Raw genomic sequence first — 67,232 nt, forward strand, 5'->3', positions numbered from 1 at the left:
GACGAACCTGGCAGAGAAGCAAAGAGAGGTGGGGGAAGCGCGAAATAAATACCTGGTCGCCTCCTCCTCCACCGCCGCCGCCGTGCTGTAGGTAGTCGCTCTGACTGCTGTCCACGTCCAAGGCAGCCATTTCCTCCTGCTTCACAGGCTGTTCGGGCGCTACGGCGAGGGGGGGGGGAAACGGAGCAAAACAAACCGTTTGAGTACAACCTCGGTATACTACAGACGGCAAAACTGCTAAACAAGAGTCCAGCTGCAGACTATCCTCCTTTACTGGCACTTTGAGAGCGGTTCGACACCAGTTTACGGCTTGGTTTTAGTGTTTAGGTCGCAGGAGGCGGCTCGCGGTGTTAGCCGAGCTGGAAAAGATTAGCTGAAGAGACTACAACTCACCGGTGACGGTATGCTTGGATCAGTTTAAATGTTACGTACCAGTCATAACGCGAAAGATTAAGGTCGGACGGGTTTTGGTTTATTTAAACGCCAAACATGATTATTTTAATCAAAGGCGGGCTGCGATCGGCGATTCAACTCGATTTTTTTCTATTTTGATTGACGGTGCGGGAAACACAAAAGGTGGGGCTTCCAGCCTTGACCGTAAAACTTTCACGTCACGCAAAGGAAGTTCCGCCTTTCTTCTTCAATGCGATTGGACGCCGCGTTTGCGGCGCCGGAACGTCAGTTGCCAGACTTCCCGTCTGTCATGTTAGTTGTTAAAGCATTTCCTGTTTGTTCTACGGCGTCCGCCACTGCCACAATAACAGGGCCCATAGTGCCAAGCATTGTGCCGTCGATGTTGGTCACGTTTGCCTTTTAATGGTTCATGCTTTCTTTTCCTGTTCTATTTCGAAGTTATGTTTGTAAGGTCTGTGAAATAATAAAAGTTCGGTTAGTAAAAATGTATATTTAATTTAGTCTGTTCACAGTAACTGCGAAAGGATTTAAAGCAGTGTAGCTACTGCGTCTACTAGTCTAGACTAGTGAAAATTCTAAAATTGAGACGTAACATTCATTGCATTTACCTGGATTTATTGGGATCTGCGTCCTCCTGACACAGGAATTCACCTAATGCTGCAGTAGATTTTCTCTTATCTATAATTATTTACACAATTAGTGGTATTTGCGTTTACAGCAATTAAAGGAATGGTGTAATGGGACGTTATAGATAGAGCAACATAACAAATAATGTATTTCACTCGTGAATGTTAGTCTTATTGTGTAACTTCATGTGTTTCATACGCTAGATTTTAAAAAATCTCGTTTTTAAAATGCCTACATTTAAAAAAAAGTATTCTTTTTCTCTAGCAGTGTACTTCTGTAAAATGAAATAAGCAGGAACATGTGAGATTTTTCCTCCGATATTATCTTGTGTATTTTAACCACCTGGACGACCTCCAAGGAGATGGGAAGATGATCTCATCAGAGGGGAAAGTTGTCTGTGGAGAAGAAAAGCAAGGAGAAGGAACGAGTAGAGAGCGTGTTGTGATCACCGCTGTCTAAACAACAGCTGATGGACGGATGGATCCAGGGATTATCTTGTGTATATTTATGAATACTGTAGAAATCCAAACTTCAGTGGTTAGTCTACTTGATCTTGCCTTATTGTTTGGAGTAGAATTAGTGAAAACGTGACCGAACACACATTAACGATACGCGCATATTTTTGCACGGCACCAGGGCATTCTTCGTACACAGATACACTGATGAAATACAGAGTAATAAAAAGTGCGGCACATTTTTACAGTACTCTGCACGCAGAACTTTGAGCCTTGTCTGACAGCCTGTCGACGGATGATTAGGAGAACTGCTAAGATATCAGTCCAGAAGTGATTTGTTCTGTTTCACTTTCATTCTCTGATGCAAGACCTTCACCACTACTGTGCATCATTTGCAGTGTGTCAGCTGCCCTCCAAGTGGGCCCAGAGCGGGGTCATTTTCCCTCAACCTGCAATTCAAACTTGGGCCATTATAGACAGACTACAAAAAGCACTTTCCCCGGCTCTGAGGGTATCGCGCCGGCGAATGGTGGATATTTCCAATCGCTCTGCTGTCAATCCAAGTGTCAGGTAAACACAGAGCTGCAGAAACAGCCTTTAGAAAACCATGCGGCTGTCTCACTCGCTCACTCCCCGCAGGCCAGAAAGCAAGCTATCTGCAGTCACCTCTTTTAAAAGCTTGTCTGGAAAAAAAATCTTTTATGTCTTTTATATGGTAGCAGCGGTGGTTGACCCATAATCCAACATGTTCAGATGTAATTGGACATGATAGACCTGAGGGCTAATTGTGAGAGTAGATTTGTGAAGTTTTTTTTTTTTTTTTAAAATCAGAGATGCATCGTGGATGTGATTGCAAACCTTTCTTGAGGTTAAGACACAAGCCAGGCACAAAGATGGAGAAAGCTGGGTGCTGACTTGTATCGAAGGAAGCCTCAGCACGTAGTGTTAAAATGAGGCCCAGGAGGAATACAAGGTGGGTCTTTTCAGAGCATGGCTGGCCAGGCCTGGGCTTGGGGGGAAGGAAACCGCTCCGGTTTTTGGTCCACACCATAACATTCATCATCAGATGAAGAACTACACCTACTTACTCCAAGTGTTCGAGCCCTCCATATACTGAGCCTGGAATTACTTAGACACACCTGAGAAATCTGTCATTTTTGGGCAAACCAGGACTACAGACAGTCTGCTGAGAAGTATGTAATAATCACGGTGTCTTTGGTAGCATGAAATGTATTGCAGGTAGTAATGTGGCAAAAGCAAATTCTATGTCAGCATAAATAAAACTTCCGGACACAATTTACAAATGGCTTCATTTCAAGTATTTTGATGTCTAAGAGATCTTACACTTGTAGCTTGTAGCTCAGAATATAGGTTATATTGTTTATTTAATATTTTGTCTGATATGTAGTACAAGATACTGTCCACAGCTGTAGTGAAACTTAGAAAAGTGCACAAACTATCAATAACAGGTGTGAACAGGAGAATGGTTCCAATGTGTTCAACATTTTGTCTTTCACAGGTAACTTAAAGTATGACTGCAGCACAGTAATATGTTCGAACAGATTCCACATCTCCTGTAGCTGCACCTTTGACAAGTCATGTAAAAACTTTGATAGGATTTAGTGTCCGATGTTTGGTCAGTCACCCTGGAGCATAAATATTACAATACTGGTGTCTTGTATCACCCTTTAACACTTGTCATAAACAAAGATGTGAGACCACACGTGTTCTATTAGGAAAGTAATCAGTTAAATGGCACGAAGCAGCATCACATCAACATACTTTTACCACAACAGATGTCCTTATGAACACTGACACAATGTAGAATTGGTCTTGTGGAGTGACACTGTCACATCAGATGCACTTTTAACAAAGTAGATGGTGCAACGGCACAGCACGTACAGCTGTTGCCTCGGTGCCTGGATGGGGCAAGAGGATGAAGGTTTGATCCCCAGTAGTCGGTGTGGAGTTGGCGTGTTCTCCCTGCGTTCACATGGGTTTCCTCCCTCAGGCCAAAGATGTGTTTCAAGTGAACCGATGTCTCTGAATTGCATGTAGTGTATCTACAACTGTAAGTCACCTTGGATGAGTAAATACTACATAGTGTTTGTTGTAAGTAGCTTCGGAGAAACGCAAATTAATAAATGTAAGTGGAAAGAGGCCGGAACAGAGTACTAGAAAAGGAAACGTGAACCAAATTGAAACGTGTATCAATGACAAGCTAAAGAAGACCCTGGTGAAAGACACAAATGCTTCTCCTTTACTATAGTAGATGCCTGAAGAGCTGTGTACCTGCCTTCATTCATGGGAACGTCACTGGACAGACAGTCCTCAAATGAATGACTTTGTTTCGGAATTCAACTCATCAAGTTGCAAACTGACGTAACAAAGCTCAATGCTGTCCAAAACACGTAGATGGAATTTTTTTTTTTTTTAAAGTTTGCTTAAAATATTTGTTTGATATCTGCAATTCCAGTGCCCGCTGCCACTTGCAGTTAGACATATTCTTTATAAAAAAAAAGACAATCAGACACTACAGAAATCAAAAATAGTCTTCAAGCAAATTAAAAACGTAAAGTAACATAACTGCAAGAATAATTATTCTGAAGACACAGGCATGCAAACACAAATGTAGCTCTTGCTTATTGCAGAACAATTCACGACTGTCTTCAATCTTTTCTTTCAACTCAGTTTTTTCTTTTTTTTTGTATCGACCTCAATGAATTAAGGCTCAAGTGTTTGATAGTTGCTTCATTTTTATACATGTCTTTCAGAGCAGGGAAGTATTAAATGAAATCAAACCTTTGAAATGATTTTATTTATTGCTTTTAGAAAAAGTGAAGCTTTTTAAGGTTAGAACTGAACTTCTTTAGAAGATGTACAGTAAATAGGTTGTGAGTTTTTTTCTATTATGTGAGAGTTGTCCTCTCAAATGTCCTCTCTTAAACTGCAGTAGATCAAGAATTTCTCTGACCTTTGAGATCACAAAGCCAATGGGTTGCACACAGTGTCCTAGATAATTTTAATAATCATTGTTACAGCACTTTCTTACATTTTTCTCCGAAGTGACTTATAGTGTTAGTCCACCTACAATAATTCAAGCATTTATACAGCTGGGTTATTTTAGTAGATCAATTCAGGGCAGGTACCTTGCTCAAGGGTAGTACAGCTGGAGGGGATCAAACCTATAACCTTTGGGTCCAAGGGTAGTAACGCAAACCACTACACTGCCAGCTGTCCCCATTCTTGATCCTCTGAGGTGTAATATGTCAGTGGGCATTGGAGTTTTGGCATTGTTTTTTTAATATTACTTATGTGCAGTTATCAAAGTAATTGTGAGAATCAACACAAAGTACACAGCTTTTACATCACGGGGTCTAGTACAGTTTTGGAATAGAGATATACACTTGGTGTCTTAAATCCAAAGGGTTTTTATCCCTAAGCAATGTCACTCTGGTTATTTTCCTTCAGTTACACTTATGTTTATTTAAATAAATTAAAAAAAAAACAAATGTGTTATACTTACCATTCCCTTTCTATCATAATGACAATCTTAAGCAATCACAACTCACAATACAGCATAAATCACAGCTGATACAGTACATTCAACTATTAGTATTAATTTTAACTGATGCTCTTCTAAAACAACTTACAGTTTTATGCTATTTACAAGTATAGTACTTACAATTATTTACCAATTAATACAGCTGGGTGATTTTTACTGGAATAATTCAGGGTTAAGTACCCTGCTCAAGAGAAGTATAGTAGGAGGTCTTAAGATATAAACTACAAACATATAATTATTAACTTAGTTATTTAAATTCTCTAAAAAGCTGTAATAAAATAGCCGTATACCCTTACAATTGCGTAAACAAAACAATCTCACAATCAAATGAATATTACGGAACGTCAAACATTTTTTAGTAATCTTACACAGTGCCTCTGTGCATAATGTTCACGTGTGTGGAAGACACAAAGGAATCTTGTCAACTTTATTTCTTTATATTATAAACATTTGTTAGCTAAATTACCAAAAGAAGGGGGCGCAGCAGGTTTGGTTGGGCCGGCTCTTGGCTGGGTCTGGGGTTCGAATCCTGCTTGGGGTGCCTTCCGATATCTATAAAAATATCCTGTATTTAATGCTGTACTTTCACGTTGGAATGACGAAAAATGTTCAAAGCAAAAGTAACAAATCTGTGAGAAAAGTACGTTAAAGAAAACCACTGCCTGATCTTGGAGGACTGAAAATCACTGGTTGCGCAAAATCCTGATTCACGGAATACTGTTTGCAGCTGCTATGCTTTATGGGCCACAGGTCTGGCGAATGGTTCAGATTTGATCCAAAGATGACACCTGCAGTCATATAATCACCATTTTTGATATCTGACAATGTGGATTCTTTTAAAATCTGTAAAGCATGATGTCCATGGAAAACCAGTATTAATAGTTAACAGCAGGCATACAGTATATGTTAAATCCAGTACTAATAACTGTAAATTTTGTGTGAGAACAGTTAATCACTAAAATGTCACAACACACACACACACACACACGTCCTGAGTGGGGTCACGGCAAGCCAGAGCCTAACCCAGCAACACAGGGCGCAAGGCTGGAGGGGGAGGGGACACATCCAGGACGGGACGCCCAGTCCATCACAACGCACCCCAAGCAGGACTCGAACCCCAGACCCGCCAGAGAGCAGACACAGGGCAAACCCGCTGCGCCACTGCACACCCTTTACAACACCTACTGCCAATCAATTTTCCTCCATCGACAAATGTATTCATAATAATGCTACTCAAAAGAGAATGTTAGGACCAAGGATAAATAATTATGTTTTTCTAGTTACTAAGCCCTACAAAATATTGGCACATTTTTGTATTTACTACTGGCACATTTTCAACAGCCGATTATGGACAAGAGTACGTTCTTATTAACGTTTAAAAATCACGAGGAGAGTTACGAGGTATCGCTATTGTCGAGAAATGGATAAGCTGAACAGCACCCCCCACCCCCAGAACAGCGCCCCCTTGTGGCTACACGCCGAGTGCGCAAATAAGGATCGCGCACGTTTAGCGGAGCCAGAAAAAGCTCCGCATAAAAACTGTATTGGCTGTAACACTAAATGTACTTCCAGTCTAATACTTCTGCTTAGAGATACGCATTACACTTGAGCAACCGAATTTTCAAAACATGTTGCAACAAACAAATAATACGCAGTTATACGATACCTATTTTTTTTTCCTCCACAAGTTTTACTTATTTCCATCTCTCTGCTTTTAACTCGCAAATGGAAAGACTAAATTAGAGCCGAACACGAGAGGAAGTGTCAATAGCTCGAAGCGAACGAGAGGCGCTCCTCCCGCTGTGCGTGCTTTTACAGAAGTTAATCAAAAACTGACATCCTCTATTGCATGTTTACTCCGCCTCAAGGTGAAAGCAGTAAATCACCACGCTAAGTTATGCCGCTCCTGTTCTAACAGCTACAGCCGTCCGTCCGAAAGAGCGAGAACATGTGATGCAAGCAAACAAAAATTCGCGCGATAACGGCTGCGGCGAGGCGCGCGCACGGCGCGGGCCGCCCGAACTTCCAGCGCGACGCGCAGGGCCCCATTCACAAAATCTCGCGGCGCAAACGAGAACTGTGCGGCCGCCGCGCGCCATTAGCGTGAGAAGCGCGAGTTGCGCCGGTTGCGCCCGCGTCTCCGCGTCGCAGCTCGCGTTAACACCTAACCGCACGTTAACCCGTCGTCATCTTTGCGGCCGAAACCAAAGCTCTGCAAAGGAACAAAGCGCATTGTGTGCCATTTTTGCTTGCTTCACATTTTCCCTATAAACGTCGCCATTATTTATGAGCGTTTGCTCTGTCTTCCACGGCGCTGCTTCATGAAAGGGATTTATTTTCCGTGGCTTAGCACTGAGCCTGCACGATTTATAATAGTAGGCTTGGCTTCCTTCATGTGTTCAGCTGTTTTTTGCAGCGGGCGGGATCCTCGCTGTCTGTCTCGGTGCGGAGCCGCAGAGGCGCGACCTCCGGCCACATGGAGCGGCGACGGCGGCGAACGGGACGGGGGGCCTGAAGAGCGCGCGCTGCCAGTGCGTCCAGTGCCGCCCAGGCTCGCGCTGAGAAAGTTGCGCAAACGGCTGAACGCGGCTGTATCCCTAACCCAAAAAGCATCGTATACAAAATTAATATTAAAACCCTGTCTCCCCCCCCCCCCCCCAAGACACAAACTGCACTCACACAACACAATTCCTGAAGTCTACTTTGAAATGACACCTCTTGCATTGCTCTGCAAGACAGCCTTTTGGTAATAATCTTATAAACTGTGCGACTACAAGATGTTTAAAGATCAGAGGAATTTTGTGATGTTTGGTCTAAGGATTTCATCTGCATAATTCTGAATAACTCTTACTGTTTGTTCAGTTTTTACTGTCACTGTATGAGAAAAGTGAACATTCGGGCCAAACCACAGCAAACGGCTCGCCGATCCCAGGGGCTTTAAGCTGGAAATATGTTCTCGACGTGGGGTTTTGCTGCTGGCTAACACCCTTGCCACAGTCTCTTAAAAAACCAACAGAGCACATATTCCCCAGTATCCTCTCCAGCTGGGCAAGCCACATGCCTGCAATGAACAGATCCAGGAATAACAAAAGCCAAACATCCAGTCATGTAAAATGACAGCATAAATAACATAACTAATCTTATCTGCGTGAAGCATCCTCATTCAGTGGGACATACCTTAAGTTTCCTGGGACTGGTATATTGTTCCATTTTAGATCACTTCAATGATGACACCATCTAAAATTCAAGTTCTGTTTTAAAAGTTTGGTTTTAAAATCAAAGGTAGGAGGAACAGACAGCCCCAAGTGTCCAGGCATTGCTCCTTACTTGTCAGACAAATACTGAACTTTTGACTTAACTTCATGTCAGTCACCGTCTTCTGCAAACACTTATGTGAACCTTGCAATTTACTACTAGGAAAACATACGTCTTGCCTGGATCTGTTTTGTAAGTTTTTCCTTCACTAGTTATTCTTAATGTAGAATTTTAATTCCATTATACAAATTATTCTGTTACTGCAAAGCAAACTGTTTTCATGTTTCAGACTGACAGTTTATTACTATTATGCACTTATAAAATGTTATACCCATAGCGATACCAGACAAATTGTAAACAGCACATTCTTCAGACAACACTTGATTTTATAATTGCATCCCTTTGCTCTTCCTAAAGAATGATCTTTTTTATTCCATCTGTGTCACCAGTGCAATATTGTATTCTGCCCTCAGAGATGGCTATTTACGGGGGGGGGGGGGGACAAGTTCCCCAGCAAAAAGCTTGATTTGTGCTGAACTCGTACTCCCGCAGAGAACACAATCATGCTTTCCAGTGTCACGGCAGGCACACGGCTCTCGGCAAACTAACAGAGTACCAGTTGAGACAGAAACACAGCTGTGGGTTACCACTGGTTAAGTCCTTTTCAACAGAAAGAAGACCATGTCAATTACAGTTCAAAATATCAAAATGGCTTGGACCTCGCCTGGCAGAGTGCGGTTCCCTTTATTGCAGTCCTCTCGCCATTGTTATTCTTCCTTGAATAAAACAACTATTCATTAAACTTTTGCACAATTGAATTTGAGCAAAATATATTGAGCAGAGAACAATGCAAAACCACTGAGAAAAGTTCACTTAAATATAACCTTATATGGCCACTAACTAAAACACGTTGTCCACCCACCTCTGCACGTAACCATTAGCACCTTCTGTTCCTCTTTCAATGAAATAACCTCCTCTAAAGATGCAATTACAGTCGTCATCTTCCTGGCAGGTCCTCTGTCACCCTTGTCCTTTAAATCTGTAATCAGCCACCAGCAGGTCCCCGTATCGGCCAGCACAAGCCACCCGCCACTCAACAGACACGTACAAACACACGCAGGCTCGTTTTGGCCAATGTTTTATTGAGTGTGGACATCTGGGCTACTGTAAAACATGCATTATCGGAAGATGGTGAAGAGAGAAGCTGGATGCATTGTCCTCGCTGTCAGCTGTGTCGGGGCTGGCACTCGTGATGGAGATTAATGAAGTATCTGGAGGGTAATACACTTCTTCAGAAGCACCCCCTGTTCCGGGGGGGGGGGGGGGGGGGGGAATCCTAACCTTAAATAGCAAAGCTGTCAGTATTTAGTGGACTTCTGTGATTTGTGTGTGTTTTTTTTTTTTGAAAGGTGTTGGATAGTGGTGGCAGCAGTCGGAATGGGGAAGGGTGGTCCTCCCACCCAACCAACCAACCAACCCAACAGACAGGAAGGAGGCTAGTTCCCCTCTGTAGGGAGCGATCAAACAACCCTGTTTCACTCTATTTAAAACAAACAGCGCCACTTCGCTTACAGTGCAGTTCATCCGGTTGACCAGAGCCAACCTCTCACATCACTTCTTCTTGGGCTGGTTAGGTGCGTTGAATTTGAAAAAGATAATGTCTCCATCTTCCACAACATAATTTCTGCCTTGTTGTCTGTATTTTCCAGCAGCCTACAAAACAGTATGGAAAAAAGAAAAATAATTTCACATTAATTTAGAATAGGGAACAGAATGCTATATACAAGTTAAAAATACAGCTAAAAGTTTCTATTAGGTGTATTTTTAGACCGATGAAAATGTAAAACAAAATGTTATTACTTAAAAACACTTTAAGCATACCCTTTGTATGTATACACATGCACCACTTAAGACCAACCCTAGCCAAACCAAAAATAATTGACTTGAAGTGCTAATATGGATTGGTTATGCATTCTGCTTCTGCAGTGTACAATTAATTAAAGGAATCAATGTTCCTTTTAGGGACTCAGGAGACCGTTTAATCCAGACTCAATACTACCAGAAAATGTGGTTGGAGAAGGGGGGGGGGAAAGGAAAATCAATGCCCTTTTGTGATTCCTGAGTATGTATAAAACCAGACACGTCTAACCAGTTCATTTGCACTTGAAAGCAGCCATCTGGAGGAGTAGCACAGATATGATTGCTAATAATATGACGTCCCTGTACACTAGCCCTTCGGAGCGCTGGCTTCCTGCTGCTGATGGTGAACAGCATGGGCTGTGCTGTGGTCACATGATCAACCCTAGAGCTCTGACCTGTAGGCCTGCTCATAAGTCCATAATGTCAAACAACTCTGAAGTGCATCTGCTACTGCACTGCATCCTATTGCTGTTTCTTCAGAGTGATGTACTCTACCAGATGTTTCTTACGGTATTACCTGTGTATTTTTGATTATTAGAAGTTTAATGAAATCTCGCTCATTTTTGTGTTTTAATACCCATGAGTATCTTAATCTTTGGTTATCACTTTTGTTTTGAGTGGCACTGTTTGACATATTAACTTAAATGTTTTAGTATTTTGTGTTTTGATTCCCGTGACGTGAGTGGTAATGTATCCGTATTTTTAGTTATCGTAAAATTACATTTAACCTCTTCACTTTGTCAATCAACAAACCCTGAAATACTGCATAAGGTGCAGACAAAAGTGAACCACGTATTCATAACATATGTGTTCTTTTATGAGACATCTATACTATCAATTAGAACAGCAGGAATAAAGTGTACTCCGAGTAGTCCAGTGGACTCTCAGTACAAATAAAAACTAAAACCTTGCAAAAACATGTAGTTAGACCAAAGGAAATGCTGAGTGAAGACATTATGGAGGTATCCCGCTGAAAGGCCTGCAGCGAAGAGCTCTGGCCTGCATGGGATGAAGAGGTCCATGCGGTGACATCCACACCAGCCTGCAGCATTTCCTTTCCGCTACTGCAGAGTTGTTCTTCCCTCACCCTGCTCTAATCGGGGTTAGAGGCCCAGCCTCAATTACACACTAATATTCCACACAAAAGGCATTGTCTGAGATTGCCGTTTGACAGTAATTTATGAGGTTCAGGCTCGCCTGTGATCTCCTCTTTGTACTGATCTGTGCAAGTGATCATTTAATCTGCCTATGCCTATGATGCGGGGAAACTTGCAGCATAAAAAAAGAACTGTGATGTCTGCAAAAGCATGGAATTGATGTACTTCAACATTTTTAAGTAAATTCATGTGTTTTCCTTACCAGGACAGATGATCCCAAATGTGAACAGAAGTGCACACTTTATTGTTGTGCATCTTAATGTTCAGCTTTTTTAAATCTTATTAGAAGAAGTAGGCTACAGCAACATAGAGACAGAGACAGTACACTGACATATTGCATATATGTCCGTGTACATAAAATAAGGACTGAAGGTCAAAGCTTAAAATATTTCACAGGTATGATCATAAAGCACTACCTAATAAGTTGTAGAAGGGTGTCCAGACATTTCAGAATTACTCTGAATTGTAGATTAAATGGTCATTTTTCAGGTGGAAAAAAACACTTGGGCCATCCAAATACTTAGAGGGAACTTCAGATGTGGACCACAATAAAAAAAAAAAAAAAACATTTCCTTGTCAAATGTGTATTCAGTCTATGTTCCAAAAATTCATCAAAAAAGAAAAAGTTGTCGTTTAAAAAGAATATAGAGGGGACAAAGTTTTTGTTTAAGCCCCCCCCCCAACATTTGAGCGATCCCCTTCTTTATCACATTTCCAGAATAAATATATCAAAGTGCCCAAAACAGCCTTACAGATTTGCCTATGAAGATTCTATGAAGGCAAACTGAACAAAACTCAGTTCAATTCAGTTTATTTTTATAGTGTTCTTCTCATGCAGTGACACAGAGCACTTGAACAAAAGTAAATTCTGTGAATTAGCGTGAATAGGGAGGACTTTAGCACATATAGATAACCATTCATCCATTTAGTAAATGTCACTAAAAGACAAATCAAGGTCAAGTATCTACGTCTTTTTAATGACCAGCAAAACCAACAGTAATGATTGTTTCGTCACACGTCCCTCACTCTTCAGAAACACAAGACAGGTAAAGGTATGTTACCTGTCAATCTGTTCCAGAGCTTATGCTCCAGATGGGTGTCTTTACTTAGAATATATACTGACACATTTATACTCTGGTTTCTCCAGGGCACCTTGGTGAATAAGGTGTGTGGCTAGTAACACTACATAGTATCCATTGTAAGTCGCTTTGGAGAAAAGCATCTGCTGAGTGACTAAATGTAAATGTAAGAAGCCTGTCACTTTTGCTAAGGCCAATTGCACTGGGCTTAGAGTGACACACAGCTCTTGGAAATGTTGTTCATGCCCTAGACCCATCAAGCGAATTACAGACAGGCCAACTCATACTGCTACCTGAAATGGGCAACTGTGGTGTGCAGACATTGAAGCCAATGCCTTAAGTAACCTCTAGAAACCCCTTAACAGCAGCAGAAGCAAGCAACCTTCTGTAAACCTTGTCTTTCAGACAGCTACAGGTACCATAGTGGTACCATAGTTAATAACCCAACTCATTAAATTGGAATAGTAGTAAATCAATTTCCCATTGTCATACCAGACAACTATTTTTGTAAACACACACGGATGTATCCACAGTCTGTCAGATTGTATCTGCATCACACAACACAGCGAGAGGAAAAAGAAACCCAAAAAATTGGCAGATTTAAATAAGGATGCTGAGAAAACCATGTAAACACTGTTCAATGGTGAGACTTATGTTAAAAATCACAATCTATACTTATCTTGCCTTTTTGTATGATTATCAAAGTCTCAAGTTTCAGAAGCTAACCTACAGTAAAGATTATGAAAGTAGCTTGAAGATACTTCACTGATGAAAATCTTGAGTGGAAGTGAATTAAAAATTCTCAAATCCATAAGCATTCATACAATGCCAACATCAGTAGCTAGTTTAACTGTCGTCTACAAAATGTACACTATTGTGCAGCAGAATGAGGGGAAAAGTGTGAGTATGCTTGTGAGTGGGTGGTATAACAATAGGCATCTGTTTTGGGGGCCTGTGAGTACTTCATGCTACTGAGCTTGTCACATCCAATAGGACGCTTTCCCAAGCCTATGCTCATACTCACCTTGACAGCGTTTTCACTACCTTCCTCTTTAAAGTCCTGGAACTTCATCACTTCGGCCATTATGAAGCCCTTCTCAAAATCTGTGTGGATCTTGCCGGCAGCTTGCGGAGCCTTGGTGCCTTTCTGTTAGTGGTGAGAAAGGGGGGTGGGGAACACAGAATAAATGCATTGTTGCAGGGAAGATGGATTACACGGTGCTGTCAGGCCATCCGATAAGGTGATGTGGGGGGGGGGGTTGAGGGTGGTATCACTGTTGAGAGGAGTGCCAGACGGCCGCGCCAAAGATGCCGAGGATGTGCTGCGGCTCAGCGCACGCCCCTGATAAGGTTCTGCTGCCACTATCGACGGCCGCCAGCCACCTTCGCAAAAGACCCCGGTGACTATCGCTCATCCATCGGTCACTGGCCTCCTTGTGTTGAGCATGGCACTTTCACCATGTACAGTATCATCTCAGATATCTCCTCAACATAAAAATCAATGAGGTGTCCTAGTCCTTCAGATTCCAATACACAGCAGTCTATAGTGCTACAATCAGAAGCAGTGAAGTAGGAACAATGTCACAAAAATAGTAGTGAAGTTTAATTTGAGTGAAAAACTGAAGAACTCCCTTGATCACATTAACATCTCTTAAAACATATGCCCTATTCAAACTCTGCTTTAAAAGCCAATGTGTCCACCACACAAAGTTGAAAGCAAACCAAATAGTTTAAGTTTCAGCTCCCTATCACTAGGGCTTGGGCTTGCCCTCTGTCAGTCAACAACATTGTGCTCAGAAACACTTGAGCAATTTTAATTATTTGTATAATAAGGTTGGGGGTCAACATATTTCATGCCAAAAGAATGATGTGTATTTAATGACTCCAATACATTATAATCCCCTGTGTAATTTCATTGATGGCGTTCCACTCGCATAAATCAGCATCAAGGCTTTGCCTAGGTGGAGAAAAATGCATTAGTATGTGGAGTGTGATCGTCCTTTTGGAAGGCTGTGTGTGGTGTGTGGGGGGGGGGGATCTCATGCGCATACACACAGCCATGCAGAACAGGCTGATAGAGAGCGTTCCTCTCACACCTACCTCAATCACATGCTCTCAAAGTGCCAAGGAGCTTGACAGCACAAAATGCAGTTTTTACAGTGTAAGATGTATTGGGCTAATACAGTTACTCACTGATGCTTACCTGACTGCAGCCCCTCTGCACTACATCTAACCCAGCTGTGACAGATGACCAAGGCTGGCACCATTTGGCCTGATGATCTCCTACAGATTTCAGCCAGCCAGTTTTATTCTGAATAAATCTTTGAAGAGATATGTCTCTCCTTAGTTGGAGACTTTAAAAAATAAGTATCAGGGGACAAACTTCACTACAATCTACATTAAAATAAACAGATTTTTGCACAAAGTTAAAGTGGAAAATAGTCTCTATCGTAACAAAATGCATTCGTCCTTGCCAAATTTCAGGTAAATGCACCTTGGCCTTACATAAATGTAATATTTATGTGTTATTGTTTTCAACCACTACTGAGTGTGTTTACAGAATTTGCTGTATATAAAAGTCCAACATCTTTACTAGTGTAATTCACACTGCGCAGCAGGAGTGATAACTAAGACAGAGGGAAAGAGAGCCCCCTGTAAAAGGGGAGGGGAATGGGCAATTGAAAAGCCACATCAATTTCACCGGAGACAAACCGAGTCACGCAGATTAGGCAGGAACAATGTGGAGGTGCCTTATCTCCGCCACCAGGAGGAGAGCAACATATCTCTGCGGGAGAGAAACGCTGCCACTTTGTAATGGGCAGATTCAACCGTCACCCTACAGATCCACGTGTTTCGTACTTACACTGCTCTGCATCTTACGAATCCAGACTAAAAAAAGAAATGTTCCCCAAGTCTGCAATGGTGATGTGCAACAGCATCATAAAAAAAGGTGGACAGTATGTGGACAGAGGTTGTAAAGACAGGTAAAAATGACATACCCTGATGGTCCACGCGCGCACCTCATCTGGGCCGGCGGTGAAAAAGTATTCCAGCTGCAGGGCTGAATAGCCACTCTTGATAATCTTCGTCAGTATACTGTAAGCAAGACATACACAAACACACGATGGCCATCAGGTCATTAGCATTACAGGCTCAACCAGTGCAACCCAAAAACAAGTTTTCTAAGGTGCTGAGTGTTATGGAATGCTCACCCCTGGCATTCGGTAAAAAGGTCAGTTAACAGGGAGGTAGACCCCATCAATCATTTAGAAATTCATTAAACAAAGATGAGTGTTCAAAGGCGAATGCAATAAATTTGAATTCTTTTATAATCGTGTTGAATTAATTAGAATATTTTTCTTATTTAGCACCTTTCAGAAATCTATCGCACATTGTTTTCACTGTACCCAAAAAATTTGCAGTCACTATTTTTTTTCGGGCTTTCACATTGAGAGAACAATGTACCTAAAAAGCCGAAGTTATAATTATCCCTGAGATGACAGATGACAGTTAAAAACTTAATTTAGAATAAAATCCTTTGACTGAGTCGTTCGGTAAAGAGAAGGATCCCTTCTTTATAATGGTAATTACTCTGCCATTTATTATTCTATCAGTGTGAGCAATTAAGTGAGTGCGAGGAAACAGTTGATAATAAAGTGTAGGGTGAGCGAATGCTAATGAACCTCTGGGTCTTGTGCTCCTCGCAGTACTTCTGTCTCTCCTCTTCACTCATGTCTTGCAGCTTGTTCTCCAGGCCCCCACTGAAGGGGATGACCAGTGCTCCTGGATCATGGCTGTCCACCCACTCCTTAATCTTCACCAACCTAGAGGCAAACGGTAAATAAGGGAAGTTGGAGAAAACCTGCATTAGCTGTAGACCATGGACCAAACTGCGAGGGAATCTCAATCAATGCATCTGTTGAGGTGGAACTCGAAGGATCCATGTGTAGCCTCCTCAGTGGTTGTGCAATGCAGGTTCTGACAGTCCTTCACCAACATTCAGTTGCTCACATGCTAGAGAGTCAAGCCATCAAAACAATTCATAACAAAAAATTACCTTTAAAGATGGCTGCTGGCACTGTAGCAAACAAGGTTACAGATTGGAAACCTAATGGTTGCCTACTCATATAATAAAAACCCTGTTGTAATACCTTGGAACAAGGTCATTAATGGATAAAATTATAAATTTCTTAAGAGTAAAATACTGGCAAGGGAATGAAATTATAAAACTTTTATAGTTTTAAAATCTTGTTTTTCAGACACTTGTGCATTTAGTGTAATTATAAAGATGCTTAAGGGCTATATTAAAGTATTTATCCTCATATAGACGTCATTCAGTCATTGTTAAGCCGTTGTTGGGTGACCTTTTTTTTTTTTTTTTTTTAAACTGAAGAAATAATTGTTCTTGCCAACTGGCAGGAACAGCAGGACACCTGACATTGCAAGGCAAAGATAGCCTTTGCAGTTAATCACAATTCAATGCCTGAACAAAGTGGAAGGAGATGGGAGCAATTATGAGATTAGGCCCACACCCTTTTAGCCAGGGCTTGGACTGATCCCAAAAAGAGGCTTCACAAAGCCCATTTTCACATCTTGGGTTTGGCTCTGTTCAGTGTGTGGATCAGAACAGTAGGACTCCTGTCATTATCTGTAATCTTAGCTTCCTGCTATAAAAAAAAAAGTTCAAAGTTCCCTACAAACAAGGTCAACATTTGACCATTGAATACTGCACTTTTTCCTGCAGCCTGACATATTAATCAACCATCTGCCACCAAGATCACAATCATCCTCCATCAATCTGTAAAAACGATTCGATGAGACTCTGCATATTGACCATACATTTCACTGATGGTCTTGGTTCAAATTAAGAGAAAGTTTAGATTAACAGTACATTCACTTTCCCGTCTGTAATCCTTTGTAGCGCCACAGAAGTGATGTAGACGTTGCCACCCCATTTATTTATTCAAGCCACAAGTAGAAAAACCACTTCTTACAATTCTTCAAAATGCCTTGTCAAAATTCAATCACTTGCAGAGTTATTTGCCAATTATGTTGCAATGACTTGGAAAGCATCTCGCCAAATCTGACTCCGCGAAACTGTTAAACAAGAACTGTAGCTCGACAGCTGCTATTTCGAGATGGCGGCCACTTCTCAGGAAGAGGGATTTACAATTTTCTGAAACATCACACAGAAGCAGCATGGGCGACAACTGCCTCTGATAGCAGCAAACAATCCAATCTGGGATAATAACAGCCACAGCTCGTCACACCAGAAAGCGCAATACTTCGTCCTCCTGGCACACTATTTGCATTCCTCAGGTATTGTGCTTGGAGCGGACGGCTCAGTAACGATCTCTCTTGGCACCAGTCAAAGGCCATACTCCTGTGAACGGATCATCACACCTGTGACCACAATTGGCAAATGCTCAAGAGGGCTCTGGTGTTGATGGTCCAAGAATAAGGAGGGCCCTTGGCTGAACACTACTGAACAATTTTTTTTTTTTTTTTTTTTTGGGGGGGGGGCAGAGCCATGAAAGAAAGTGTGAACCATGTGAGGAACCCACCTGAGGAATGGAACCCAACAACCTCCTCTGATAGAGGAAAAAAGAGCACTTATCTGCTGTTTCCCTGTGCGCCATGAAAATGTTCCAAAAATGTAAAGTTACTTGAAGTCATGTCACACCAACATTAACTCTGAGCCAATTTCTTTTTAACACAGTATATTCACAGCGTTCTCCTCTGTTACAACTACTTTCCAATTATCTGATGAAGAAAATGTTGAATTACAACAAATAATCGCCCAGTCGTCACCCATGGAAGATTTTTTAAACTGCATAGAAAAACACTAAGATGATTGCTTTTCTGATATTCACACTTCCTGAAATGCACTGAGATTTGCTTATAATAAGGTAGCTGACTGATATAACAAGGAAACCATTTACTGTTTGTAATTTTTTTAAAGCTTGTAACTTTTTTCAGTTTCATCTCCTCTACTCACTGTATGCCAAGCTGCTAAATGGTGTTGGGCTTCTCTACCAGAGGATGCTGCTCTTCCCTGATATGGCACCACATAAAAATGTCAAACATTAAAAAAAAAAATGATAAAAAACAATGACAATAAAAAGTGGTCAATCCACAAAATGATTCCACAAATCAGAGCTATTCCTGGAAATTTAAATAAAACAAAAAGGCTTCTGAGTTTTTTGGCATCTGAAAGTGAAAACATCTGCACTACCTCCTATTTTAGAAGGAATTTTTAAAAAATGTAAAATCTCATTAGAACATGCACCAATTCAGCACCTCCCCTTATCAGTCAGAAAGGCAACAGCAGCTGCGTCAGTAGTAAATGCCAGCAATTGAAGAAACGGTAACACAAACAAGTAGAGAAAGTGGCATCTCTGTATCGTGGCCATAATGTGTCTCTCTGTGTGAAGCACAATCACTCACAGATCAGTTAATGGGAAGATTCAGCACTTTCCAGTGCAGTCCTCCTCCAGAAGAAATGAAGCCTGAAATTTTTATTCTTCTTGTAATGGAATTTCAATAGCCTCCGCTGCAAATCTAGTGGAAATTTGTGCATATTAAGTGGAAAAAAATTAAATGTTAACCACGTTTTAATGTGATTAAGCCTGACAGGGACATTATTTCTGCTAGTCATTCAACTACTACTTTAAAAAGCTCAAACAAGAGTGGAATGGGGAATGTTTACCATTCCACCGTTGCTGCATTTACAAAATAAAATAAAAAATATTTATCAAGTTCTCCTTCTGCCATTACAAAGTGTCAGTGCTTAGATATTATTCTTTAAAATCCATGTTATCAGTGTCAGATTAAATGACTATCTGAGCAAGAAGCTCAGTGTCCTTTCATCACAGAGGGGAATGAGATGAAATATAGAAAACTGTTCAGTTATAACAATATTGTTTTGATTTATGCTAACATCAGGTAAACAATGGAAGTTTGAAAGAACAGAACTAATCAAAAAGATTAAAAAAGTGGGTCATTCATGACACTGTTGATTTGTTTGTGAATACTTAAGTCATGTTTCAACATCTTAAGTAGAAAAGTAGCCTTTGAGCCATCATCTAGTTGTACAAGGCAATATATTTTGATCTGGTCTATGGGTACAGGTTGTTTTCCCCTATTCCTTAAAAGTCATTTCAAAAGTGGGAAATTATGATATTTCTTTCACACTCAAATGAACTGTGCAACATGTAATCTGAACATTACGGAAATGCCTATTCTTTGGTCCTCTATTTATTTTGCAATTAAGATCACAATACTCAATAAGTAAAGGATGCATTTACCACCACTGCCTGTTTTTGCTGACAACATTAGAGGAACAGTCCATTTAAGCCATAAATTGTGGATAATGGAGCAATTGGGCTGTGCCAAAATGAGTGGCTCATGAGGGGACTGAGTGGGGAATTTCTCATAGTGGGTTTGGAGTTTTTTTTTTTCCCCTTCTCCTTTTTCCCTGGGAATCACACGATTCCAGAATTTTGGCACGCCTATAGGCTGCCCCAAGCTGTGCAAAAGCTTTGATCTGCTCTAATGACTCAGGAGATGGAAACAATAGGGGAGGAGGAGGACGGTGGGTGTGCGAAACAGGTGCTGCTGTCCGATCCAATGACCTAGGCCAGCCCATTGCGCCTAAAACTCTGCTTTACCTGAGTCTATCTGAATGGCTTCATTATGGACGTTACAGCCAGTAAGGTCATAAAGGAGGATAACAAAGGGGCTCAGCACCTGGATTCTAAACAAATCCTTTTCTTATGTGACCAGCAGCTGCTGAGGAAGCTGTAGAGGTAATCCTCTCACAGTCCATGTTGCTGGGGGGCTCACCTTATTCCCGCTGTCTTCTTAACTGAGCACTCTGCAGGAGCAGCGGAAGGGACATCATGACCTCAGCAGGTAGGTGTGGTTCCCTACAGGTAGGACTGCCCTCTACAGGGCTCTGCTACATTTATACACAAAGAAGCCCCCGGTAACACACCACCATGCTGTGCAGCACTCAAAAATTGCACATAACTCCAGCACCTTGAACAAAGGAGTAGAAGACAGAAATTTGCAGTTCCCAGCTTCAGCAATACCAGATGCCTTTTTTTTTTTTTTTTTTTAACTCAAGCTACCTGTGAGAACACTATGTCTTGTCATGTACAACATAAAGTACAGCATTTAAGAACTTGAAGGTTACTGGTTTCATTCCTGGGAAAGTTCCTGTTGCCATATACCTAAGAAAGGTATTTAAGAGCTGTATCATTAAAACATCCAACTGTACAAATAAATAAAAAGCTTCTTTGGGTAAAAGTGTCTGCTAAGCAACCAAAGTAAATAATAAACACTTTGAGCATACCTGTGCATAACAAAAACCTGGAACTTGCCACAGGATAAATTTTAGCATGACATGTTTTACAAAATGAATGCAATAACCACTGACAGATTCACCAGGTTTAAAAAAAAAAAAAAAAAAAGGCATGAAGCACTCCCCTAAACAAATCTAGTCCTTTGACTGTTGCTACATTATCATAGCTTGTCTCTCTCTTGCCCTACAGTTTGTTAAAATGAACTGAAGCTTAAACCCAAACAATAGCCTCAGCAGAGTGCACCTCTCACTGAATAATCTTTGCGCAGACCAGCAGTTCTGTCATTGTGCCACGACCGACTGTAAGATGAGGGGAAAAGTTGTCAAGATCTGACAATCCTGACAGGAACAGGCAGAAGAGGAGTGTGGCAGAATATCGCACAGATTTCTCTGTCTCCCGCCTTTTCTGAAACGCCGTCCTGGGTGACAGCTTAATGTGTACCACATGCAATATTTATTCTCATCTTGTGTCAGGCTGTCTAGCCATCCGAGGAAGTACAAAGAATGTCACTTATTAGAATAAAAGCAGGAGGAAGGTAATCGAGGACACATGTAACATCAGCCAATCACACCCATGTTTCAACATCTTGTTTCACCCATTCATAACGGTTCAACAATTGCTCTTATAATAAGCTTTCAGGAGCGGCATGTGGCAACACAAAATTCATTTATCTAGCTCATTAAAACTAGCTCCCACTGAATGCTTGCTGTGACACACGAGTTCTGTTATAACCTGATCACAGAGATAATAAATAACACAACTTGTCTCATTCAAAATTATCAAAATATATCATTATCCAACCTGTAGCAAAAAACCATGAACCTCCCAATATTCTCCATATCAGAATAAAGACATCACTCCCAAACAGTAATGATGAACAGGACCATCTCTTTACAGATACTTTGTTCTCTCTCAAGAGCTTAGATATCAGGTTACAGACACTATACAGAATGAGGTGCAATGACTAACCATATAACATTTAAAATCTTTTAGTTTGTTTTGCAGTCAGTTAATAGGGAAAAAAAACAACTATGTTTCCAGAACATCAGTACTGATGATGTATACAAGCAGAACTGTGATAAATCGACGCATTCTATATCAAGGTGCAAATAATATTTACCCCTCTGCATAATCCCTCTGCAAAAGCTGCATGTATTTTCATCCACATCTGCATCATGCAAGATGGTTGTTTTAGGCAAGAATGTGGTTTCATACAGGTTCCATGGGGAACCAACAAGGGTATCATTTAGCCACTCTCAGGGGAAGGGCCCTGATGCCAAATCTCATTAGCGATGAAACTCCACAGAAAAAGGACCTGCAGTGGCACTCGTGGTGGCAACAACAAAGGTTGTTCGTATCCACTGAAAAAACCCATTTGTTTAGATTAGACTTGTAGTATGGAGGACAATGGATGTCCCTAACTCAGAAACACTGGAATTCCCTAGGACCAAAAAAAAAAAAAATAAATAAAAAACAATATTTTACCAAGGAACTTCTCCAGTCCTTCTCAGTATAAATATGTGATGGATTTATCACAGGCGTGTACAAGCTTATGAAAAGCAACTTTCAAACCCTACAATGGGAAAGTGCTCTCAGAGTAGTCGGGTGAAATAATTCCTTAATGCATGAATTCCATTTAATTTCTTTAGAAGAAAATGAATAATCATAAATCTTCCTACATGTTTTGAGGCCAACAGTAAAATGTTTTTTAAAGCTGCACTTACTAAAGTTATGACTTGGGAAGGGCTGTTTTTTAGCACACTGTAAACTGTCGTCCAGATTCTTGGGTATTGTGGTCTTGGGCACCAGGCGCTGGGTTGCTGCCATCACTTTCAGGATGTTTTCAAATTTTCTGCAGAAGCACACACCTCCTTCCAAACTCTGTGTCTGCTTCTTACATAGGACTGTATCATTCCTTAGCAACCCCCTTACAGAACTGAAGGCTTTGCAGCTCCACCCATAAAACCATACTATTCCTTTGATAGAAATATATGATACTCAACCATTCTCTTGAAAAAAACCATACCTCTCCACTGTAATAAGGACCTCAAACACAGACCTGCAACAGCAGCATCTTTACTTGAAACCCAGCTTCCTTGCTGTCTTGCGAAAAGAAAATGATGGTCACACATGTGGACGATCTGAGGTGAACTACAAAACTTCACTGGCGTTTCCTGTTTGCGTATTTGGAAAAGAGACAATACTGGCTGGGACACAGGCTCTTTGTGCTAGAACCCACTGACAGAGAACCATCTAGAAGTCAAAGTTTGGAATGTGTTAACACACATTGTAGAATCCCTTCCCACAATTATTGCAAGTTTGCAGGAGTATTCAAGGGCTCAGATCAACAAGAATACTACGGGAGAGCAAGGTGCACAAACGAAAAAGTGACAAATCATCGAAATTCTACACTCCATTATTAAATCCAATGTCTAGCCCTTCCAAGTCCTGATGAAGAAATTGCTCAAAGTCTTAAAGCTTCTGCTTCCTTCTTAAAGGTCAGCACACTTAAGAAGTTTAAATTTTCCACAAAGCAGATTCTTAGAATATTTTGTGGGGGGGAATCCCCTTAACTGTAATTAAAAGAAGAATTCCAGGTCTCAACGAATATATTTGTAAAGCAGAAGCTCCTTCTAATTCACTGTTAAATATATAGGTGATTAATTTATTATACTATTCTACAATCCAGGCATGATAGACAACAAGATATGCATACATTTTTAACTACTGTCCATTCTGATTACCTACATCATTCCTGCTCATAGCAGCTGATCAAAACTGGCCATTAGCACAAATAGAAAGCTGACAATGATGCAGCCATGCACCTATGCCACTGTTGGCATTTCCAGCAGAACAGCAAAACACCTCATGCACCCTGACATACATACGGTGCACTGCAAACAATCATCTGAAGGGCGGGGCAGAGCCGCACATCACGAGATGCTTCCCACTTATTAAGTACAGGACAAATATTTCTTCAACAGCAATTTTTTTTTTTTTTTTTTTTAAAAACAAGGAGAGATGCACTGGGGGCTTGCTGATTTGGTGGCTAGGGGAAAGAAGCACCAGCAGGCAGTTCCTGCAGAGAAAGAAAAGGAGACTACGTGGTAAACTCTCCTCGGGATATTCACTCTCCCAGGCCATGCCTTTGATCTCTCGGCTGCAATTATGCCAAGATCCAAATGAGCCCTGAGTCGCCTCCGATCCGAGTTCAAACATACACAAGCACGAATTTCCCGTGTACACGCACATGCGGCATGGGATTACAGACATATGGGACTCGACAGTAAATGATGTACCACATATCCAGCAGAGAACATGAGGATAAAAGTAGTCGCTTTTCCTGCTCTGATGTCTAAATTAATGATGTCTTTTCTAAGCAGACACTTTTTTAGCTTCAATAAACCTGGGGACAGCATCTTTTGTAGTGGTTAGAGCTGTGGGCCTGAGGACTTAGGTCAAATATGCTGCTGTACCCATGAAAAAAGTGCTTCAGCTAAATGTTTGTAAAATAAGACCCTAAATTTAGACTGTTAAATGAAAAGCACCTCAAGGCATCCTGGATATGCAGGTAAATAATAAGAAAAATTTACAAACAATTTAATCAAACCTCTCTTAAATGTGTTGGTCTTTTAAGATTTAAAGATAGTTAAGGTTGGTATTGCAAGATTGACCAAAATTAGGCAGACAATATTTTGAAAATTTGAAAATAAATAACACGCATACAAACTCAAAGCAGCAAAGGTATGTGTTTGTCTTGCTCCTTGTATTAAGAGCTGAGATTGCAGTTTCTGCTCACTGTTGACTTGGAGCAGCTTTTATCCATATCATCATTCCAGCTGGTTTGGGAAAGACATGAAGGAGCCTGGCGACAGTGAGAAAACTGTCTGGCGTCTCCACTGCAGATTGCTTGCCATTCAGGGGTGCTCAGAGACACCTTTATTTGTCCAATTACAGGCAGCCTGGCCTACCTGTAATCATCCCTGCACAGGTGTGACTGCTCTCTGGACAGGGTGAGTGACTCACCGCATGTCCGTTGTACAAATTGATGTATGTGCTGCTGCGCACATGGAACTCTGAAGCCCTGAGGATACACATGCTGAGAAGAGGGAGAGATTTTTTTACACTTCACACAGGTTAGAAGTGAAAAAAGAAACTTCCTGAGGATAATTTACAGTTTTCGAGGTCATAAATCAACTGCTTTATATATGACTTGCACCCAGCCCTGTGAGCCCTTTTGCAAATTGGAAAACAATAAGGTAACAACTTAACCAAGAATTTATCAAGTATTGCATATGGAAACAAAAGGCAAGCTAAGGGTACGTGCTGTTATGACAAATTCAACTCACAATAACCACTCACATGTTTTCTTGGCATTACCACTGTTCCACCATGTTGTTCGAGGAAATCAAAAGCTCTAATTAAACGTACGAAACAACTCGAATGCCCAATAGGTACACAATAGTGGTTAAAAAGACAGACCCTAATAGTGCTAGTTCAGATCCCCAGTAGACCATTATATAGTGCCTTTTAGGCAGATTCTCTTCCAGTACTGCCACTGTTTCTTTCAACAAGGTGATGACTTCCTTGAAGAAAATACTGTTCAGATAGCAACAGCCTGTATGAAAGGCTGTGATTCTCACCATCCACCAACAGGTTAGCAAATCAGATTCAGGAAAACAGCTTTAAAAAACATGCAAATCCCATTTTTGTGGATTACAGTGATGGCAGAAAGTCTCCGATGTACAAAGGCAACGTCTATTAAAATTAAATATCTCTACATACACTTGGAATATTTGAGGATTTACAGATGTTATGTATGAAAGCTTATGAATTTACACTGAAAAACAGATAAATACTTCAGTAAAATTTTTCCACCCAAAGAAAACAACATCTGAAAACAGTGAAACATCAGAAAATGTCAGAGAAACCAAGCTTAAGTAGAAGACAATTCTGGACAGTGTGGCATTCAAAAAGAGCCTTTCTATGATTTATTGGCCTGGTCCATATGACATTAATTATTGCTTTGGCTTCCAGTCTATGGATGTTTATTTTTTCAGTTTAAAGCCTTTCCCTTCTTTGATATCACATGGAAATGAGAATTTTTTAATGGAAAATGGAAACCATGTGCTTTTAAATGCTTAATGAAATACAGAGATGTAAGGCTAAGCTGGACAGACTTTCTGAGCATTGTGTGAATCAGAGCAGGTTGGTGCCCACCAGCCCCATTAGCCCACATGAAGCAGTTCTTGTTAGAGATGAGACCTTCTTTGGCTCCCCTTTGTCATCCTGAGAAGACAGAATGTCCCCTCCAGTAAAGGCCAGAACTCGATGCTGTCTGCTATTCTGTTATGTTACTTAATCAAATATTTGTAACAGACAGTGTGTTAAAAGTAAATATGTAACAGTGCACATTTGATGGGAGAATCATACAAGCCTAGAAGAGACCATGTTTAAAGCTTAATGTTTGGACATTTCAAGTTGCTGCAGTCCTCCTACTGTCCATCACACTCACCACTTGTTCTTTTTCCTGATGTAATCCTTCTCTGACAGGTTGACAAGGTAAATCATCGGCTTGGATGTCAGGAACAAGTATTTGTTCAACACATCAATCTGGAAACATTGAAGTAAAAATAAAAACTCTTCAAAATGAGCAACTACTAAGGAGCAAACTTTCCAAAAATTCTCAGTAAGAATAAAAAACAATTACATGAGCATGAAGGCTGACCAATGCGGATGGGGCATCTATAAACCCTTCAGACCAGTATTAACCAATAAAGATGTCATTAAGTTCTTTTAAAGTTAAACTGCAATTTTAAAAATACAGAAACCCACACATTAAGCTGTGATCAGCCCAGTGGAGTTCTCAAATAAAGACAGGAGCCTGACTATCAGCTCCAAGAGACCCCTCTATCACTGAAGAGCTTTAATACCCTTGAGAGGAATATCAAAGTCTTACCTCTTTGTCATTCCAGTCGTGACAGTAGCGGACATGTTTCTTTTCATCCACTACCCAGTTTTTAATTTTGCACATTATGTCCTGTTTAGGGAATGAGAAAAAGACATCAGTAAAGGGAGATGAAAAAGAACATAAACCCAGCAGGGTCCTTGGTAATTATTTCCTAAAACTGGTGGCATTCTGATGCCAAAATGAACAATGCATGTCTGCATTCAAGCACAAGGAGCCGAGTTTGGACAAGGACAGCAAGCACATGAAGCTCTCTTCCTAAATCCCATTCTTCGCTTCTTATTCAGACACAGATGCCTTACTGAGAAACATTATTGAAAATGCACTGTAAAGAGCACTGCTTCGGATCTTATTATGTTAATGGAAACATCCAGGCGGTCGAAGCAGGAGAAATGGAGGAACATACACAAAGCCGAGGGGAAGTCTTGTGGCCCTGTGCACACTTCTCCGCGTTGTCCTTCGGACTCCCTGCAGTACGCAGCAAGATGTTGAATATGCACAAGTAAGGTAGTAATTAAGTCCCGTTTATCGAGGAGAAAATACTGGGCTTTTCCAGCCATGTCAGCTGCTGTGGGTTAAGGCCATGGGCAGCAAAAGTATGTTATTAAAAGGTCTCCAAGTGGGAAAAGGGTAGAAGAGTGTGCAAGGAGGAAGTTGTAAAATTTGTAATAAAGAAATTGAGCCTATTATTGTTGATCCAGGCTCAAAGAACTGGGTGAACAGGCTCTCTTTTCATCTCCTCACTCACTCCTCCCTACATCATCTACCCCTTTGTACGGACCCTGCACCCTCTGCGCGCTTCCCCGCGCAAGCCCGCTGTTGCTGCGTACAGTGGCAGGGGGAAGGAAAAAAAAATGCTTCCACTGCTGACCCCCAGGCAGTGCCATTCACTCACCATGGGAGTTCTGAAGGTCTTTTAGTCAGCCAGCCATTGAGTAGTATGAGTTCCCCTCCCTGCCCTCACAGAAAGACAAATCATCTGTGAAATGGAACCAGTGCAGGCAAGCGATACGGGCTGAACCCTTCCCAGGTCCCCCCCATTCCCCACCATCAGCCCCAGGCTCTCCCCTGAGGGGAAAGGTTGTCAGTGAAAAGCGTGTGGGCCTGGCTGGGGTCAAACACATTCCCCTGCCACCAGGACAACTTGCCAGGGGTCTCAGGCCCTTCTGACATTAAGAACAACCAGTTCACCTTCTAAACAGCAGGAATAGCTGCAGTCACGTGACTTTCATTAGCATGCTAACTTTAAGGATGTTATGCAAAGTTTAATTTTTCAACATGTTAACATCCTAAAGGTGAAAATCCTGCAAGACAAAATTTAAAATTTACCTTAATATGAACACCTGAATCGAAAATTTGAAATTTAACGTGGAGTTAAAGCAAGCATGGTCACAGTAGTTTGGAATTAGCTGGACAGTTCTGAGCCGTCTTCATTATCATTTATTGTAATTTTACGATGCTTCCCACAGAAATACATCCTTCCTTGGAGCAAAAACCTGTTTTTGTGTAGCTTTGGACCTATTTATGCTGCCCAGTGATGCAGTTATGATTCTTTCATGGTGTTTTCGCGTATACACGTTTAAATGGCAGCCATTAACTCATCTGAAATTAAATACACATGCTGCTTTCTATAATTACAGTTAACTTTTAAATGTTATTCGCATCAAAAACAATTACATGAAATCCGAAAACCCATCATTGACTTCTCAAAAAAATAAGTCTTTCTATCGAAATAACCCTCTTTTGGTTTTATCAACATTTATTCTTAAGATTCAAAACGCTATTTACACATACAGACTAAGTCTCACTATGACCACCAGTTACATCTGCCATATGTCTAAAGGTGAATCCTGATTTCTAAAATGGCACATGAAGCTGAATTTATATGCTCAATATTTTGGTCTTAGCTACACATATCTCAGCTCCAATGCTTAAGAACATATTAAAGTTTTAAAATTGGGAAAGTTTTGTGTGCTGGATCTCAGCAGGCTGGAGGATGTCAGCCCCCTGTAAAGGGTGAAGTGATGGAGGAATGCATGAACACATGAATAAAAACATAAACTGACTTCAAAATTCACACATACGGACTTCTCCTGCGACCACCGCCGCTCCCTCCTGCCCAATTGAAGCTCAGCTGAACGTGTCAAATACCAAAATTGGGGTCTTGTGAAATACATTATTGCCCCACCATCCCCACTCACCACTCCCCCCCACCCCAAAAAACCCCTCTGCATCCCTTGATAAGAGCTATTCTTTAAACTCTAAAAGGCCTCCCGTAGATGCCGCCTGGCCTGGTACATACAATCTTTGACAAGTAATGTAGATCATTTTTATTCATTGCCTAAAAGTGTCAGCAATTATGCGCGTCACCAGCCATCTGCTGGGACTGAATGGCTGCTCGGCTGCCTGGTGGGGTGAAGGGGATTAGGTCGACGGGGGGACTGGGGCCGGCCCCGTCCAGCAGGTGAAATGGCCCCTCTCGTTAGTCTAACGAGCACTCGCCAGCAAGCACATGGCACACGTGCACAGTGAAGATCCGACTGCCTAGGATCACAATCTAACGGGACGAATCGGAGAGGTCGGGGTGCAGAGACAGGACTCAGAGCAACATCTTCCCCATTTTCAAATCAAATCCGTGTAGCAAAGTTAAGCACTGAGAAACTATTTAATGTTGTTAAAAAATAAACAATGCAAGTCAGATTCAATCTGTAACAGTGAATTATTTTTCAGGTAACTGTCGGATTATCTACATGATCAAAATGTACCAAAGCCTGTTATTCCTTCTCATGATAACTGCTGCTAATTAACATGCAAAATACACACAATTCAACCAAATCTGGTGGTGTAATACAACAAAGTAAAGCAAAGGTTTTGCTGAAACAAATGAGTGAAAACATTTCTGCCTTTAATATCAGTTTGCGAGCTTGACAGTCAGTCTGCTTGTTATATTGCCCAAATCCCAGCAAAGAACCTATAGACTGTCATTAGTCCAGCACTGAGACTTGGGAAGGACTGGGAGGATCAGAGATGCTCTCTATTAGTGATTTCAACCACTGAGAACCACTGACCACATATGACATCTCAGAACACTACAGAACAAGGACAAAAAAAAAAAAAAAAAAAAGTACAAAACAATGCAGCAGGAGGTGTCAAATGAAAACAGGAACATCAAACACCCATGTAAATGTACACACAATGGTGTAGATGAGCAAAGAAAGGCGTACAGTGACCGTACTCCAAGGCTGTCAAAAAGACAAGTTGCCAGCCCACCCACATTTTTGAATCATATGTCATTTGTATGTTTGTATACAGGGAGTATCATCAGACACTCAGACACCCACACAAATGTAGATTACATTTCAACTGTGATGCACAATTACTGAATCAGACTTACATATTCAGGCTTGAGCTTCTTGTCTCCACCCCTTATCGCGGTCTTCTCCAACTTGTCAATGATGGGCCCGATCATCTCCTCATCCTTCAGGCGCAGCTCCTCATGGATGATTTCAATGTCCCTCACTGGGTCAACGTTCCCCTCAACGTGAATGATATCCTCATCTTCAAATGCACCTAAAAGGAGTAGAGGTTAGAATTGTCATGGGATGGCATCCCTGGCCCATCTTATCACTTTGTCATCACCCAATACATCTCCACTGACTTTCCTATACTCCATATGACACATAGTATCTTTCTGTCATAACATCTCATTAACCCATCAACTCTGACAGAAAAAAAAAAACAAATAAAAAAGCACAAACAACAGAACACAAACTTGTACTGTTTAAATATTTCACAGACATAAACGCCACAGACTTTTAGAGTATGGCTTTAAACCAAAAGAAGCTGAATAAAGTTGGGTAGCTATATGCAACACCATGACAAAGCCACGACAGTGTTGACAGCTCATGCTGGTCAGAGTATTTCAAAGTAATTGAAGTAAGTATTTCTGTAATTTGCCAGTAATTGTCTGGTCGAAATACCCATAAAAAAAAAAAAAAAAAAACCCTCAAATACTGCATTTATTTTACTAGCTTCATTAGCAACCACACTGTAACTCAACACTAAGATAGCTAATTTTTTTTATACTAGTACAGCCCTTCTATTTGCAATGGCGATTCATTTCCATAAAATGAGCAGCCTGAGGCTAACAATTATAAAACCTCACTGTCCAACTGTGGGAAACTGCATTTATTTTGCCACCACAAAAAAAATAAAATAAGAAAAAGAACCATGTGTTTCTTTGCAAAAATGTTATTTAATACATCTCCAGGGGCCAGGATCTGCTGAAATCACCACTACAAGCACATCTACACATTCCAACCATGAAACCGTATATAACAATTCAATTGTACTTAGAGGGAATAAACACTTTGAAATTGTGAGGCGTGACACCGCATATCCTCACCCTAAATATGAGTGTTTACAAAAAAGCAGTGCTACTAATAAGCACACTCCCAATCTGGAACAATACACCTTGTTCCGCTGCTCCTGACAGCCACTGGATAATGAAGTACATGGCAGTAAGATTTTGCTTGCTGCACATTTGAGGTCAGGGTCTCCACAACGTGCGTAGGAATTAGGCAAAGGTTTGGCTGTCACAGAACAGTAACACCTATTAGTGCACTGCTGTCCAAACGGTAGCCTTCATTACATACACATGCCATTTTCAAACAATCACCATTTTTAGAACTGCAAATAGGAATATGAGTCATGTCACTTGATGGCTTTCAGACTCTAAGGCCCATCTCCAGTAAAGTGGAAAGACAATGCTCCTAACTCTTGGGATAATTTGCCAGAGGTAGAAGCTTACCATCCACATTGTCAATCATGCATCTTCAGTAATTGACTTCATTTAAGAGGCGCTCTGCAACAGAATTCTACTGTGAATTTTGGGGACATGTAAACACAGTCATGGGTGTTAAGTTACTCTTTCAATAAACGAGACATGACAAGCACTGGCAAGCAAAGATGCTGCCCCCATTTCAATGGCAATTACGATGACCCACTGCAGAACTCCCGGTCATGATCTGAGGGTGATGCACCTCTGAGTCAAACTGCAGTATGGGCAAGAACAAGCTGAACAACCACTTTGAACTTTGCCGACCGACTCAGTAGCTCCATGTTTGTGCTCTCAGTTCCGCTGCTTTCATTTTAACAGTCTATGACTGATCAAAAAGAAGTTCTGGATAAAAACAATCACACAAATTAAAACAACCAGGTCAATGAGCTCTGTTAAAACTACCACCGCCCCTTGTGTGTATTCCAGCAAACTGTGCAAGGAGTCCTGCCTATTTGTACAATGTAATTTATTGAAGGCTTTTGGTTCTATTTCAACATCCAGGTATCTAGAAGCAGGACGGGAAGGAGGTCTGCGTTTCAGCATATTAGTTCCACTGGAGCAGGATGACATTAAACATTCTTCCTTGAGGCTGTGTTCGTATAGTGGTACTGCAAAGAGTCCATCACTGTAAAAGACCACAATCAAGCCACTCCACTGACCCTCACAACAGATCCGGGGGGGTGGGGGGGCCGCAGTCTGGTTTTAGACCCTCTTTCCCTCTCAAAAGTAGGAGGGGTGAAGCTCTCCTCTTTGCTGGATGTAAAATCCATAGGAGGGTGGGTGGGACACCATTCATCACAGATGTACCCACCTTCATCCACCTCCAAACAAAGGGGTTCCACTTTCAGTGGAATTATCTTTTTAATTATCATCATTAAACCCCCTTTGTTTTAAACAGGCGAAGGAACAGACAGCTACTTCAAGTTAGACCCCTTCGTTCAAGCACTTTTTGGACTCTTATAATAGATTTATCAATATCTGAGAGGTCCTCAAAAACACATTTAAAAATCGACTGTGTTGCATGTACAACTATTGTTAACATCAGGAAAACTGAACAAACCAAATAAAGTATTTCTGTTGTAAGGAATTATTCATTTGACTCAACGGAGACCCTACATGTTGGTGTAAACTGTCATCAAGCAATTCTTCCTCCTGGTGAAACGAAGTTATCCAATTCCTCTTGGCCTAATCAGCCTGTTTTGGTTGCTCTCCTTTTCCAGAGGTACTCCACTGTATAAACAGTTCACTTACAAGACACAGAAAGGGGCTAATCAGCGGAATTATTGTTTTGCTGCTACAATTTACCAGCTCTGGGCTCTGCACTGATTGGGATGAAAATTTGCTATTGTGTGCTGCGCTCGTGTTTGAACTGCTCAGGGTAAATGCACTGGGAATTATTAAAAGACCAATTCTGAATGACCATTAAAATGTAAAATAAAGACTTGAAGGAAACCAAAGCAGAGCAAAAGAATTATTTGTGTCAAGCCTCTTCTTATTCTCCTCTATTAACTCTCAAGCTATCATTTGAAATTTGATGGTAAAATTCTCTAGGGTGTTGCTTCTGCACGGATTCTGCCACAAACCAATTTTCACAAAGATGACCTAAAAAGAGTCAGAAATACCTTACGCAAGGCATTTTAGCTGAAATCCGCCTGATTTCTGAAGTAGTCAGTGAAACAGCAGTGGCAAAATTTAGCATGCATCCTTGATGTATGCTAAGAAACACTGCAAACGAGTCATGAAAGAAACAGACAAAAGTTCTGAGGACTGTAACCTTATCAGTACCTTGGTTGGGGACCCCACATGGCCCAGACCTTCCCTCCTGCAAGCTCATGTGTTCATTTACTCACTCGTTCACCGCTTATCGGCCCACTCCTTTATTGACAACACAATGAGCTCCAACTGAGGCAAACACGGACGGCTCCCTCCAGGAGCAGCTGATCACTGGCCGCACACATTTGCCGCAACGGCAGCGTCTCCATTTTCCGGGCTCGGCATTCCAAGGTAATTTGCTTTAATTTCGCCCAATTTAACCCATACTTCACACGGTTTCCATTCAGCCCTAATAGCAGCGTTCTCCATGTACGAGGAGAAGGACCAGAGGGAGTGGGGGAGAGTCCACAATTAGGCCCTTAACGATGGCTCTGAGTGAGGACAGCCCTTATGAGCCTGAAGAACCGCACAAAGGCACAAGCAAGACTGCTAAAGAAAGAAGGAAAAAATAAGAGAAAAGGGGTCTGGTCCCAGAAGTCAAGTCCACTGCAGTAGTTAACATTTTACCACTTAATTTCCATGCCACTGTGTTTTGAAAGGACCATTAGCAGGTGTCCCTTTATGGCAGAAACAAAAGGCATCATCTTGAGGTGCACAACGCTGATTTGTGAGACATCGGCCCAGCAACGGTCAGATGGCGGGCGGCCTGTTATGAATGGGATGTGTTCATACTGCATGTACCCATGGATGACCACAGTACCATACTTTTTGGGGGAAAAAACTTCTTGCTGGCTCCTCAATAATAATAATAATAATAATAATGTTACTTTCACTTGAGTATGCAACCAGTTGCTGAGGAGCAGGGTTGGCCCTAACAACAGTGATTTGGTACGGTATCTGAAATGTCTTTGTCCAGTTTGGTATCACAAAACAACACCTCTGTGGTTAATCTGGCTTCACCACAACAGATTAAGCACTGTTACAGCTAAAGATAATCAAACTGACTATTAGGTATGGACAAGATGCACCAAGAGTACAGTGGGAAAAGCCTCTGTCTGAGCACCTTTGTCTAGCCTGCCTACACAACCCGAGACTCAATTCAACACAGAGGTGAAGCTTCATGCAGAGTGGTTTCAATGCTTCAGATCCAGCAGACTACTTTTCCCTGTGGAGCTGGTGCTTAGGAAGAAAACTAAGCAAAGTGACTCAGACGCTGAAAGATATATTAGTGCCAACCTCAGCATTTTGCAAACATTTACGTTTTAAAAAAAAATAAAAAAAAAAAAAGTCAATGTTAAACCAGTTTTTCCTGAGAACAATGATTACACCCTTCTCTCTTCAGTTTGTTAATCATAATATTTGCGATTGTCTGTAGTGAACAAGGGTGCTTACAGTTAGTATATAAATGGCAATTTTGTGAATTTAAGTATACCATACTATGCATTTCCCCACCTGCTCTCCCTCGCTATTGGTTTCCTGTAGCTGCCCACATCAAGTTCAAGACTCTGGTTATGGCCTACCAGCTCTTCAATGGATCTGTTCCCTGATGCAAAAACTGATCACTCACTACACTCCAACCAGACTACTACACTCCTCCAACTCTGGCTGCTCAGTGGACCTATGCAAAAGAGGTCCAAAATTAAAAGCACAAAGGTTTTTAGTTCTGAGTCCAATGTGGTGGAATAAACTCCCTCTCTCGCTCAGAACTGCTGAATCTAACAACATTAAAAAAGGGTCTTAAAAGATATCTCTTAACGACTCACCTCTTCCCAGATCTCTTATGTGCTCAGTAAAAGGTGTACTATGTTATCGTTATTTTTTAAAAAATAAGAAATTCTATATGTAGCTACTTATGTAATGTAAGTTGGTTTATATGACGAGACAAATTGTTCTCAAAACAATCACGTATCTGCATGTGCTGCTGTAACGGAATTTTGTAGTGTTTTCTGAGATGTGCATCGCTTTTCAGAAAATCACCTGCTAAATGAGGAAATGTAAACAGTTTGTACCTTGCAATGCACACTGAAAACTAACTCCCCCGCTAGCAACTTTCACAATTATTCAATTTTTTAAAATTTTGCAATTTTGAATAATAGCTGTAATACTTTTGACTGTTTCTAGAAATGCTTCAAAGTTACCAGATTTTGAGTTCGACTCATTCCTTAACTTTACATGAACTAATTACAAGTTCGTCATGGACTCCTTCCTTTCGAGTGCAGAACGACGATGTATGGCTCAGAACTTGCCCAGAGGGCAGTTTAACAACTGTCCAGGAGATAACGCACACTTGAACACACCATGCTTGGAGCAGTCAGACACCTGAAAACCTATTCCTTTCATTTGAAGTGGAGACAAAAGCAATGGAAGAGAATTACTCATGGGTCAACATCGATCATGCTCAGTCCAGCCCGACGGATGTCGGTCCTGCAACTAAGAGGGCATGCAATCACCAAGATTCAAACAAATTACAGTCATAGAAGCCTTTAAGCTTCCTGTGCAAGTTCTTGCACGTACATGCATGGAAAGTTTACGATCCTTGGCTAGCGCCCGAGATACTCCACACTAGAGAACAAATGCAATTACCCTGGTATTCGTAACAGCCAACCTGCTTCATCAGTTTAAAAGTAAAGAGGCAGTTTATAACTCCAGAGTGCAACCGAAGGCTGAAGGTGCTCACTAGACAATTTGATTTACACTAACATAACCCTGAATACAAATAAATTTTTGGTATTGTATTCTAACACTTTAAACTTGCACCGAAAATGACAAAATACCTTAATAAAATGACTCCTGTTAAAAGTGTTTGGTTTTCTCCACTGTTCAAAATAACTCTACCTGACCTTGCAGGTACTTAAGAATACGGCATATAATTTCAGATAGAAAATTGTACATCATACTGCGTACATCACAGGTTTGCCAGCACTGCCTACAACAATTGAATTTCTTTCCTACAGCTCATATTTGTCCACAGACAATAGGGTAATTTTTCCCTTAAGGCATAGAGTAAATACCTTAGACAGGAAAAAACAAGTCAGAGTGAACAGATTTACACCAACATAAGTTAAAGAAAAAAATCCATGCATAGTTTGTGGTTTCAGGTTTCACTAGCTGTGAAAAACACCAAAGGTGATAGTTCCCTTCTCATTTGTGTCTCTCCGAGTTTCTTATTTCAGCTGAGTGTGTCTGAGAGGGCCTCGATTGAAAGGAACCATCTTATGCACATCACTGTTGTCCCACATCGTCCACAGAATAACCCTTTTTAGATCTTTAACTACCTCAGGAGCGCTGATTGCACAGCCACTGCCAATTTCCTACGTGGCGGCCACCTGAACAATGATTTGTACAGCTTTCAGTCCCTCAATCCTTTCAAAAGGTGAATCACCGCACGGTCTGGAACGGGATCTCCATAGCAACTTGTCTTTGAGGGGTTTAGAATCACCATCCAGTAATTCTATGATCATCAAGCTCGGCCATTCCCAGCGGCTCTTTGCGTGAGCAGATGGGGAAGGGAGGAAGGGAAATTCTACAGTCTATTCCTGGGCAATTCGGCTGACTGGCGATTAGAATTCAAAACATTTCAGCCTTCTATTGCCAAGCACGTTGTCTGAAGCAGTAGTGATCAGCAGTCAAGACAAGCAGACGATTCAGTCTAATCGCCCACAATAAGGGAGAGGTCGACCAATACGACTGTGTGACGGAATCAAAGCACTTGTTTTAATGCCATGATGAACACGGATGCATCACCTGCATTGTCACAAATGGAGTAGGAAGTGCATTTCATCCTATAAAAATCACACCACATATTAAAGTACAGAACACACAATCTTCATGATGACTGGCTGCTTCCTGGTAATCACAGTATTTTCACATCAACAGAAGGAAACGTGCATGATGTAAAACCCACACTGCACTTGGAACAGGAATAGTATCCAATATTAATTATGCACCATAGCCTGGAAACTATTATACATTTAAAAATTTGAAATTTTAAAAGTATCACATACTTATCCCCAAAGACTAAAAGCTGTTAATGCAGCAATAGGTGGCTCTACCAAATACTGATGTGTCCTGATTGAATAATTATGCAAGCAGCCCATTTCGGTTTTTCATTTTCTTTAAAATATCTGCAAACAACATTTTGGCTCTGACAATTTGGTGTTAGAGCATGACTTAATAAATAAAAATACTAATTGGAAAAATATGTGTAAGTGTAATTTTTAATCCTGGGAATTTTGATAACTGCCAAGGGGTTTGAATACTTAAAAAATGTGATGTGTAACAACTAAGTTTCCACAGATCAGAATATCAGACTAATTCTGCGGATTAAGCAACACTTCATTAATTTGTTGCTGTGAAATTATTTTGTAGTGTAAAAGGAATTTAAAACTAAATGTTAAATATGTGTAAAAATCTCAACATCAGAGATCATTCTAAACAAGCTACTAAAGACATCCCATAACATCCTTGCAGCATTACCTGACTGACATTCAGGTTAAAAAAAAAAAAATATATCCTACTTGCCAATTGCCATCAATTTTTAATTATACCTGCAACCAACCACAGTAAACATTAATACTTAATCATATTATGAGTATTAATGACACTCGGAGAAAAGAAAATGTTATAAGCACAGGAAAAAAAAATCATATTTGATCTGAAAATTACGTAATTGAGCCTTACAGTGACTGGCAAAAATTGTTTCGAGGTGGGATGCTGAAAGGTAGAAATGGACACAGGTGTGGAGGAAAGAGGGTTTCCAACCTTCGAAGTAGTAAAAATGAAATTTAAAAAATTTTTTGAATTGATTAAAAATCAGTAGAGCAAACAAAAGAAAAAAAAATCTGTCAATATAGTGTCTATTTCGGACAAGAACGAGGGTTTGCAGTTGTCTTTCCGGCATATCTGTGGATTTCAGAAAGCCCCCACTAATGGGAGGGTTTATGGTCTATGGTTACAAGAGTACTTTGAGACAAATGTGACAAAGGATGTCGCACAGCTTTACAAGAACTGCTTGTCCATAGGGAGGACAATGCAAGTTCAGTTTGGGCAACATGGTTTGACTGCCAGGATAAACATTTTTAAAAAGTCACCACTGGAGACAGTCAGAGGCCCGCTGAGCCATCTGGGGAGACTGTGGGGTGTCTTGCATGGCAGACAGAACAGTGGTCATGGCACATTTGCCAACAGTAAATTCTACATTATTTATTTAGCTGATGCTTTTCTCCAAAGCAAGTTACAATGTTAAACTATTGCTAACAATTACTGACCCATTTATATAGCCTGAGCAATTCTGGAAAAATACCTTCATCAAAAGTACAACAGCAGGAGGTGTAACTCAAACCTGGGTCTGAGGCTGTGGGTATAACACCTACACTAACAGATGGCCCCATATGCAATGTTAGTGCAAAAAAAATACAGCTACATATGATTCCATGCTGATACCTTTTTTCAGTCTATCACCCATCAGTTGAGGATACAGACTGATCATTGCCTTGCCCAAGAACAGCTATTTTTTTCTTTCCTGTAACACTTAAAACAAAGCAATTAATCATTATGTTTATCAACTGAAAACTGCAGAAAACCTTTTAACTTAATACCCAATAGTACTCCCCCACTTCTGTACGTAGCAACAAAAAAAAAAAAAACCGCCTGTCCCGAACGGGGTCACGGTGAGCCTGAGCCTAACCTGGCAACACGGGGCGCAAGACCGAAGAGGAGAGGGGACACACCCCGGGCGGAATGCCAGTCCACGCAACAAAAAAACACTTTGTACAAAAACTGAAGAAAATATGCTAAACTAGAAAAACATAAATGGTAACGAGAAAAATAAAGAAAGTTTGTTAGAAATATAATTCAGAATATTAAAATCAATGACATTCTTAGCTATATACACCTGTTAAGAAAAGACAGAGGAGAATCACAAGCAGAGATTCAAATGATCTCCGTTCAAACACTGTTAAACATTAAGAACTGGTTCCAAAATAGTTGAACCACACCATTTTTATTTGATCACGGTCCAGTACAACACAATAATGTCAGATATATTTCAATACAGTGCTTGGCATGATTCAGGTAGAATGTCAGAGAAAAGTACATTTGTTTCCCTGACAACGCCTCAAGAGACAGGAACACACTTCAGTAGCTTATTTCCTTTTATATTTGCACACGGTCTTGCTTCAGAATTCTGTTTATTATTATTTAGTGTAGAATTTGCCATGGGATCACATGCTAACAAGCTCTACTTTGATAGCTCCAACAACACAGGTTCTGATACAAATATTTTGTCTTACCAACATGCGTCCTGTGGAACATGTTTCCAATTTTCATGGAGGCAAACACGTCACTGCAAGCTCCATGGGTTTTCTTCTGCCGCACACAATCAAGCAATGTTATGGAAGTGGCCTAAACACTGTACCATGCGCTGACACTACATAAAACTGCATTCTGTAATTACAGAACAAAAACAGATATGGTTAACGTTTAATGGATGGAATAAACAAGTTATTCTCTGGGGACTTGGGGAAATAAAAACAATGGCAAATCAAGAAAGAATGCCATTTCCAATGAAGGCTACAGACAAATTTACATAACTATGAGAAATAAAAGAACACATATGTTTCCATAGCTATGAACAAAAGAATGTGTAAGTTTCCATAACTATTTCCAAAACATGTGGCTGATGTGAGGAAATGATTCTCAGTATAGATGCTTCAGAGGATTCTGAAACCTCATTTAAGAAACCAGGAATGCATCTGAGGGTTAGGCTGCTGCATGTTTTATCACCAACTCCTCAGGAGGTTTGGGTAGCCAGCTGCCCAGCCATTAATTTTTGTCCACTCCAACCTTACTGTTTTCTCACATCTAGTGCTTTCTAACTTCTAACCCAACATGTTTAAGCTGTGTAGCGATCTTACTACCAACGCTAATTTTCACACACCTTTCGGTATTTTTACACATTCTGAAATATCATGAAGAGGAACTAATACGAAAATGAATCAAAACCATTTTCCCCACTCAAAAAACTTCATTGCTCTAACCTGGACATAATTCCTAATAACTGGGTGATCAAATTACTTGCTATTTCTTAAATATCACCATCTGAAGCTGTTTTCAAATTGCTTGTAAGGGCATGTCATGCAAAGGAGATTTTAGTGTCTGGAGACAACATGGATCCCGCCCCCAGATGCTAGACTTCACAATTTCCTGTTCAGTTTTACAAGAATGTCTCCATAAAATACAGTAAAACAAAAACAATACATATAAAATATCTTAAGGAAAAACTGTCTCGCTCATAACACACATAACCCTTACTGGAAAAGTACTGCATGTTATTTATTCATTCATTCATGCTGCAACCTACTATCATCTTGAACTGGAGGCACCTTCATTACCTTTCAACAGTTTGTAAATTTGTGTGGGAAAGAATCACATCACAATGTGCAGGACATGTAGGACAAAGCAGGACCGAGGACTTCGAGCTATATACCCCCTACTGCATCATCCATAATAGCCTCATCTGGACACACACACCCCTGAGCTTGAAAAAGCATAGAGGACATTTAGAGCAGTTTCTAAACATATTTCTCACTGGGTACGACTTATCTGCTCTGTTTGCTTGCATGAATATGCCCTACAAGTATCTGACTTAAATCAGGGCAAATGGCATCTCAGACAAGGAGTCCCTTCCACCTCTCAACTTACCAGATGACAAAGGGCTTATTTGAAACAAAAGAAAATACTAATCTTAGAAATAGTGCTAAATTATTGACCTCCATCAGGGCTCTGATCCCCGCTCATGCGATGAAGAAGTTCAAATATTTCTCTGTTGCACTCAGGCCCGGCCGCTGTCAGCGAGCAGCCACAGCCAACGTGCAGGGAATTTGCAACCGGACGACAGCCTTGCAACTCAAATGACAGGGTTATTACTGCATCGAAAGAAAAATCCTGTGTAGGGACACCACAAACAATGAGAATCGAATGCACTGTATTATAACGCTGTCCATTTGCCTCCTCTCTTTGCCTGTTACAGCCTTGCTAATCAGCAAGCCTTTTTCCAGAAAATGGGAAAGTCGATAGCCACATACAATCAGTAAACAAATTCAGCTATTTTTTGAAAGGAGCCCCATCTCTATGCAGTGCTAGCAATTTAAATTATTCTAGCGTGTAACACTTTAATTGTGGCAGACAAAGACAATGTCTAAGACACAAAGGGACCTGTGGCAGACAGAACTGTGAGTAATTTCTATGCTGCCATAGTAAGATGGCGTGATAAGTATTTTGTCAGAGCTGGTTTGCTTATGTAGCTAAAGGCACAGACAAGCAATTAGCGAGCATAAGAAACAAACAAAAAAAGGCAGATGTAGCTATGGTGCAGTGCAAAGTACATGGAAAGTCTGAAAAACTAGACCAAAATGAAGTCATTTCTCCATCTGCCTTAAAAATGTAAGAAAAAAACTGCTTTACTATGAAACAGAAATACCATTATTTAGAAGTCCCAAATTACTTCTATAATGCTGCAGAACTGTTAATTATTATTAGAGTAAGCTCGTTATGCAGGTGACAAAACCAAAGGGCATGTATTTTGTTTATATAAAGTGCTCCTCTACACTACTTATGTATTATTTTCACTTTTACACACATTTGTGCTTGATATTCAAAGTTACAGATGGACCACTAAAAGTCCAGGCATTCAATGTGAAGGCAAGTTATTAATGTGGAGAAAAGCATTTCTGATACAGCACAAACATATTTCAGCCATTAAAATATTTTAAATGCAGATTATCGTTTTCAGAAGAGCACTGTTACTTGGTAAGTGTTTGATAGTGGAGGGTAGTGATGACTCTGATGTCACTACTGTATCCCCACATACAAAGAAGCCACTGCTTTTCTCAGTTTCCTCTCATAACAGATTCACTGCAACTTTTTAAAGTTTACAGTCACATGGAGTGCTGACAGAAATAATACTAAAGTGCCCATGATGACACAGTTGTCCTTGGGAATGTGACTGAGACTGCTTGTTTACACTGGAAGTGGCGCCAAACTGAGTACCACCCTGTTCCTCCCGTGTCCCCGACTGACATGCTGACTAATTCCAGACAACACCCAACAGGAATGTAGATTCGGGCCCATTCGCTGCCGCTGGTCATTTCAGTTTGTACTGATCTTTGCAATTTGCTGTATCATCCATAACCAACTTCCAATATTCAGATCCTTGTCTCTTGGTGTGGAACAGAAAGAAACTAGCAGCAAAAAGTAGGTTTTTAGCACAACTTTACAACAAAAAAGCACACACTTAACTGTCGGACAAAAGCTCTGTAATAAAATCGTTCATGTCCATCATGAAATTTAACATGCATTTTCCATTTTTTAAATGAATGCACCAAAAATTTTGAGCAACAAATTCAACTCAAACACAGTCCTCTGCAAAGAAACAGACTATCCACTGGAAAGTAACTTACGGGTCATGTGAAAGATGCCATCACAGGCACTGATGTGGGACAGGAAGGCGTTCCCCAAGCCCTGGCCAGCATGTGCCCCCTTCACCAGTCCAGCAATGTCCACCACGTTCAGGAAGGCTGGAACTTTACTAAAATGTACACATGCTATCCATTACTAGAAATACTTCTGACTTGCCCAGACAGCCACAAATACCCCCATTCATTTTAACAATGTACTTAGTGGCAAATATGCCAAAAAAACTGCTGCCAACACCTTGAAAAATTCCTGTCAGTGTCCACATGATCAGGCAGTCTCTCATGTGTACTTGTGTCCAATTGAGGGATGATTAGTAAAAACGCTTTGGTCTGGTATAATTTGATTGGTCTTGAGGTCATACAGTAATACAGATCACAAAGATTGTTTTATTTATTTGAGATTTAGATTATGCAAATAAGGGGGTCAATTTACCGTTATTTCTTTTATTTCCTATGGAAGGAAATAATCGGACAAAAAATGTCACCCAAAAACGTAATATCAAAATAAGGTATTTTGCACATGACAATGTTAACACCGACATGTTTTAGAATATTGGTAATAATTTATTTTACACTGTCTCATTTTTATATTTTCAATAATGCATTTATCATCAATAACCGCTTGACACGTGATGACCGCAGAGGTCCAGAGTCAAACCAGGAGGCATAGGCAGAGAGGTAGGATACATCCTGAATGAAGACATATTTGTGTCACAGATGGTTATATTTGGTACACTCAGTAAGTTCTAAGACTGGGTGCCATTTAATTTTGCTCTGGCTACAATAGAGCTGTTATACCTTCACACGGATCACAAACACACCAATTGCAGACTATGTTTCTCTCTCTGCAAAGCACACAGATGCTATGTTGTTTGAGGTGCTTACTAGCTTGACTAGGAAGTGTTTGACAGTCTATCTACCCTGTTATATTAAGATGAATTGTACCATTGTGAACTTTTGTTTTTGGAAATTTTTGGCATAGGATGGTCTACGATGTTTCAACTAGAAACAATTAGTGTGGGGCTTTCAATACATACAAGGCAAAGGGGGAAAAAAATTGCTATGTTTTATGGCAATTACATCAATGTGCTGCTGATTTGCAAAAAAAAAAAAAAAAAAAGGCTGAGTGCTAAACTTGAAACTTCAGCAACTTTTTCAGACATAGCTTTGCAAATTGACTTTTGAGTAATGCAGATTGCTGTCACGTTTCAAAGTAAACAAGGCATACTTGGCCAAGCACAGGAAAAAAAAAATGACTGGGGCGTGTCTACCTACCTGGCAGGCTTGTGGAATTGGCAGAGGAAGTCAAAGCGCTCATCAGGAACAGGCACCCTGCTCTCATTTGGGTCAATGGTGCAGAATGGGAAATTTTCTGCAGCAGCCTGGCTCTTCGTGAGCACATTGAAAAAGGTTGATTTCCTGCAATAACAAAATATGTATATAATTAACACATAATGGGTGCAAATACTGGGTAATGAGAGTTTGTTAGCTAAAGAGAAATTCTGGATTTTGCATTACCAAACCTTTGACAAAACTCCTCTCTTCAGAGCAATATACACTTGTTTCACTGTTACAAGTTTGAGAAGTGCTCTATAGCTCAACTAGATGTAATTGATCTATCAAGGATGCAATTTACCTATTTGAGATTTGTTTGTGGAAGACAACATTAAAGTTTTCAACAGAGTTAAAACCCAGTTTTAAAACTGCAGTTTAGAAAGATAATTCTTTACAGCAGTTAAATTGAATTTGCAAATGATTCTGAAATATTTTCATCATTCCTGAACAGGCTCTGAACCACTCCAATTCTACATTAGTCAGATGGTACTTGATAATGGGAAGATTAATATTTTTTTTACATGGACAGCATTTGTAAGAATTATGCTTCTGGATTTCACAGCAGAACAGACCGACTGTCAAAACAAAACTAAGAGGAAAAAGAGAAAATCACCAATCAACTGGTGCACACTGATGCAATCTTCTGTGCGGTGGTAATAGCACAGTGTACAGTGGTGACTCCCAGTGGAACGCACAGTATGTCAGAAATCACCTCATTGCAGGGTAAGTGGCCCTTTTCTCTGGGGCTGGGTCACAGGTAGTGACAAATACCATTCTCAAGGAAGCAGTTCATACAGTGGCTCTGCAATTATCACTGGTGGGAAGAGGGTGCAACAAGAAGCTGAACCTATTTTACCAGTTCCGATATGATGAAAATTATAGTGAAGAAACAAATATACAGCGCTACAGAAAAGAAGACACTTAGAAAGAACCGGGGTTGAACACCTGGGACCCCTTCACATATCTGTGATCCCATAAAACAAAGCATTCATCACAAATAGCTAATTAAGTTCTCTCTTTTTTTTTTAATGCAACCAGGATGGTTCTTTAAATCTTCAATGTGCACGTGAAACATCTATCTTAGTACATGGAAGGTTTGCACTTTGGACTTAAGGCTGAATCCAGTTTTGAATGACAAGCGAGCACATTGTATTATTATTTTCCTCACCAGGCGCATTAAATTATTATATCACGATGTGTAAGAAAGCCCACGCTGCTGAGAGAGACATTAAATTTCACACTGGTGAATATCCTGTCATGAGAACTGAATATCACAAAATGAGAGCGCAGCTCTCTAGACTTAATGTGTGCTGAAGCTACAGTAGCATCAGCTGTAAGTGAAATGAGCCACGTTTGCAATAAAAAGACTGCTATGAGGAGAGCTATGTGTCCCACATATTTACATGTATGTGTCAACATAAGAGATGCTCCGTGTCAGGAGGCACAGATGACTTGCATTTTCCATGCGGCAACAACAAACAAACATACCCGACATTTGGCAACCCGACTATTCCAATCTTCAGAGAGGTGCCAAAGCGGCCGATCAGGGGTGCCTGCTTTGGTCCATCGCCCGCCTTCTTCGGAGGCATCTGAAACACACACAACACTCCTTTATTTTAGTGCTTTAATTCAAACGTTATTAATATTATTTCTGCATTCCGTTCAGCCTGCTTTTATAATAAACAGACCTTTTTGGGAGCCATGTGTCTAACACTGCGCACAGCAGGCTGCACTTTTACATGAGATTGAAAAATTACAGATATATGTGAGGAACCGGACAGTAAGAACCCCTTCCTTCGCTTCGACAGACCACGCTGCGCCCGTCCTACACTTTAAATAGAAGCAGGCGCATCTGTCAAATGTGAAAGATGAAACTGGCCTCCTCCGTCATGATTTCTATATTTAGCTGCCGTTCGTTCGGCGAGCCGGCCTGACGCACAAAATGAGCATGAATGAGTCGTCTTGTGTTAGAGAGCTACTTGAAACCTCCGCTGTGTTTGTCCAGAGGAGAAGAGCACACACAACGTGACCACGAACACGCTGAACACAGCAGCAGCCCATCTGCATCTCTCTCTCTGCCTCCATAGCTAGTTAGCTTCGCAGATACTAGCCGGGCAGCGTGGGAAATCCTGTCAGCCAAACCCGAGAAAACGGGAAACAATTCACGTCTTTCATGAAAACAATGTGTTTAAAGATGTAAACATGTGAATTCACCTCAGTATGTGATTAGTTTTCTCTCGGGTGGGAAACGACACACCGCTCAAAGCGAATAACACGCAGACCCTCTGCAGTGTGGAACGGGAAGAGAAGGATGGAAGCGTTCAGACCGGAAGTATCTGAACTGTCTGAGCTGCTCATTGGACGATTATGTTGCCGTTGGATTGCGTCATTGCGTAAAATACGACAACGTAGGGTTGACGTCATTCGCGAGAGCCGTACGCTTAATTTCAGTGCGTTTACTGCTTGTTTGAACTCGTCGCCGGTCCGTTTGTTGCAACCAGCGTGGGTTTTGCATCTTGTTTTTAATTCACTGTCTTCCCACGTAATATCACCAGAATTATCGGATTTTCTCTAGAAACGACTCGTCTATCAGTCTTCCTGATGACAGTTCGTTTTGCGAAACGCTCAGTGTATTTAAAAATTCAGCGTTCGATGCGCAAAATACACAGAACGAAAACAATGCATCCCATAATGATCACTCAGCGGTATGTTTTTGGCACATTTTTGGTTTATACACCAATGCCAAATAAAAACAAAAAAGCACAGTGCTGCAATGATAATGCATTTGTAGATCCCTTCGTTGTGCGAGACATGATATTTTTTCTCAAAAGAAATAAGAGCTGATTAACATAACATAAAGAAGTATTATTTAAATGTTATTTTACCTTGACTTAAAATGTTTCTGTCTCTCTGTTTGGGTTTAATAAATCTGTTTTTAAAACACTGCATTTATTATTAGGTATTTTGTCTTTGTGTGAAGGCCGTTGTAATCATGCCCCATGCATCTTCTATCTAGCAGGGTATTGTTACTGTAACATTTCATTGTAAGTTGCTTGACCAGATATACTACAGGTGGAGAGGGATTCGAACCAAGAACCATCAGATTACAGGGTGACAGTGGTAAACATTGATACCAACTAAAGTATTGCAACGTGTTGGTATTTGGGATTTTACATTTACTTTGTTCGTACTCCTGGCATAAAGAGGTTTATCCTTTGTACAAATGTCACAAACATATTACTGTATATACAGTGTTAAAACACGACACAGTATACATCCATAAAAGTTCACGAGAAGTGTAAAAATGAAACGTGTTTTTTTACACAACACACAAAATGAGCATCATGGAATAATGTCAGTGAAAGTGAAGGGTTGGCCTTTTCATCTTAGTCATATTGAGCTTACCATCTGATAAAGACACTTGAAAGGACAAATATTGCCTGTGTATATGTGTGAAATGTTAATGCAAATCACCTGATTGTTTAAAATTCTGTGGCAATAGTGCCAACACTTAATCAGAAAATTATGACTCTTTCTCCGGAAGCCTATGTGATTTAATGTTGCACAGTATATTATGAGTATGTTATGCAAAAGATGAAGGTGAGGACTAAATGCAATAGCCAAGTCAATTGAAAGCTATGTGTCATACTCCTGAGTATGGGATCGAGCCTGCCCCAACCCTAAGTTTTCACTTAACCTGTGTGAGCTGGGTTGACAGCTTAGAGTTTCAGGGGCATTTTAAAAAGAATGGAAAGTGAATGATAATGCTAGTGAGAAGAAAAAGAATCTAGTTTAACTGCTTATACAGACGTAAGTATGTGAGCATAAGTTGTATAAACCACAAAATGTAAAGAAAAAGGACAAAATACAAGTATATCTCTGCATGCTATTACATTAGACCCACCTAATCTATGGACCATATATTTTTTCACCCTTTGAGTGGAAGAAAGTAAATATAGATGGTTTTTAGTGTTTTCTTAAAAATCACAAAACAAAGCAATGAAATAATTATTCAATGATGTACACAGCATAATACACACACACACACACATTTTCAGAACCGCTCGTCCCATACGGGGTCACGGGGAACCGGAGCCTACCCGGCAACACAGGGCGTAAGGCCAGAGGGGGAAGGGGACACACCCAGGACGGGACGCCAGTCCGCCGCAAGGCACCCCAAGCAGGACTCGAACCCCAGACCCACTGGAGAGCAGGACTGCGGTCCAACCCACTGCACCACCGCACCCCCTATCACAGCATAATAAATAAAATAAAAAAATATTTATTTAAGTTCTTGTTACCCAAAGTGTTTAATAAGTGAAAACTTTCCTAAAGCACTTAGCCCCTAAATGAATGGAAAACTGAGAAGGTAGATTGTTTCATATTTCTGGATTTTTAGTTCATATCCTTCCAGTATTTAACCATATGGAATTTTCAAAAAAGAAAACATCACTTTTCAGTTCCTCGTTATGTGTAATGTGGAGAGACAAAGTAAAGAACAGATATTAACATTGACTATTAAAACTTCCTATTAATGTCTTACATGGCACTGCAAACCGGAGCAAAATTTCTTTGGTCATCATAAGACCCCCAGCAGTGAGAAGGTCTCGTGAAAACGTCCAGTGGCTAAGAAACCAAAATGATCAGACCAGGGAGATTCATTAACGTGGAAGTTGTACCTGTCTAAAATTATGATTCACAGTGTTATTTCTTTATACAGTAAAAAAGAAAGTTCGAGAAGCGATGAGAATGATAACATGGAGAATGTAACATTTTGTGCAGATGTGAGACATGTTTGCATATTAAATTATATTAACCGACTGATGCGGTGTTTAAACTAATAGAAGACATGAACATGACGCATTAATAGCCAGTTTTTGTTTATTTATTAAGATAAATGCCGTTAAAACCCGTCTTTATATATATAAATAAATATAAAACCGACACTCAGCTACTCGAATATTGCGGACATTTTTATGTCTTCTACATAATTCGAACGTTCATGTCACAGAAAAAAAAACTATTGGGAAATAATAAATAAAATATTCAGCTACAAGAAGAATGCGCGCGACTGTGTGTTTGCCTAATGGATTTAATGTGTCATCGAGGTCTTTCCCACTGTTTGCTGTTGCACGGTATGAAGTGAAGGTTCACAGAAATACAATTAATCAGAAATGCAACTGAACTGTATGGTCATTCCAGAGTCACCGTGTAATATACTAAGACACACTAAAACGGCAATAATTACGCTCCCAGAAAAAGACGTTTTGAATAAGCATATATATAGAGTACAATTTTCCATTCTTTCTGTTTTACACATTCCACGAATTCGAAATTTTACCTCGAATAGCAGAACTCAACTAAACCCAGTGTAGGATTAACGTTATTTTTTGTGTTTGCAGTCTGAATTTCACATGCCTCCACATTTCGAAGACAAAGAGGTCTGTAATGTGCTGTACTCTTACATTGATAATTAATAAATTAGTGTAAATCACTAAAATTAAGTGACAAGCGCCACCTGCATCATCCCTCCAAACATGTGATCGCAATGAGCTGGAATCAGTTTTGATCCAGCACTTCATTACAGTAAAATCAGCCTTTTCAGATTGAAAGTTTATCATCACAACGCATTTCAAGATCAAGCGGATCCGTGTTAATTGTTTACAAATCATCCCTTTTTTTCCCTGTAGGCAAATCCTTTATTAATCTAGACTATAGGGTAACCAACATGGGTTTACACTTTGATACGCCTTTAGTTTAATCCACCTCCTTGGGTGGCTTCACAAGCTCAAAAGGAGACTGCAATAATAATCCAGAAAAGGGGAGACTAAGAGTTTCTTTGTAGAAAGCATTATAATGAATACACGCAGATTAATCATTTATCTTTCCTTGTTTAAGGCCGTGATGGATGCACCTTCAGTCTCCGCCAACACAATGGATGCACAACGTTTTGTTCCCAGCAAATAAATCATTCAAGTTGTTTAAGGTACATTGATCAATCTGATGTCGTGTAATGGGCTCCTAATTGCCACCAGCCAAGTGAAGTGGGAAAGACACTGTTCAAGGGTCTCCTAGGACTCCACTACCACCACCTCTCTTTCAGAATAAACATTTCAAACCCCAAATGCACCTGGAGTTGTTGGGAGCATTATGTATAAAATGTATGAAATATGTGCCACAAAGTTGCACTGGCGCTGCCACTTTATCACTGTATAAGTCTGCATCCCTGGACAGGTGTCATTTGTTATATTTGAATGCATGTGAGAAGGTGGGAAAACATCAAACTGTAGAACTAGTTGTTATTAACGGAACATCAAATTGTCGGTATATAAACTGTATATATATATATATATATATATATATATAAGGATATGAGATTCTCAGTGAGTAATGACAAATAATATTGATATCTCATCTGTATTTTTTCGGACTGTACAAGTTACTCTACTTTTTCCACTGACAGTCAATATATTAAGGAGTACATTAACTTCCAGATGTGTGTTGACTAATCTGGGAAGTCACTAATTAAAACCCTCAGTTCCTCCAAGAACATTTTATCGTCGCCTGGTAGGCAAACAATCTGCTTCCTTTGATCCTCAGGCTGACTTAATTCGAGAAGGAATGTAGAAACCTTTGGGAAAAGGTCAAGCTGTTTTTTAAGGGTTTCTTCTGGGTTTGGATTGGAAGTTTCTAATTGTAAGAAATTAAGGCGCAAAACAAAAACAGGAAAACCCTCAGATACAGTCACAGCAGACAAGTGTAACACACGTTTCTATTAAGGCACGAGACAAGGACATGCCTAGAGCAAAGAAATATTATACGTTTACCTTTATCATGCATAAATGTTAGACGTGTACGCCGCTGCTTTCTTTCCAGAAAAGTCTCGGGCATTTTGCATTTCAATCCCATTTGTTTATGCAGAATCGACATTTAATAGTGCTAATTGCACTCAAGTCAAATTGCCATGATTGCAGAAATGAACCAATTTTCTGCGTCCCTGCGCCTCGGATTGGAAGAAATTGTTTTATATTCACCTCTCCATAGGTGGGGATTTAAGGCACAAATTACACTTAGACTGACTGGCAGCATTCATCGTCCATAATAGAGCATTATTTGGCCATTTTGAATACTGTAATGTACAGCTTTCGGTGAAAGAACCTTTCTCTTGGAAATTGCTTTAACTTTTAAAGGGACAACGATTCCCTCGAAGCATTATGTCATTACCCCTAAATGTTTTAACAGCCTTCGCGACGAATTGACATAATGCATTGATCTTTAAGAAAGAAAGGTAAAAGAGACGCATCACGCGGGAAAAAAAAAAAAAATCACAACCATCGATAGAATAGAGACGGCGGCTGAAAAGTTTACTGTTGATGTCCGTATAAATTATAATCACCTTTCGAAGCTATTATTCCCATCCCCTCTGAGCTTTTAAAAGGAATGTGTCGCTTCATCTCAAATGATGTAGCGCACAGAATTGGCTGATTTAAATATAATCACATTCCTTCAGTCTAAATTTGTATTCAGCTCATTAGACACGCAACAGGCAAATGTTTTAATTTCACTGAACACAATGGGACTGTCAGAGGATCCGTACCGCTCGTTATTAGCACTAAAAATCGTTTCACCCAGTACCTCTTATGCCTATTAGAATCCACACATTTGCGTCAGTAAAAAATATGCGCACGCAGACACAGAGACAAATCAAATGCCATGCGATGCAACGCAAGCCCAAAGACAAATCTGAAAATTCACCTGTTGTTGTTGTTATGAGATCCTTCAGTGAGGGTCTACGGTGTGAAATCCTCCAGCGATATCCACATGTCTTCCGTGCGGTTGCTCTTCTCACAATTCATCCAACAGCGATAAAGTCCATCCGAGCGCATTACCGGCCCCCATGGGTGAGCTTCAAAGTCCATCATACCTGGAACGAAGCCTCAAATAAACCCTTGGGTGATCTCTCAGCCTGGGAACCTGAGAGGGAAAGCAAACACACGCGGAATTTGTTTGTACAGAGGTAAAATATAGTAACTATCAAACCAGAAAGCTTGAGAAGCTCTTTCCCTCAATGACTCACTAAACACCGTCGGATTCATTTCCAATATCTGATATATATTTTTTTTAAATTTGTCTCAAAAGCAATGAAGATGTATGCTAATTACTGTTCGAATCAATATGACACAATATGACTACGGAAGCAGGCTAAAACATGGTACAAATCAGATAAATCATTGAACATACGGAACGGAACCCCTTCAATCAATAACGATGCTGCCTAAAAATAATAAATTCTTTTCATTTTGGTTCATTTTCAACAAACTATCTACATATCAAACCGTAGAGCTTATTTTTAAAAAAATAAAGGTCCAAATGGTGCTAGAACATTCGTAATAATCATAAACAATATCTGATATCATCAGCGAGCAATACGAAGCATTGTATTGAATAAACATCCCACTATACAGACTTTTTTTTTATGCTTACCATCTAACAGAAATGCATCCTTTAATTTCTTATGTCGAAGTGAACTCGAGCAGGAAACGTAAATTCGACAAAAAAGTTTATATATTTATCTATTTTTTTTTTAATCGCGGCGTTTAATGTTTCAGCGCCACTGTTGTTTAATGCAACAGTTATTGATTGACGTGCAACTATAGCCGCGCTGTCGCCCGCTACTCACTCATTGGCTGAGCGGTCCTCTCTCCGTTGAGATTTCAGCCCTCTGATTGGTTGCAGGTCCCAGCCAGCTGTACTTCAAAGAAGGCGCTCTCTACAACTGGAAAGAGATAGGAGCCTCGAGCCAAGTGTGTAATCAGTCGTGTGACCGCTGGAGAGCTCGCGCCGCTTGGTTCTAATCGAATTACCGAGAGATTAGTGCTGGTAACCCCATCAAAACCGGTGCACTCCACAGGCCCAGGCTATGGCTACATCTATACTTGGGGTAAGTTGAAGGAAATGGTCATTACGAATATTTCGTGTGTTAAAAAAAGTACGGGGTGTTTAGTAAGTAGTGACTCTGCTAGACGCAGCTGCTTGAAACGGGTTAAGTGTGGTAGGTAGGTGTGTTCTCGTCTGTGTGTGTATGTGTGTGTGTGTGTGTGTGTGTGTGTGTGTGTCTTCCTGAACGCTTTGCATGAATGTAAACAGACGTCGTTGCTTTCGCTGCTGCTGTTCAGTTAATGCTTTTTTTTTTTTAAATATCTCGCGAAACCCTAACTCTATTAGAGAGTGCGCAGAATGCTAAAACGAACAAAAAACAAAAGAGATGTATAATTTAATGAGTGCAGAAATGCGCAAGTTTTGCTTTTGAGTTTTGTTTGTGTTGGAAAAAGTTGACAGTACATTTCGGACGGTTTTTTTACCGTGCCGTGGCGTGGGAAAAAAGGGTTGGAGTGCCCCGAAGTGAGGATGTTCCTGCCCTCCTCTCGCCCGCCAGGAGGAACCGCGCTTCGGAACCACTCCTCTGGCCATGCTGGCTGCCACCTGCAACAAGATCGGCAACACCAGCCCGCTCACCACTCTGCCCGAGTCCAGCGCTTTCGCCAAGGGCGGATTCCACCCGTGGAAAAGGTCTCCTTCCAGCTGCAACCTGGGATCGAGCCTGCCGGGCTTCGCGGTGGCCACGAGCCGGGGCTCGGCCGGACTAACCGCGTCCACGGGGACGGGCAGCAGCGCCTTCTGCCTGGCGTCCACGTCGCCGACATCGTCCGCCTTCAGCACAGAGTACAGCAGTTTGTTCTCGAACTCGGCCGGCGTGTCCACGCAGGAGTCCGGCCAGTCCGCCTTCATCTCCAAAGTGCACAGCTCGGCGGACACGCTGTACCCGCGGGTGGGGATGGCGCACCCGTACGAGTCGTGGTACAAGCCCGGCTTCCACTCCACCATCTCGGGAGATGTGGCGAACGGGGCGTCCTCGTGGTGGGACGTGCACACGAACCCGGGCTCCTGGCTGGAGGTTCAGAACCCGGCCAACAGCCTGCAGACGTCGCTGCACTCGGGAGCCCCGCAGGGCATTCACTCCCAGCTGAGCGGCTACAACCCCGACTTCTCCACCCTGACGCACTCCGCCTTCAGCTCCACGGGAATAAGCCCCACGGCCTCTCACCTTCTGTCCACGAGTCAGCACCTGTTGACGCAGGAGGGCTTCAAAACCGTCATCCCCACGTACACGGACTCCTCCGCCCCGAACGCTATGATCTCGGGAGGGGGGTCTGCGCTGGGGGGCTCGTCCAGGTCGTCCAGGAGGTACTCGGGCAGGGCCACCTGCGACTGCCCCAACTGCCAGGAGGCCGAGCGGCTGGGGCCCGCGGGAGCGAGCCTGCGGAGGAAGGGTCTGCACAGCTGTCACATCCCGGGCTGCGGGAAGGTCTACGGCAAAACGTCGCACCTGAAGGCGCACCTGCGCTGGCACACCGGGGAGAGACCCTTCGTGTGTAACTGGCTCTTTTGCGGGAAAAGGTTCACGAGGTCGGACGAGCTGCAGAGACACCTGCGCACGCACACCGGGGAGAAGAGGTTCGCGTGCCCCGTGTGTAACAAGCGCTTCATGCGGAGCGACCACCTGAGCAAACACATCAAAACACACACCGCTGGGGGAGGGGGCGGCAAGAAGGGCAGCGACAGTGACACGGACACGAGCAACCTGGAGACCCCCCGGTCCGGGTCACCCGAACTGCTGCTGGAGGGAGTGAACTCCGGAGGAGTCCCGGTGAAGGAGCCCCCTCCTCACGACGAGTAGCGATCGGCCACAGACCTCCCTTCCCCCCCCCTCGGAGCACCTTTTAAGCCACCCGCGGCAATGGGACGCGTGGAACGCTACTAGTCTGCGAAATCACGTCACCTTCGTTCGCAAGAACCCAGTTCACCTGCAGTCCCAGCGATCCGAAACACTTTAAAAACCACTTAAGCCCCACGAGTTGTACAGAACAATTCAAAACCAGATAATTTAAGGAAAAGAAAAAAAAAAAAAAAAAACAATCCGAAATGAATTATTTTTTGTATGGAAAAGTGCGCACAAAGGTGAGCAAACCCAGTGAACCTGGTGAGACAATGTGTATCACCGACATTCATTGTATATACAGTATAATTATTATTATGAGGAGGAACATGTTATTTTTTACTTGTAAATTTTAATTGATCTTTTTGTCCGTGGTTGGGTTCCTGAAATTCAGGGAATATCCTTTACTTTTGACGCACTTTGTGATTATTATCAGTATGTATGTAAGCAACTATTTAAAATTAGTTAACCATCCCCTTAAGTCTCTGGCTTTCAAAAAAGGATATTATAAATGTTTACTTGTACAAGGAAAAAAAAAAAAATCGCAGGTATAAGACTTTCGTTTTCTTATAATTAAAGCGCTCTACATCAATCCTAAAGCCTTTGTGGTTCAGTGCTCCACAATACCTTTTTTTTTAAAAAAATGTTAATTGGTTTCATGCGGTTACTTGTTTTGGAACTGGCAGAGACTGTGGACGAATTTGACAAAATTAAGTGCTCTTTATTTTAAGAGATAAATTGTGTACAAAATGTGTAGTGGTCTACTAAACTAAGACGGTTTATTCTTGTACGGAATAAATTAAATTATAGTGAGCTGCGCTGACTAGCATTTTCTCGGAGGAATATGTCAATAGCTAATGCCGTGGAATGAACATTACATATCTAAACGAAACTCTTGTTAAACGTTATTAATTATGACTTGGAGCACATAGCAGTCCCTCGGGAGAGGTGTTCCCGCACAGGGATTCTTGTCTTATCAAATATCCAATTAATCTCTATCATTCATCCTGCCCAGCAGTGGGGTTTTTCCAAAGGGAGATCTGCGCATCTGATGACAAAGCTTTCCTGAAAACCTATTTTAATTGTCCAAATTAACTGTCCCTATTTGCATGTCAAATAAAAAGATTGCAATCCAAGAAGAAAAAGGAAAAAAAAAAAAGCGCAGTTTCAAACTTATAAAAATGCACCAATCGATCTGACCTCTCCAGAAGGCAAAAGAGAATAAATATATGTAAATGCGATATTGGGAACGCTTTCTGCCACTGGGAGTTATTTGAATATGAGTGGAAGCGTGTTGAAAAGGGTTCGAGGATGCTCCCTCGCTTCTTTGTGCAGAGGGGGAACCCGCGGAACAATGAGGCCGAGAGAGCGGGGAGCCCGATTCGCGCGCGCGCACTCGCACGCGCCGGTCTCGATCCGAAAGAGCGAGGCCGGTTCGGTTGACCCGAAGGCAATTATTGTGAGAGAAACTTATTTTAATTTCCTTTTGTCCCCCAGCGGCCGGGCTTATACTTGATATTAACCTAAGATGAAAAGAGACTGTCTAAAAAAACTCCACAAATTTGAATTTACATGACTGCAAAAAATGACCTGCATGAAAAACAGTTGCAATTGTCGTGTACATTATAACGATCACATGCGCTTATATTAAAGTTAAAAAATCTTTAAAAAAAAAGCAGTCAGCCTGAATATTGGTTTATATTTCATCTGAGAGGATCATCCCACTGGACTCAAATGTCTTGCTATTTTCTTAATAGAAATTAGGTTTTTATTCAAACTGTTGTGCGCTGGGGAAAAGAAGCAGGTTATGGGAACCAAAAATCTGAACTCGGACCGAGTCCTGTGGAGCCGCACAAACGAAGAACAGCTGTCAGTTTGCGGGGTTTGATGCGGCTCTCTGGAATGTCGCCTCTTTGAGCTCTGTGGGGTCAGCAGGTCAGCTCGCGCGCCAAAGACGAGACGGACGGACATCAAAGGGATGGCCCTGTGGCGTCACAAAGCTCGACTCCCCCAGTCCACGACTCTTTATGAACAATCCACATTTCATCACCTCATAGAGCACAGTGGTTGGAGCTGCTGCTTCATCCAAAAGTTGCAGGTTCCAATCTCACCTACTGCTGTAATTCCCTTGAGCAAGTTATTAGCCCTAAATTACTACACTAAAACTGCACAGCTGGGTGAACAGTTGTAGGTCGTTCAACATTTTAAGTCGCTTTGGAGAAAAGCATCAACTAAAGGAGTAAATGTCATCGTTAGATGGGAACCGTCCGACTCCACAGCCAGCGCGGAACGCAATTTAAAGGCCTTAAAAGAGCACAGAACTGATTAATGCAAAATGAGCCGTTAAAGTACAATAAGAAAAATTAAACTCTAAACTCGTCGGATTTTGTATTTTTTCTTTTTTTTTTTCCGGAACGGAAACATAAATCAAACGGCAATTTAAAAATTGTCCTTTATTCTTGAGCACGCATGATGTGGGTTCAAAATTACACATGAGCGCCACCTTTAGGACAAAACGAATATTCGCATGTATCTGCTGATTTACAGCATTACTTGATTGAATACTTTAGTTTATAGACAGAAAATACCACACGTTGCCTTTGCTTTTTTTTTAGCTCTAAATTCTCTTTTTACTTTTTTTGTCACCATAATCCTATATTCAACAGAAGCAGATCTATTATCCTTTGCTAAACGCATCAATCGCAATATCTGAATTAATATGTGAATTAGTGTAAATATTTCTAGCCGTTAACGCATAGTCGATAATAGTCATATTTATGGTTTCTGAGGTTGAACATTAAATGGAGGATCAGTCTAGCGTTTTTTTCTCTCTCTAACCCGATTACCTGAGTGTTGTAATTACAGTAATTATGTACATGAGAATTACATACTAATTACATTAACATCAAATCACTCTTAATCGAAATGTAATGAGCTGGAGAAGAAGCATTAATCAATGACAACACAAATACGGCACTCAATAAATATTAATTCAACTTTCGAGAGCGGAACACTTAAAATACAGAATAATCGAAATGATCGAAATGTTTAACACACTGGTGCTCGCTTTAGCTCGGCTGGTTTAAACACACGTTGAAATGTAAATGAAATATGTTGTTGTATTTCGGTGCTGATCTATTACCGTGTGTGTGTGTGTGTGTGTGTGTGTCAGTACACCACACACACACACACACACACACTCCTGATGCGGGGCCCCGTTGCGAAGAATTTCTTTGTTTCATCATTTTATCCACTTTCTTTTTTGCAACTACATCATGCTACATTTCACAAACGTAGAATCCGGGAAATAATGAAAGTTTACACAATGAGGGGAAACGTGACTAATTTGATCCGTTTAAATTCAAGTTTTATTAATTTGACGTTTCCACAGTGCGGCTGGAGACCGCGCGCCACCAGGCTCTGAACACGAGTGGGAAGCGAACCTGTTCCACACACCTGTACCGTACAAAACAACATAAGCATAAAACTGTGGCTGCAAATAAAACCGTTTTGCACACCGTAGCTTTTTTTTTATTAAGTATTTTAGGCAAATCATGAAAATTATGCCTTCTTCAGATTTATTTCTTCAGCACATAGATTTGGATTGAAGAACCACATGTGAAGTTTTGCATTACCAGCAGTTCCCTCATACAAAACACATTTTCTTCAATGTAACATATTGCCTGTAATTTTATCTGAATGTTATCATCATATTGCGGATAATATTTACATTTATTTACTTAGACACTTTTCTCCAAAGCAACTTCCAATGAACTCTATGTAGTGTCGTCAGCCCACACACCTTATTCACCAAGGTGATTTACACTGCTAGATACACTACTTACACTGGGTCACTCATCCACACATCATTGCAACATTTATAGCTATTTAACATTTATATCACATTTATATATATATTTATATATACTCAAATGTTATATTTATATTATTTATACATATATAACATTTATATCCGTTTCATCTATTTCTATCAACATTTATATCTATTTAAATTAGCTTTAGGCTACTTCAGCAGATGGAACACAATTTTCATGTAGTTTGTTCTTTAAATGAATACCTTCACATTTTTCAGTGAATTTTTACTATGTCATTACTTTGAATACTTATTACTTGCAGTCGTGTGTAACAATTCAGTTGTTAAAATATGGTAATCAGAGACACATAAAGACGAAGAAACAACCCATGTTTTCCGTTGAAGAATTCAAAGCAGGTATTACGAGGATATGTTTTTACCAGTCGGAAGCTCTGACTATTGATATTATTGCTAGAAAAATTAATCTGAAAAATTGGTCCCTGTTACACATTGAAAAGGACAAGTACAATAGAAAAACGTTAAATATTGTGATTAACTGATCAAACTTATCTTGATTTTGTGACATTAACATGCAATGTATTTCTCCAAAATTTATGTAACAGAGCGAAAGAAATACAGCCGACACGGCGAGTTAATTTTAAATAAATGGAAAGATTTACATAAAATTAATCTGAAAAATCCCGAAATCAAGTGTGAAATGTAGCGATAGATCAACACACACCTACGAACATTTTCCTTATACATTTTTTCATGAAAAAATCTGAGATATTATAGATAATTTCAGTCCATTCGAGAATCTGGGATTCATTAACGTTATTTTTCGTTTATGAAAAGGACTTAGTGATGCGAATAGTCTCTGATAGGATTAATAAGTCATTATCCGAAGGAAACCAAATGTTTGCTTATAGTACGTACTGTAATTTAATTTTAATTTTAAAAAGACAAAACACGCCCTGTTCACTGGTGAATTGCAGACAGCGTGGCTGAGCGACTCGGAAAGTGAACTCCGTTCATTATTTGGTGTGCGGACTCTCCTCACTGATTCATTTCCTGTTCGACCATGAACCCTTTGTTTACGACGTAAAAACAATCAAGAGCCATGTCTGCGATACCATTAAAGTTTTACTGCTGAGAAGGGCACATTACATCAATTTTTTTTCTGCAATAACACATTGATGATATAAAACAATCTGCCAGTGACAGATCAACTTGCGAAACAGGACAAACTTTCATGGGCACTAACTGATGTCAAGGCTTGAGCAACTTTTCGATGTTACCTTGCAAACATGGCAGTGGGACTTAATTCTCAAGAGCAGTTTCTCTGCCGTACAAACTTGCCCTTTTTTTTTTTTTTTTTAAACTGAAAGAACCCGGTAATAAGAACCTCCATACCATCTCTTCGAGGACATGGAATATTACATTTTAAAGTAATGACCTTGGCACCCCCTGCTGGAAAAAGCGTGTAATGACAGTGATTTGGGAGAGGGCCTTTTTGCTGAGTGATATCAGTTTCATAGACATGTGCAACTGGTTTGGGGGAATAATCACAAATGTTCTGAAAAACGTAGGCATTTTAATTATACATGTAAAACCACCTACGTAAGCATTATGATTATAGAAGTTGTACAATTATTCATTAGTTATACTATGAATAGGTCAAGTCTAAAATTTAAGAATATTGTTAAATGTTTAACCAGTAAGCACTTGTTTTATCCAGAAAGAAAAGGAGATTTCGCAGAAAAACTTGCCCAAAGAATCAAGTAGGCCATAGTACAAATATTTGCTTCACTCAGATGTAAATATACCACTTTTAGTCTTTACAAGTCTGAATAAATTTTGCTGTAGCACTTGAAATATCTTAGACCCTTTCTTTGGCCACATTACGTGACTCTTCTCTGCCACTTCTCTTCTTATCTCTGCTACTGCTCCTGTCTGTCCTCCTCCTCTCACTGTGTCTACTTCTACTCTTACTTCTGCTTCTACTCCTGTTCCTTTCTTTTGCTCTTCTGTCCTGTACATCCCTGCTCTTCTCCCAGTTTCTCTCACGGCTCCAGCCTCTCCCTGGGCTGACATGCCTTCGTCTAGAGTCTGCCTGTTCGTCTCTACTGCTGTTGCGTCTGTCTCTCCCCCGACTGGACTCCTCTTTGCCCTCCGTCCAGTCCTCTTGACCTCTGCCTTCACTCACTCTGTTCCTGCACTGTCCACTGGGGCTCCTGCCTCTCTTCAAAGAGGTGGATTTTTGCTCATTCCTTGAGTTAGGGTCCTGGGAGGTATTCCTGTGAGGAAGCCGCTTTGGTTTTTCCTCACTACTGCTTCCACTGCTGTCACTAGATGACCTCTGCTTCCGAGACTTCTTCTTTGTCCGACTCTTGGAGTCAGAGTCGCTGCTGCTGCTATCTGAAGAGCGACTGTACTCTGAATCATTGCTCTCCTGTTTCTTTTTGTGTTTGCCTTTGCTCTTCTTCTTCTGCTTTTTCTTCTTCTTCTGCTTTTTTTCCTTTTTCTTTTCAAGACGATCAAGTTTCCTTAAAACAGAAACACAGGAAGGATTCACAATGCGAAAAAATTAAAAGGCTTTTTTGGTAAAATGAACTTTCTGACATACTTTTGTATACAGAATCTTACAGTGATATCAAATGTTGTAAGTCATAAAACTGCAACAGGTACCAAGCATTCAGAAAGGGCTAACCTATAAGATTTTAAATAAAAGGTCTGGTATGAACCAAGATAAAATGAACAGGAAACTGAATATTTAAGAAGAAAAACTGTAGTTATAAATGCTAAATGATAAATTCACCTGAGAAGTTTCTGTTTCTGTTTTGTGGTGAGAGACTTCAGGAATTCAGTTTCAGGATCCTCCTCTTCCTCACTGACAACATAATCCTAAAACACAAAATATGCAATTTTATGCTGTGAAGAATTAATGCAGACTCGGTAGAGGAACATCTACTAACACATGCATGCATATTAAACAAGATAAGACAAGAGGAGAAGGAGACCAAGACGAGAAAAGAACAACTTCACCGAAGTCTCTGTTTTGTAAAATAGTACAGTGCTGTGTGTGGTAAAAGAATGTTTCTGCCTTCGAGATTCAACCAACACATAGACTGGAACAACACACTTAACACACTGCAACTAAATAATCAGCCACACTGGAACTATCAAACTTCAAACCATCAGAATCAGGAACAGATGATGTTGGGTTACCTCTTCCTCACCCCCATTCCCCAGAGAAGAGCAGTGAACGGGGTGGGGGTTAAAAAAAAATACAATTACCCGCGACAGATCACCAACGGTGGCACTCCTTTCCAGCACACATCGTTTCAGTGCAAATCCACTGTTTCGCATCTCCGCCATCAACTCGGAGGGGTGCATCGACGGACCTGTTAGCACAAATCACAGTCCTTAAAGCCGTACCGACGTCTGCCCACTGCCACCACTCCCTCCACAGCAGGGAATTCACTAGTGGGCTTTGTTACTGCTGGGGAGGGGGGCCAGCAAATCAACTCGCTCGTTTCCCTGGCTGAGCAAATCACAAGATATTATTCTCGTGGAGCGGTGGCTGTGAGACACAGAATACAAAGTAATTGCATTTTTCTCCTGATGCAGGAGGAACCCCGTTGCAAAGCACTCTACCGGCAAGGTTGCCATTGCTGCCAAGCTGGCCTCACTGTAAGTGCCCCAACTATTAGAGCTCAGACCTATGTCCTGATTGCTCACAGAACTCCTGTGGGCTTTTTTTTTTTTTTTTTTTTTTTTTAAAAACACTTTTGGTTGAAGGAGATTCGAAGACCCTCAGAAAACTGTACACCTACCAGCTTTATAAATGTACACAATTCAGACTGAAAAGACACAGGCCCTTTGAAATGTGCAGCTTCCACAAAAGGGTTCCATTGAGCTATAATATATGACCAATACTACTGCTTTATTAGAACTCTTTTTGCATCTTGTCTGAACAAATACCTTTAAAAAAGAATTTCATTGTATTCACATTTTTATCAATTTATATTAACACTTTTAAATGACTAACACCAAATACATCACAATACTCTTACATTACATTGTTATTTTTACCATAATTACATTAAAGAACTGGGTCTGGTTTAATGTCTCCTACACGTTACTTCCAATAAAAAGACACAAACAGCAGCTCAGCAAAATTAAAATATTTTTAGTCACCTGCTCATTATTTGGCATCAGTATTAAACAGTTTACTTCAGGAGTGACAATAATGCAAAACAAAAACTAAATTACTGTATGATCAAGACCACCTTGAACAGACTGGAAATACAAGGTTAATACTATAGATCGAAAGACAACAAAGCTTTCCAGTTTTAATGGAGGACTAAATAGGGGTTAGACAGTTATTATCCCTAATTATTATTACAGATCTGATTTCTTGTTGAGAACAACAGTGTCACAGTGGATTGTCAACCTTAGAAAAATGACATGTCATATGCAAAACTATAATACACTGCAATAGAGCTCTATTTTCTTTGGCATCAAATGCCAATTTTAAATGCACCCTTACAAGCCTTTGAGCTTACAAAAAACTAAACGATTCCCTATTTAATGTGATGTGACCATGTGATGGGTAGTCAAGCTGTGACCTACCTGCACCCTCTGTAGAAACAGAGCTGGCATTGATTCCAGACAGACCAAAGAGTGGACATTCTCTGTCTGTGTTCACGTGGCCCCATTTGTGACACTTGATGCACCTCACATTACGGACCTGGAGATAAATGTCTGTCAGACCAACCATCCCAAATGCCCCATTCTTTGGGAACTGGTTTCTCCAAACAAAACACCAGCAAAACTATTAATTTAAACCCATGGCCACAGAGGATACATTTTACACTAAGTGACAATCAAAAGTGGGGTTATCGGAGGGGGCCAACAGAAGAGCACAGTCAACAAGTTTTTATATCAAACGGATAACACACAGTGTATTGTAACTATCCCCCTTTCAAGAAAATAACATACACCAATAAAATTAACACCTGATACCTGAATTCCAAAAGGCTGGTCTCTGATGTTCATGTCATCCTTGGCATATCTAAAATTCAAGGAGAAAGTTATAACAAGCAGTTCATTCAAGTGACGGTTTTTATTATATTAAAAAAAGAAACTTACTTCTCACGTGGAGCAACTTTCTGCCATTCAAACTTGTACTCAGATTCTCCCTCCTGCAAAAATGCATAAGGTAAAAGCGATTCATATCAAGCGATAGACAAATACAAAATATTAAGTGATATTTTACTTGTTCACGTGATGCAAAGTTCAAGATCAAGTGGGTTTTTATTGTCACTCCTCTGTATATTGTATACACAGGAACAAAATGTTTCTCCAGGACCATGGTGCAACACAGAACAGAAGTGTATAAGCTAAGCAAAGCATCAAAGCAGTGTATAAGAAAGCCCATAAAACATACTTAGAGCTATAAATGTAACTTGTACTTTGCATATATAACTGGAAATAAACTGAACATATGAATGAGGTGAAAGCCAAAAACCTATGAGAGGTATTACATTACTACATGTTGCTGTAGTATATCTTACCTCCTTTGTCTCTTCTTCTCAGCCATAATATCCATGAAAGAAAACAATAAGACACGATAAAACTTTATTAATCCCGAAGGAAATTCTTGTGCCAGAGATTGCTCAGATTAACCACAACTGAATATAAAAGTTAAAAAAAAAAATACACAAATAAATATAAAGAAAAACCATACTACAATATGTTAGAAGCTTCCCACTGACTAATGTTAAAACACACACAAGTCATCTTTGCCAACATCACAAAATGCAGAGTGGAAAAATTACCTTTAGATGCACCTGGTGGTGCCTCATACATGAAATTCAGACCATTTTTCACTCGATCATCACCCATCAACAACCTGGAAGACAGTTTCTTTTTCAAGGACATTCAAATTTTACCACCGTACTCAGGTGCTGTATACCTGTAACTTCCCCATTCCAAGCAATCCTGACATAAGACTGTGTAACATATAGTCAATACACACATCATTGCACTTTTGAGTTTTTAACAATGTGTTTGCACTAGTGTTTTCCGAAGTTCCACGCAGTGTGTTAAAACCTCTATTAGCAAGGGACTGGGTAAAAGATTAATGTTATGTAACATGATGTACAATATTAACTCAACTAAAGATCTAAGCTAGAACATTAACCTATATCACCCAGAAAGACATAACTGTAAGGTGCTCCTTGCACCTGTTACTACCTGTTATTGTAGGTCTCCTGCTCCTTTAGGTAAGCCTGCATGAGGTCTTCCTGTTTCTTCTTCTCAAACGTTAATTTCTGTTCGGCTATCCATACCTGAAGAAAACAAACCACAAATACAATATATATGATTTATTGCCATATTTCTCTTAAATTTGTTTTGCATAAGCGCAGCTCTATCCTTCAGGGCAACACAAGAAGAATTCATTAATTAATTAATATAAAAAAAGTTTTTTTAAGTCTCATTCCTAGTAAAAATAAGAATTTATAAAATAATATGATAAAAATAAAAAAAAAAGAAACAAAAAGTTAACAAATAATAAAATGAGTAAATACTTTAGGTACTCGTGTTTTTCAAAATGCCAAAAACTCTCCACACAAAACCGTAGAGTAAGTACTCTTCAAAGAAGGAGTACATTTTTCGAATATAAGCCACGACATAACGCTGCTTGTCGGACTTTGCATCGTTTGGCGTTTTTCAGTGCTACGCCGTCACGTCACCAAAAACAAAACAAGACAAAAATTAAACACATTAGCTTACCTTTTTTATGTTGGACTTTGAAGCAGGATGAAAATCCTTCTTACACATAAAATTTGCGAACGACTTCCCCATATTGCTAAAATAATCACCGAATTTACACGGAAATCTTTCAGATCTACGGCGAACACACAGACAGACCTTCCACAACAATTGCTGCGATTTACCACTTCCGGAGCAAGACGAATGTCCTTCCGGTTAGACTAACGAAAACTTCGGAATTGAACAGAAGTTGTTTGCGGAAACTTCAAAATAAAAGCGGACTATAATAGCAAAGTAAAATCCGGAGAACAGAAATATTTCTTTTGAAATATAATCACCTCCGTGGAACCATGTAACATAGATTGGAAGAACGCAATGTATAAAATGGTTAGTGTGCCCTCGCGTAATAAGCGTCTTGATAAAGATTTTCAGTTATATATATGGTCCTGTTTCAGACAGGTTTAGGTGATACGATTTCTGTAATTTTTTACTTGATAAATTATGGAAAACGTCAGAGACATAAGCTCTCAACAGTCAGCTGGCCGGTTACAGTTTTGCAAAAAGTGACCCTGAAACACACTGGGGAATTTGGGGTTTAAATGGGTTTAGAGACACCCAGTCTGTTAAACAGTTTTCCAAGAGGTTTAAAAATCTTTTGAACTTAAGAAAAAAAACTCCCTCATCTAAAAGACAACAGCAAATGACATGAATATCCAGTCATGAACAACATCTACAGAATGCTGCTGCACGAGTTGCGTTTGATTTGCCAAAGCGCTCCCATGTATCTCCTCTACTTATCTCTTTGCACTGGCTTCCTATAGCTGCCCGTATCAAATACAAAACCCTGGTTGCTGTGTACAAATGCATCAATAGAACTGCCCCCGGCTATTTACAGGACTTGATCAACCGGTACACCCCAGCCAGGCCCCTTCGCTCATCTACTTCTGCTCGCTTGGTGGTCTCGCGCACGAAAGGCAAAGCTCTGAGGTTCTCGGTTCTGGGTCCGTTGTGGTGGAATGACCTTCCCCTGTCACTCAGAACTGCGGAAACTCTGTCTGTTTTCAAGAAGGGTCTGAAAACCCACCTTTTCCAGATCCACTTTGCCCAAGATCTTTTCAGATCATCTATGGTGTAACTGTTCACGCATCATAACTCTAGAAGCATCCCCAGATACAACCTTCATTCAGCCATTACTCTGGTATTGTTCTGCTCATTTGTGTATCTTATAATATTTAATTTTTAAAAAAAGAATTGGTGTGGGTATCGGGATTTGTCTGCGTCTTATGCACCTACTTGAACGATGAACCTCGGTGTAGCAAGTGGTAGGGAACAAACTAGGTTTGCTTGAGACTTTCATGTCTGCCGCTATGTCTCTTTCTCTCAATGTAATGCATAAATTGTACTTTTGCTGAGATGTACGTCGCTTTGGACAAAAGCATCTGCTAAATGAATAAATGTAATGCGAGACATTTTGGTAAATTTGTGCTATTCATAAAGCGAATTGCACCCGATAAGCATTCACTGTGTTTATGACACCTCCCAAATGAAGAGGAAATCCTCCAGAAATTATGTTCTGCTAATTCACAAACACCTCAACCTTGCAAAAGTGCACCAGGTTTCACAGTTCTTAGACCTCTTACATACCAGCCCACAAACTGTATATGTCCCCATGTACAAATGTGCCTGGTGCAAGC

General features: G+C 40.6%; 4 protein-coding genes across 6 annotated transcripts in view; 1 reads left to right on the top strand and 3 right to left on the bottom strand.

The window, feature by feature from the left end:
- The window catches only part of LOC108920624 (transcription factor Sp3), a 5,541-nt gene extending 4,778 nt beyond the window's left edge, over positions 1-763 (bottom strand). For 2 of the 3 annotated variants that reach the window (XM_029257094.1, XM_029257095.1), the window contains exons 1-2: positions 433-763; positions 53-159 (exon numbers count right to left, since the gene is read on the bottom strand). In XM_029257094.1, the coding sequence (XP_029112927.1) occupies positions 53-159; positions 433-439 (114 nt within the window). In that variant the 5' untranslated portion in view covers positions 440-763. Of the gene's footprint in view, positions 1-52; positions 160-393 lie in introns of all 3 variants that reach the window. The other variant, XM_029257096.1, reaches the window with a different exon arrangement.
- Positions 764-9,438: 8,675 nt separating this feature from the next.
- Positions 9,439-46,484, bottom strand: ola1 (Obg-like ATPase 1). The gene is made up of 11 exons (XM_018729676.2): positions 46,382-46,484; positions 45,656-45,756; positions 44,108-44,251; positions 42,818-42,945; positions 30,201-30,376; positions 26,798-26,878; positions 26,354-26,451; positions 16,156-16,296; positions 15,472-15,568; positions 13,497-13,619; positions 9,439-10,029 (listed from the first exon to the last, which is right to left on the bottom strand). The coding sequence occupies exons 2-11, from the start codon at positions 45,754-45,756 to the stop codon at positions 9,928-9,930; spliced, it is 1,191 nt and encodes a 396-aa protein (XP_018585192.1). The 5' UTR covers positions 46,382-46,484; the 3' UTR covers positions 9,439-9,927.
- Positions 46,485-52,972: 6,488 nt separating this feature from the next.
- On the top strand, positions 52,973-55,073 carry LOC108920642 (transcription factor Sp9). Its single transcript, XM_029256967.1, has 2 exons — positions 52,973-53,108; positions 53,604-55,073. The coding sequence occupies exons 1-2, from the start codon at positions 53,088-53,090 to the stop codon at positions 54,903-54,905; spliced, it is 1,323 nt and encodes a 440-aa protein (XP_029112800.1). The 5' UTR covers positions 52,973-53,087; the 3' UTR covers positions 54,906-55,073.
- A 5,030-nt stretch (positions 55,074-60,103) lies between these two features.
- cirsr (corepressor of RBPJ and splicing regulator) lies at positions 60,104-65,714 on the bottom strand. The gene is made up of 10 exons (XM_018729531.2): positions 65,560-65,714; positions 65,020-65,114; positions 64,602-64,675; positions 64,338-64,351; positions 63,913-63,965; positions 63,787-63,835; positions 63,394-63,511; positions 62,056-62,162; positions 61,577-61,662; positions 60,104-61,304 (listed from the first exon to the last, which is right to left on the bottom strand). Exons 1-10 carry the CDS (start codon positions 65,629-65,631, stop codon positions 60,638-60,640), a joined length of 1,335 nt encoding a protein of 444 aa, XP_018585047.1. The 5' UTR covers positions 65,632-65,714; the 3' UTR covers positions 60,104-60,637.
- Positions 65,715-67,232: the final 1,518 nt, after the last annotated feature.

Source organism: Scleropages formosus, chromosome 12 (genome assembly GCF_900964775.1).
Source record: "Scleropages formosus chromosome 12, fSclFor1.1, whole genome shotgun sequence".
Taxonomy (NCBI): domain Eukaryota; kingdom Metazoa; phylum Chordata; class Actinopteri; order Osteoglossiformes; family Osteoglossidae; genus Scleropages; species Scleropages formosus.

Bases quoted from the DNA above. Each gene is read 5' to 3' on its own strand.
- LOC108920642 (XM_029256967.1), top strand. From the start codon at position 53,088: ATGGCTACATCTATACTTGGG. The intron at 53,109-53,603 runs GTAAGTTGAAGG...CTCGCCCGCCAG, and splicing joins TGGCTACATCTATACTTGGG to GAGGAACCGCGCTTCGGAAC.
- cirsr (XM_018729531.2), bottom strand. From the start codon at position 65,631: ATGGGGAAGTCGTTCGCAAATTTTATGTGTAAGAAGGATTTTCATCCT. The intron at 65,115-65,559 runs GTAAGCTAATGT...TGTTTTCTTCAG, and splicing joins CAAAGTCCAACATAAAAAAG to GTATGGATAGCCGAACAGAA. The intron at 61,663-62,055 runs GTAATTGTATTT...TTTGTGTTTTAG, and splicing joins CCGTTGGTGATCTGTCGCGG to GATTATGTTGTCAGTGAGGA.
- ola1 (XM_018729676.2), bottom strand. From the start codon at position 45,756: ATGCCTCCGAAGAAGGCGGGCGATGGACCAAAGCAGGCACCCCTGATC. The intron at 42,946-44,107 runs GTAGGTAGACAC...TGTACATTTTAG, and splicing joins CAATTCCACAAGCCTGCCAG to TAAAGTTCCAGCCTTCCTGA. The intron at 13,620-15,471 runs GTATGTCATTTT...CACCACTAACAG, and splicing joins TGCGCGCGTGGACCATCAGG to AAAGGCACCAAGGCTCCGCA.